At 42.3% G+C, this 72,089-nt stretch overlaps 1 protein-coding gene across 5 annotated transcripts; it reads left to right on the top strand.

The window, feature by feature from the left end:
* The first annotated feature begins 8,963 nt into the window (after positions 1–8,963).
* Positions 8,964–43,080, top strand: BST1 (bone marrow stromal cell antigen 1). 5 transcript variants are annotated; one of them, XM_061192108.1, is made up of 10 exons: positions 8,965–9,277; positions 10,335–10,461; positions 12,653–12,788; positions 15,965–16,047; positions 18,869–18,945; positions 19,289–19,381; positions 23,155–23,241; positions 26,322–26,381; positions 29,730–29,805; positions 31,824–32,259. In XM_061192108.1, the coding sequence occupies exons 1-10, from the start codon at positions 9,084–9,086 to the stop codon at positions 31,869–31,871; spliced, it is 981 nt and encodes a 326-aa protein (XP_061048091.1). In that variant the 5' UTR covers positions 8,965–9,083; the 3' UTR covers positions 31,872–32,259. The 5 variants fall into 5 exon arrangements, with proteins under 5 accessions (XP_061048095.1, XP_061048091.1, XP_061048090.1 ...); XM_061192112.1 differs by lacking the exons at positions 29,730–29,805; positions 31,824–32,259 and adding an exon at positions 41,614–43,080 and having other exon boundaries at positions 8,964–9,277; XM_061192107.1 differs by lacking the exon at positions 31,824–32,259 and having other exon boundaries at positions 29,730–29,907.
* Positions 43,081–72,089: the final 29,009 nt, after the last annotated feature.

The raw sequence follows: 72,089 nt of genomic DNA on the forward strand, positions 1-72,089 counted from the left end.
TGGCTGTGGCTCACTGTGGGAACAAGGACACTGGCAGCAGAAGTTCTGGGAAATACTCCTTGGCATGAGCCCTCCCAGAGTCCGCCTTCAGACCCACCAAAGAGCCCGGGTAGGCTCCACTGTTGGGTCACCTCAGGCCAAACCACCAACAGGGAGGGAACCCAGCCCCACCCATCCACAGACAAGCAGATTAAAGTTTAAATGAGCTCTGCCCACCACAGCAACAGCCAGCTCTACCCACCACCAGTTCCTCCCATCAGGAAACTTGCACAAGCCTCTTAGATAGCCTCATCCATCAGAGGGCAGACAGCAGAAGCAAGAAGAACTACAATCCTGCAGCCTGTGGAAGGAAAACCACATTCACAGAAATATACACAAAATGAAAAGGCAGAGGACTTTGTACCAGATGAAGGAACAAGATAAAACCCCAGAAAAACAACTAAATGAAGTGGAGATAGGCAACCTTCCAGAAAAATAATTCAGAATAATCATAGTGAAGATGATCCAGGACATCGGAAAAAGAATGGAGGCAAAGCTTGAGAAGATGCAAGAAATGTTTAACAAAGATATTAGAAGAATTGAAGAACAAACACCTAGAAGAATTAAAGAACAAACAAACAGAGATGAACAATACAATAACTACAATGAAAAATACACTAGAAGGAATCAATAGCAGAATAACTGAGGCAGAAGAACGCATAAATGACCTGGAAGACAGAATGGTGGAATTCACTGCCATGGAACAGAATGAAGAAAAAGAATGAAAAGAAATGAAAACAGCCTAAAAGACCACTGGGACAACATTAAACGCAACAACATTCACATTATAGGGGTCCCAGAAGGAGAAGGGAGAGAGAAAGGACCCGAGAAAATATTTGAAGAGATTATAGTCAAAAACCTCCCTAACATGGGAAAGAAAATAGCCACCCAAGTCCAGGAAGCGCAGAGACTCCCAGACAGGATAAACCCAAGGAGAAACATGCCAAGACACATAGTAATCAAATTGACAAAAATTAAAGACAAAGAAAAATTATTGAAAGCAACAAGGGAAAAATGACAAATAACATACAAGGGAACTCCCATAAGGTTAACAGCTGCTTTCTCAGCAGAAACTCTACAAGTCAGAAGAGAGTGGCATGATATATTTAAAGTGGTGAAAGGGAAGAACCTACAACCAAGATTACTCTACCCGGCAAGGATCTCATTCAGATTCGACAGAGAAATCAAAAGCTTTACAGACAAGCAAAAGCTAAGAGAATTCAGCACCACCAAACCAGCTCTACAACAAATGCTAAAGGAACTTCTCTACATGGGAAACACAAGAGAAGAAAAGGACCTACAAAAACAAACCGAAAACAATTAAGAAAGTGGTAATAGGAGCATACATATCGATAAGTACCTTAAACGTGAATGGATTAAATGCTACAACCAAAAGTCACAGGCTTGCTGAATGGATACAAAAACAAGACCCATATATATGCTGTCTACAAGAGACCCACTTCAGACCTAGGGACACATACAGACTGAAAGTGAGGGGATGGAAAAAGATTTTCCATGCAAGTGGAAATCAAAACAAAGCTGGAGTAGCAATATTCTTATCAGATAAAGGAGACTTTAAAATAAAGAATGTTACAAGACAAGGAAGGACACTACATAATGATCAAGGGATCAATCCAAGAAGAAGATATAACAATTATAAATATATATGCACCCAACATAGGAGCACCTCAATACATAAGGCAACTGCTAACAGCTATAAAAGAGGAAATCAACAGTAACACAATAATAGTGATGGACTTTAACACCTCACTTACACAAATGGACAGATCATCCAGACAGAAAATTAATAAGGAAACACAAGCTTTAAATGACACAATAGACCAGATAGATTTAAATGATATTTATATGATATTCCATTCAAAAACAGCAGATTACACTTTCTTCTCAAGTGCACATGGAACATTCTCCAGGATAGATCACATCTTGGGTCACAAATCAGGCCTCAGTAAATTTAAGAAAATTGAAATCATATCAAGCATCTCTTCTGACCACAATGCTATGAGATTAGAAATCAATTACAGGGAAAAAAACGTAAAAAACACAAACACCTGGAGGCTAAACAATACGTTACTAAGTAACCAAGACATCACTGAAGAAATCCAAGAGGAAATCAAAACATGCCTAGAGACAAATTACAATGAAGACACGATGGTCCAAAACTTATGGGATGCAGTAAAAGCAGTTCTAAGAGGGAATTTTATAGCAATACAAGCCTACCTCAAGGAACAAGAAAAATCTCAAATAAACAATCTAACCTTACACCTAAAGTAACTAGAGAAAGAAGAACAAACAAAACCCAAAGTTAGTAGAAGGAAAGAAATCATAAAGATCAGAGCAGAAATAAATGAAATAGAAACAAATAAAACAATAGCAAAGATCAATAAAACTAATAGCTGGTTCTTTGAGAAGATAAACAAAATTGATAAACCATTAGCCAGACTCATCAAGAAAAAGAGGGAGAGGACACAAATCAATAAAATTAGAAATGAAAAAGGAAAAGTTACAACAGACACCGCAGAAATACAAAGCATCCTAAGAGACTACTACAAGCAACTCTATGCCAATAAAATGGACAACCTGGAAGAAATAGACAAATTCTTAGGAAGGTATAACCTTCCAAGACTGAACCAGGAAGAAATAGAAAATATGAACAGACCAATCACAAGTAATGAAATTGAAACTGTGATTAAAAATCTTCCAACAAACAAAAGTCCAGGACCAGATGGCTTCACAGGTGAATTCTATCAAACATGTAGAGAAGAGCTAACACCCATCCTTCTCAAACTCTTCCAAAAAATTGCAAAGGAAGGAACACTCCCAAACTCATTCTACGAGGCCATCATCACCCTGATATCAAAACCAGACAAAGATACAACAAAAAAAGAAAATTACAGAAAAATATCACTGATGAATATAAATGCAAAAACCCTCAAAAAAATACTAGTGAACAGAATCCAACAACACATTAAAAAGATCATACACCATGATCAAGTGGGATTTATCCCAGGGATGCAAGGATTCTTCAATATACACAAATCAGTCCATGTGATACACCATATTAACAAATTGAAGAAGAAAAAGCATATGATCATCTCAATAGATGCAGAAAAAACTTTTGACAAAATTCAACACTCATTTATGATAAAAACTCTCCAAAAAGTTGGCATAGAGGGAACCTACCTCAACATAATAAAGGCCATATATGACAAACGCACAGCAAAACATCATTCTCAATGGTGAAAAACGGAAAGCATTTCCTCTAAGATCAGGAACAAGACAAGGATGTCCACTCTCACCACTGTTATTCAACATAGTTTTGGAAGTCCTAGCCATGGCAGTCAGAGAAGAAAAAGAAATAAAAGGAATCCAAATTGGAAAAGAAGCAGTAAAACTGTCACTGTTTGCAGATGACATTATACTATACATAGAGAATCCTAAAGATGCCACCAGAAAACTACTAGAACTAATCAATGAATTTGGTAAATTTGCAGGATACAAAATTAATGCACAGAAATCTCTTGCATTCCTATACACTAATGATGAAAAATCTGAAAGAGAGATTCAGGAAACACTCCCATTTACCACTGCAACAAAAAGAATAAAATACCTAGGAATAAACCTACCTAAGGAGACAAATGACCTGTATGCAGAAAACTATAAGACACTGATGAAAGAAATTAAAGATGATACAAACAGATGGAGAGATATACCATGTTCTTGGATTGGAAGAACCAATATTGTGAAAATGACTATACTACCCAAAGCAATCTCCAGATTCAATGCAATCCTTATCAAATTACCAATGGCATTTTTTACAGAACTAGAAAAAAAAATCTTAAAATTTTTATGGAGACACAAAAGACCCCGAATAGCCAAAGTAGTCTTGAGGGGAAAAAACAGAGCTGGAGGAATCAGACTCCGTGACTTCAGACTATACTACAAAGCTACAGGAAAAAAGACAATACGGTACTGGCAAAAAAACAGAAATATAGATCAATGGAACAGGATAGAAAGCCCAGAAATAAACCCACGCACCTATGGTCAGCTTAGCTATGACAAGGGAGGCAAGGATATACAATGGAGAAAAGACAGTCTCTTCAATAAGTGGTGCTGGGAAAACTGGACAGCTACATGTAAAAGAATGAAATTAGAACACTCCCTAACACCATACACAAAAATAAACTCAAAATGGATTAGAGACCTAAATGTAAGACTGCACACTATAAAACTCTTAGAGGAAAACATAGGAAGAACACACTCTGACATAAATCACAGCAAGATCTTTTTTTGATCCACCTCCTAGAGTAATGGAAATAAAAACAAAAATAAACAAATGGGACCTAATGAAACTTAAAAGCTTTTGCAAAGCAAAAGAAACTACAAACAAGATGAAAAGACAACCCTCAGAATGGGAGAAAATATTTGCAAACGAATCAACGGACAAAGGATTAATCTCCAAAATATATAAACAGCTCATGCAGCTCAATATTAAACAAACAAACAACACAATCAAAAAATGGGCAGAAGACCTAAACAGACATTTCTCCAAAGAAGAGATACAGATGGCCAAGAAGCACATGAAAAGGTGCTCAACATCACTAATTATTAGAGAAATGCAAATCAAAACTACAATGAGGTATCACCTCATACCAGTTAGATTGGCCATCATCAGAAAATCTACAAACAGCAAATGCTGGAGTGGGTGTGAAGAAAAGGGAACCCTCTTGCACTGTTGGTGGGAATGTGAATTGATATAGCCACTATAGAGAACAGTATGGAGGTTCCCTAAAGAACTAAAAATAGAATTACCATATGACCCAGCAATCCCACTACTGGGCATAAACCCAGAGAAAACCATAATTCAAAAAGACACATGAACCCCAATATTCATTGCAGCACTATTTACAATAGCCAGGTCATGGAAGCAACCTAAATGCCCATCAACAGACGAATGGATAAAGAAGTTGTGGTTCATAGATACAATGGAGTATTACTCAGCCATAAAAAGGAACGAAATTGGGTCATTTGTAGAGACGTGGATGGATCCAGAGACTGTCATACAGAGTGAAGTAAGTCAGAAAGAGAAAAACAAATATCGTATATTAACACATATATGTGGAACCTAGAAAAATGGTGCAGATGAACTGGTTTTCAGGGCAGAAATAGTGACACAGATGTAGAGAACCAATGTATGGACACCATGGGGGGAAAGTGGCTGGGGGAGGGGGTGGTGGTGTGATGAATTGCAAGATTGGGATTGACATGTATACACTAATATGTATAAAATGGATAACTAATAAGAACCTGCTGTATAAAAAAATATATAAAATAAAATTCAAAAAAAAGAAAAAGAGCACAAAGTTCAAATTATTATTGTGTCCAAGGTCTTTAGGATATAATATATAGGGGTGGGATAGGGAAGGTGGGAGGGAGACGGAAGAGGGAGGAGATATGGGGATATATGTATATGTATAGCTGATTCACTTTGTTATAAAGCAGAAACAAACACACCATTGCAAAGCAATTATACTCCAATAAAGATGTTCAAAAAAAAAAAAAAAAAGAAAAAAAGATATATGACCCTAGGAATTCCCTGGAGGTCCATTGGTTAGGACTCCATGCTTTCACTGCCAATGGTATGGGTTCAATCCCGTGTCAGGGAACTAAGATCCTGCAAGCTGCGAGGCGTGGCAAAAAAAAAAGGTATGACCCTAACTTATTTTGTCAAGTCTCAACCTGTACCCTATTTATCAGTCAAAATAAAATTGTACGTTTTTCAGGAGAAGCCCCATGCTTTCCCATTATTCTGTCTTTGCTCAGGCAATTGGTCCCATCTGAAATCTCTTTTCCCCCAATTCTGTATATCAGCATCCTATTCCTTCTAGAACTTCATGTAAGGAGAATAATAAAGTGTGTATTATTTTACATCTAGCTTCTTTCATTTAGCATATACATTTTTTTTACATTCTTCAGTGTATCAGTAGTTCATTCCTTTGCACTGCTTAGTAGTATTTTATTGTAGACTATATCACAATTTGTTTATTCTTCTCTTGTTGGGTATTTGCATTGTTTAGGGGTTACTATGAATTAAGCTGCTATGAACATTTCATGTATAAATCTTTGGGTAGACATATTTTCATTTTCTCTTTGGTAAATACCCAGTAGTGGAATGTCTTTTTTGGTGAGGTACCTGCTCAACTATTTTAAAAGCAGATACCATTTAAAAATTTGGGTTGTTTTTCTTATTTTTGAGTTGTTGAATTCTTTCTATTTTCTGGATATAAATGTTAAAGCAGTAATTGAAACTGTGAACCTCAGATTGCGACTTGAACCCACGCGGCTGGGACTTGAACATGGCCAAAACCCTGCTTGGGACTCGAACTCACGGTGTTTTAATTAGAATCACTCACCTGGTGTCTGGACTTACTGAGGCTCATGTTCTTTGTGCCTCACGTGGAAAGAATCCAGTGAGAGACAAAGTGATAGGTAAGAAGCAGATTTATTTAGAGTGAAACACACTCCACAGACAGAGTGTGGGCCGTCTCAGAAGGTGAGAAAGGCACCAGGGTATGAGGTTGTCAGTTTTTATAGGGTGGGTAATTTCATAGGCTAATGAGTGGGAGGAGTATTCCAACTGTTTCAGGAAGGGACATGATTTCCAGGAATTGGGCCACCGCCCACTTTTTGATCCTTATGGTTGGCCTTGGAACTGTCATGGCACCTGTGGGTGTGTCATTTAGCTTGCTGATATGTTACAGTGGGCATATACTGAGGCTCAGGGTCTAGTGGAATTTGACTTATCCGCCATCTTGGACCCATTTGGTTCTAATCAGTTTATGTCATGTCCTCTGGCTATGTCATTGTTTCAAAGGTTGTGCCCTGCCGCCTTCCCTCCTGTTTCATAATCAGCATTTACTTTATTATGACTTGTGAATATTATTCATGGCTGAGCTTAGAGTATTATATGACTATATATATATTTTTCTTATAAACTTGCTTAACTAGAGGTAGTAATCGCCTCCCTCCCCCTCCCCCCCAGCTTATTTGTTTGATTGGTATTCTACATACATTTATGATTATGGTTAAATTCTCTGCAAGACATATAAATCTCACAATGCATTCAAAAGCATCAGTCAATACTTCAGGTGGTGTGTGTGTGATTTCCTTCCCTCTGTCTCTCTCTCTCTTTTTTTTTTTGTTTCTTGGAAGCATCCTTCCTAGAGCTGTCAGCACAATGAATGGAAATTACTTGCTCTCAAGTTCATCTCTGAAATTTCATACTCTTGAGATTTATCCTAAAAACTTGCAGAGAGAAGGTCAAATAAACAGGATTAGGAAAAGGGCTCTAGATTTTTCAATAGTAACATAGAAATCAGAGAACAGTGGAGCACTGCCTTCAAAATTGTGAGGGAAAATGATTTGCAACTTAAAATTCTCTCTAACCAAACTTTCAATCAAGCATGAGGGTAGAATAATGACATTTTACATTATTATGCAAAAGTCAAAAAATTTAGCCCCTATGGCATCTTCTCAAGAAGCTGTTGGAAGGTGTGCTCTAGACATGGGATCTAGGAAACAGGGCATCAATCCAGGAGAGACAAGAACAGGCATCTTCCTGGGTCACTGCAAGACAACTACGCAGCAAGTTGAGAGTAGACTGGGACAGTAAACTGGACAAAAAAGGGTGTTTCCAAGAAACAAAAAGAAAAGAGAGAGAGAGAAAGAAATCACACACACCACCTGAAATATTGACCGATGCTTTTAAATGCATTGAAAGATTTACATGCCTTGTAGAGAATTTGACCATAATCATAAGTGTACATATAATATCAAAAACAAACAAATAAGCCAGTGGTAGGGGATGGTGGGAGGGAGACTATTATTACCTCTAGGGTAAGCATGAAGTTCACAAGAAAGGAAACAGAATCATAGAATACTACAACTCAGCCATGAATAATATTCACAAGTCATAATAATGTAAATGCTGATTACTGAGTTAAAGCTTTTGATAAAAAGACTTGGACAATGAAGGGTGCAGAAGGATACCTTTTGAGGATGTGTGGGGTTAAATATAAAATTTCCTTTGACGTGGTGGGAAGTCAAAGAATACTATCCAAAATGGAAACATCAAGAAACAGCATACAGGCATATTATTTGGAAATGTGGAAGTAAATGCCAGGAAAACAAAAACAAAAAACCTGTTGAAATAATTTAAAATGCTTATTTCTGGAAAGTGGACTCGAGTTAGGGAGGGGCTGGACAGGACAATGAGAGTTTTGGTTATAAACTTTAAAAATAGAAAAAAGAGATTAAAATAAAATATTCCAGAACCCTCCACCCTACGTCCCACTGCCCTCCCACATTTATCACGTCTGCCAGGCACATAGCTATCATTACCGTAGGAACTGAGGACTTGGCCCTCCAGTGAGTTCTGTTAATCTCAGATCTCTACACTGATTGTCTCTGGAATTTTGCATCTATCTGGAAGGGAGATTGTGACCTCCGACAACCTACTTAACTTCCCTGAATTCACTCACCTGTAAATGGGAGTGATAAACCTAGCTCGGAGGGATATTGTGAAAAGGCAATGAAAATTATGCTTGTAAAGTGGTTGGCACATAGTAACAGCTCAATAAATATTAGCTTTTGTGGTTATTATTTCCTGAAAACAAACACCGTCCACTCATCATTAGCCAGTGAGAAAGAGGGTGGGTGTCTGTTAAAGTTGTCATAGTTTGAAGCCAGAAAAATCTTCCTTCGGGGGACTGAACTCGCCTCACCCCTTCTCCAACCTCGCTTCTTCTTTGGGCCTCCCACCTCGTGGACTCCGGCCGTGATTAGCTGAGGGCAATAGTCCTGCCCCCGGTAATGTCCCAACTCAGTCCTGGAGCTGAAACAGAAAGAGAGACAGGAAGTGAGCGCAGCTTCCGTTAGGGCGAGAATCTTGCCCAGCGGCAGCTCGGGGAGCCACCTCAGCGCGACGGGAGGAGGCGAGTCCGGGAGGCACCCCCAAAGTGCCTGCGATGGAAGCCCGGGGGTGCGCGCGGTCCCGGCGGCCGCTGCCGGCGCTGCTGCTGATCGTGCTGCTGCCGCCGGCCGCGGGCGCTGCAGGCGCTGCGGACGCGCGCTGGAGCGGGCAGGGCACCATCCCGCACCTGCAGAGCATCTTCCTGGGCCGCTGCGCGGAGTACATTGCGGTGCTGAGCCCCGAGCTGCGGTGAGCGCGGCGGCTGGAGAGGGAGCCCGAGAGGGAGAGGAAGGGGAGGGGGAGGGGAAGAGGGAAGGAGGATGGGGAATCTACTGGGGAGGGTGCATTGGGTGGGGTCTGGAGGTGAAGGGTGTGTGTGTGTGTAAAAATGAAGCAGGTGTTGGGTGGGGGTGGATGAGGATTAGGTAGCGGTGAGTTTGGACGACAGCCAGCGTAAGGTTAATCAGAACCCATCAGACCCAGGAATATGGTCTCCAGCTGCAATTCCCCAGGTACTTTGGGAATTCAAATTTCAGGTCTTCTAATTTAGAGGACTTTTAAAGTTTGAGTCTCTCTTGCCAGCACTGTGCTTCTTACTAATTTTTGTTCCTTCCTTGGACACATTTTTTCTGTTTTCATAAAGTCCCTCTCTTGTGCCAGTTGTTTTTATTGTGACAGATTTTAGGCCAATAAAAAAGAACGGAAAATAGTACAGAACACCCATGTTACCACCCAGCATAAGAAATAAGTTACAAATGGGGTGGGAAATGGTTTTGGAAAGCTAGGTTGGGCTTAAGGAGTTGCAGTGGACCCTGGAAGTCATACTTTCTGCCTTAGCAGGAGGTGGAACAGTCTTTTTCCACACTCTGTGCTCACTCCTGATTTTACAGGGTCTTGCATGTCCGCCTGATCTCACCTGGCCCCCAACCCCAGGATGGACCTTTGTCTAAATGAAGGGGCACCTGAAGCTGGCAGCCCATGTGGTTTATTGGAATTGTCACCTTCTAGCTCTGTGCATTTTCTGCTGTCTCTGTGAGCCTGTTCTAAGAAATGTGTGTTGCACCTCTGAAAGACACTTCCACTGTCAGATTTCTAAATCCATCACCAAAGTTATTTTTCTTCCTCTTCTGAATTGGGGTTAATGCAAGAGTTATGACAATTTCTTGTCTTTTTTGTATGCCCAGTTCTTAAGAGTTGATATTTGACAAAATCACTAGTAAAAAACTTGGAGAAAGGGAAATATATCACACTGGAATGTGGTCTTTTTTTTTTTCTTTTTCTTTTTTAAACTTGTACTTTTCCTCAGGGACAAGAACTGCACAGCCATCTGGGAAGCCTTTAAACTGGTGCTGGATAAGGATCCCTGTTCCGTGCTTCCCTCAGATTATGACCTTTTTATTAACCTCTCCAGGCACTCCATTCCCAGAGACAAGGTAACTCTACCTTCGCCTCGGTAAAACGTTGCTCTGTCTCTATAGAGACAGACAGTGTCCAGGCCAAGCAACCAACTCACAATGTGCGCCAGGCTCTCTGGTGGGAAAGTGGCTCTGTCTTCAACGGTGCTCCTGGGTCTCCTGCCTGTCCTGGGCAGAAGGAACTTTCCTAAGTCAAGAAGTCAGTGCAGGAACCACAAGAACATCAGGGCGTCACCACACCTTTCCCACGGGGCCTCTGCACCTGGCCAGTTCTGAACAATCTCCATCCTAACTGGCTCCAAAGGCCTGAACCTTGAGTACTTCAGAAAACCCTCTATGTCAGTATCCTCCCAGGAGACCAGTCCCTCCTCTTAACAGGTCTTAAGATTATATCCATTCAGGACCAGTTTCTTGAAGAAACTGGTTAACATATAATCATGTGGTTTACATGTCTGTATTCTGTCTGCACTCTAAGCGCTAATACAGTGAAAGTAAATGAGAACATCTACGTAAATTGCTTGTTTAGAACAGTACCTTGAGTTTAAAGAAAGTTAGATACCATTTTTATTTCTCTGACATAAATTCTTTTTTTTCTTAATGAAGGACATATTTATTTTTGACATAAATTTTTTTTTAAACATCTTTATTGGAGTATAATTGCTTTACAATGGTGTGTCAGTTTCTGCTTTATAACAAAGTGAATCAGCTATACATATACATATATCACCATATCCCCTCCCTCTTGCATCTCCCTCCCACCCTCCCTATCCCACCCCTCTAGGTGATCACAAAGCACTGAACTGATCTCTCTGTGCTATGTGTCTGCTTCCCACCAGCTATCTATTTTACATTTGGTAGTGTATATATGTCCATGCCACTCTCTCACTTCGTCCCAGCTTACCCTTCCCCCTCCCCGTGTCCTCAAGTCCATTCTCTACGTCTGCGTCTTTATTCCGGTCCTGCCCCTAGGTTCTTCAGAACCATTTTTTTTTTTTTTTTTTTTAGATTCCATATATATGTGTTAGCGTACGGTGTTTGTTTTTCTCTTTCTGACTTCACTCTGTATGACAGACTCTAGGTCCATCCACCTCACTACAAATAACTCAATTTCGTTTCTTTTTATGGCTGAGTAATAGTCCATTGTATATATGTGCCACATCTTCTTTATCCCTTCATCTGTTGATGGACACTTAGGTTGCTTGCATGTCCTGCCTATTGTAAATAGGTTGACACAAATTCTTAACTTGATTTTTTCATTGTAAAGCCATGTAACATTGATGTTTACAAATGAAAACATCTTAACATTGATTTTTTTCATTTGTAAAGGCAGGTAAATGGAGCTGGGAGGTTCAAACACATAATAGGCTGAAAACATGATTTTTGAGTATATGTTGCCTTTGAACCTTGCAGCCTCTTGGTCAGTAAAAAGGGGAGCTGTTATTTTTGTTCTCCTTTCTCATGGACTTTGGTTGATAAACTCAGTAAATACTGAGCTAATTCCATGTACCAGGTGTTGTTCTCAGCGTTTCAGATGCAACAGGGAAAAAAACAGCCTCTGCCCTCGGGAAGCATCCAGTCTAGACAGAGATTGCTGGTTGGAATACTGAGGATCTGATGGCATGATGAGGGGGATATTGTTATTTGTATTATTATTATGTGAAAACATTGTAACTTCATAGTGGAAACTATAAAGTATAATATGAAAGTAATGTATTTTTGAGACACTTTACCCTTTAGGAATTCATTTTGTGATTGCATATCATCCTAACCACAGCTCTGGGAGAAGAGAAAGGGGTCATACTCCCCATTTTCCACATGTGGAAACTGAGGCACAGGGAGATTACATGCCTTGTTCAAGATCACACATTTAGTATATGACAGACCCAGAATCTGAACCCAGGTCCCTTGATTTAAAAAAAAAACTATCTATCTATAATTTTTTAACTACTAGAAAAAATATATATGTATGTATGTATTATAGTTTTTCTCTGCTGGGAAAATATTTCATTAACATTTGCATGATACCCTTGGAATAAAAAAGAGCGCTGGTAGCACTCTCTGAATGGGTAACTAAAGACAAAGACAAAGAAGGTTCAGTTGTTGTGAGGCAAGTCCCAGGTGAATGAGAAATGGTTGGCCTGACTTGTCTTGATGATACTGTGCCTGAAGAAATCAGTTTTGATTTCATTTTGTGTTGGTTTTTCCTTAGTCCCTGTTCTGGGAAAACAACCACGTCCTTGTCACCAGCTATGCGGAGAACGGCCGCCGCTTTATGCCACTGTGCAATGTTCTGTATGGCATGGTTGGAGATTTCTTGAGCTGGTGTCGACAGAAAAATGCCTCTGGTAAGACTTCTGCATGAATCACAAGAAAAGTCAGGGTTCCTATTCACTATGAATTTGCCATTTGTGCTAAGTGCTTTCATATGCATTTTTATCTCTTTGGATTCCGCCCGCCTCAAATCCTCTCAGGTAAAGTGGTCATAATAATAATTAAATAATAACAATGATAATAGAGAAAGAGAATCTATCTTTTGCTAGGTACTGTTCTAAGCACTTTATGGATATTAACTCATTTAATCCCTGCAACAGCCCCATGGCATAGGTCCTATCCTGATTCCTATTTTGACAAACGAGGAAAGTGAGGCACAACGAGATTGAGAAACTTGCTCAGGAGCGCACAGCGCGTAAACAGCAAAGTCAGACAGTCTGACTCCAGAGTCCTGCATGACTCTGTCTCACTATCCTCATTTTCCAGAGGGGGAAACTGAGGCTTTGGGAGGTTAAATGACTTGAAGAACTAGGGCCAGGATTCTCCCCTCTTCTCACTGATTCTGAAGCTGCTCCAGGCCACCAGCAGATATTTTGAGATTCAAATTATTGACTTAAAAAAAAAAAATGCACAACGTGAAAGCTGAGAGTTAAGCTTTATTTAGGGCAAAATGAGGACTATAGCCCGGGAGACAACACTTCAGATAGCTCTGAGAACTGCTCCAAAGAGGTAGGGGGGAAGGTCACTGTTATGTATGAGTTTAGCGAAGGGGGTGGGTGTGTGCAGTCGGGTACACATTTTGGCAGAGACCTGCTGCTAGTCACAAGGAACAGATGTCACCGTTAGTGATTTTAGTACTTTCCTAGATATGAGGAGATGCAAGACTTGGGCTCATAAAATCTTCTCCTGAAAATATCTAACAATCTAAAGACCTGTTTTGCCAGTTCTTCCCGGAGCACAGAGTGCCTCATTCTTGATCTCCACCCTGAACTCCTTTCAGGGGGTGTTGAAGGTCAGCGGCTGCAGCGGCTCATGATTTAATCCTTGTAGAGGTAGATGGCAAGTGCCAATTTTGTAGTTGGCAAAATCACAGTGAAAGTTAAAGTCACAGGGGCTGGCCTGATGGTAAGGAAAACGCTCCTCATTCATCAACTCCCACGCTAGGAGCTGGTGATACAGCAGTCTCTGCCCTCAGGAAACATGTAGCTTTGTGAGTGTGGAGAGGTGTGCTCTGAGGAGGGAACGACCCAGAGCTAGGGAGTAGCAGAGGGAGACATCGGCATAGACCAGAGCCTCGGGAAGCTTCCTGGCGGCTCTAGCTCTTGATGAGTCTTGAAGACTGAGCAGGACGAAGGCCAGCAAGGAAAGCGGGTAGGGGGAGGTGGTCCCTTTGTGAAGACTGGAGATTCTTCCTCCCTGGGTATTGGAGTCACTTAGATCCCACATGCCGTGCGGCGTGGCCAAAAAAAAAAAAAAGTTAACCTAAGCTCAGTTTTGTTTCTTGCTCCTCCATTCATTCATCCATCTATAAAGTTTGTAGAGTGCCCCCTCCGTGCCAGTCCTTGCTCTTCTAGGCACTGGGGACACAGCAGAGAATAAACCAGGAAAGTAATACCTCATCCTTACATTATAGGGGCAGGGGTGGAGAGAAGACCATCAACAGGCAAGTAAAAACATATATATATAGTTCGCCATAAGATTATAAAGGTTACAGAGAAAAACAAAACAGGGAAAAGAGGGTAGGGAGTGCTGGCTGGTGAGGAGGGGAGAGGGAAGCATTGCAGTTTTACACAGGCCCAGGGAAGGCCTCACTGAGAAGCTGATGTTTGAGCAAAGACCTAAAGGACTTGAGGAAGAGCATTTCCTGACAGAGGGAACAGCACGTGCAAAGGCCTTGAGGTGGGAGTGTGTGTGGCATATTTAAGGAACAGAAAGGCAGGCAGTAAGTGAAGAGGCAAGTAGTAGACTGTGAGGCTAGAGGAATGAAGGAGGGCCAGACAGCACAGGACATCGTGAGGATGCTGACTTTCACTCTGCGTGAGATGGGAAGCATGGCAGGGTGCAGATCAAATGGACATGGCCATTCTTCCAATGGACTGAGACCAGGAAGCCTCAGCTTGATGATCCTACAGAGGGTGAGGGAGAATGGAGGAGGGGTGAGATGGAAAGATCATGAAGGGAGGGAGACTGCAAATTAATATTTGGTCTTGGTCCCCCTGGTTCCTGGCACACAGCTCCTGAAACCCTTGGACTCTGGGGAGTGATGAGCATCTTTTGTATGGTAATGGGATGACTGGTGGTTGGGAGCCCCTAGATAGCTTCAGATGCGGGCTGGTCACCAAAAAGACAGAGGCATCATTAGAGAGTTGGGACTTTCAGCCCCATCCTCTGTCCTCTGGGAAGAGGAGGGGGACTGGAGATTGAGTTAATCACCAATGATTTAATCAATCATGTCTACATAATGAAATCTCCATAAAAACCCCTCTCTGATGGAGTTTGGGGAGCCTCCAAGTTGGGGAGCACATCAAGATGCTGGTGCACCCAGAGGGAGCAAGGAAGCTCCATGTGTTTCCCTTCAAGAAGTTCACATTTTGCCCTGCTTGGTTCTCCCTGGAACGAATTGTCAATTAGCACTTTCTCCTTTTTTTATAGGGTAAATGGGGAACAAATCCCATTATATATCTGCTGAATTTTGTCCTTAAAATTTTTTTAAATGTAATACATTTTAACATTTTCTATATTTTAAATGTTATAAAATTTCTGTTTTCTGGTTAAGGACTGTTACTTTCTTGGTCTATTTTTCTTGTATTTACTTCTAAGACCTGGGTTAATTGGAGAAGGCATTTCTCCCAACAATGCAAAAAAAAAGTTATATATGTAATAAATATAAATTTTTTAATATATAATTTTTAATATGGATATAATGTATAATACAATATTATTATATATAATTTTTGGATATATATATATATCACTTGCTAGCGCTCCAGTAGAGAATTCACCCAGCTGTTTAGTTCTCCGCCTTCCTCACGTTTGTGCCGAGCACAATGACAAATGTCTTTGTATCAGGGGTTGGGTGCTTCCTCACCAGGCTCCTTGTAGACTGGGTGGGCAGAACTATGAATGTTAAGCCCATACACGTTATGTAGAATGAGGTTCAGTATATTTTGCGGAGCCAGCGAATATTTTCAATTAATTCTTCCTTGATATAATCTTTGAAATAAAATGTGTTTGTCTGTTTTCCCTGTAGGACTCGATTACCAATCCTGCCCTACATCAGAAGATTGTGAAAACAATCCTGTGGATTCTTACTGGAAAAGTGCATCCATCCAGGTAATCCTGGGATGGCTGGCTGGGTGGCTGAGCAGGTGTGGGATCTGTGAACAGGGGACGGAAGGGTTCAGAGGCTGGGCCATTGGGTCATTACTAAACTTCTCTGAGTCTCAGTTTCTACCTTTGTGACATTCTGATTCACGCTCTCTGTTCCATAAAGGGGTGAGGATTTAAGAAGCTAAAATGCTTAATGCAATGCCTGGTACAGAGAAAAAATTCTGAACGTTAGCTCCAGAAGAAGGTATTAAACAGTCATTATTACTCTGGGGTTGTGGTTGTTGTTAGTAGTTCAAGTCAATGTGATTTTGATTGAGGTGTGAAGTGGGGTAACCCCTGCTTTATAGGAGAGCCTGGGACCCCTAAGATCTAGAAGTGGGCGTCAGAGATGTGCACAAGGTTGATATTAACTGAAGAGGAGGCAATAGGAGACCGGGGATAAACTGGAGATGAAGAAATGGTCCCCTAAATGTGGGTCTGTTTCTCGGAGGATATTGTCACCAGAGTTGATAGCTATCGGTAGCTATAACATGCCAGTGACGACAGCTTACATTTTCTGTCACCAGCGTTAGACCAAAGATTCCAAATAAAGAGGGTGCAGTCCTTAGCTCAACTATTGAGCAAAGCAGTCAACTATGAACTGTTAGCTGTACTGACTAGGAGGCTGGTGGATGTCAGGTCCTTCTACCCACTGCCACCAAGCTCCTTTCAGGGCTATCTGTGTCTCTTCTGGTCCTACTTCCTGCTCTGGATCACCAGGTGTCCACTGAGTCCACTGTTAATCAGGGTGAGAGAGACTTTGGTCAAATCCTCCACCACAGCTGCAGTTTGGATCTGAGCAGAGGGCCCGCTCCAGACAGAAGCAGTCTTATTCCTGTGCTCTCCTGCCAGCTCCGGTCGGAGTGCTCCGTCCATGCCCACTCCCCACAGGTTCTGCTGGGGTGCAGGCTCCAGGCAGCTGGCAGTGAGCTGCCCGAGCCCCTCAGGGAGGAGTGGGAGGCGGTGGATGCATCATCACTTGAACATGGGGTCATAACGACAACTTGGGGGTGATGTCAACATTATATGTTAAAAAAAAAAACCCATATTCTCCCCAGCAGATCTGCCCAACTTCAAAGTGTGCTCCAAGCCACCATCTTATACTTCCTTCAACTCTAGAATGGGAATCTAATAATCTAATAACCATGCCCACATTTTATGAGCCCTTAGAATATGCTGGATAGTCTGAACATGAGGAGAGGTAGTATAGTATAGTGATGAGGAGAGGGTCTGAACTATAGCAAAGAAGTATTCAATAAATGTTAAGCATTATTTTAAGTGATTTGATGTTTACAATCCTATGGGGTAGGGGCTCTTATTACCCTTGTTTTACAGATAGGAAAAATGAGGCACAGAGAGGCCAAGAAACTTGATCAGACTTATTACCCAGCTACTAAGGGCAGCAGCCAGAAACCAAATTTTCGACCATGACTTCATAGAGCCTCACTGTATCTGCATGCATTTTTTTAATGAAAAAAATTTTATCATCAATGTACTAACTGCTCAGGATAGAGAATGACAAATTATAGAAAGTATAAATAAGAAAACTAATCATCCATATTCATGCTACCTAAGAGCAAATAGTGGTCATCAGACCTTGACATTTGCAGATTTAACTGAGACTGTTAGCCTCCTTGGAAGCAATCTGAGACAGGCGTGGCATGGAGTACATTGTTGCTTTGTTGCGGCTGGCATTCGGCGTGGCTCTGCTGGGCACGTGTCACAGAGCTGCGTGATACCCACTGCCGTACCCCCCACCCGGCTTCACACTAGAATAAACGTTTTATCAGGGAAATTATATGCTCCAGTAGTGTTCTCAACTGGAGATTTGGGAACTTCTCTGGACCTGTCTGTCCCTTGGGAATTTCAGGGGTTGACTAATAGTCCCAGACTTCTGCCTATTTATTTTTAACACAGTGGAGCACATGCTCTGTCCACCTAGTCTTGCTTTTTGCTTTGAATGTAAGCACTTTCTATGTTATTGCATATTTTTGTAGACTTTTATTAATGGCTGGGTAATATTTCAGACATGAAAGTGCCATAATTGACTTATCCTTCCCTGTTGTTGACTGTTTTAGACTGGTTACAAACCATGCTGCAGTATACATCTTTGCACACATCTCTGTGCACCAGGTGATCCTTTGTGCTGTTTACCAAGTATTTCTGGCTCATCTTCTGAGCATGTGGTTTGCACTCATTCTATCTCTTGAAGTTACTTATGTGTGACTTACACTGGCCAATAGGATGTGAGTAGGAATGACTGTGTGACATCTGGGTGGAAGCTTTTAAGAACTGGTCTGTGATTTGCCACTTTCTTCTCCCTTTCCTGATAACCAGTGACTCTGCAGTTGTGGAGACTTCATCAGCTTGGGTCCCAGAGCAAGGACATATGGAGCAAAACCCAAACCCCAAATCCAAACACTTGTGATAAACATGTAGTGTGTGCATGAAATAAATCTTTCTTGTTTAAAGCCACTGTGATTTTGAGGTTGTTTGTAATGGCAGCATAAGTTAGTGTACACCAGCTGATACAATGCTGGAATCTGATACTAGTTTGCATTATTTTATAATGGTAGATTCCCAGGCATGGAATTACTGCATTTTTGACATTTCAAAGCAATTTGCTTTCCAAGATAAGCCAGTTTGCATCCCTCTGGCTCTATGAAATACCAAATTTATCACATTCTTGCCAGTATTGAAAATTGTCAATTTAAAAAACAATTGACCATTTCATAGCTTAAAAATGACATCTTAGCTTATTCAAAATGCTTGCTTCTTTTTGCAGTATGCAAAGGATAGTTCTGGGGTGATCTATGTCATGCTGAATGGTTCAGAGCCAACAGGAGCCTATCCTGTAAAAGGGTAAGAATGCAGCACCAACATGTAAGACAAAGATGCCAAAATGTGTTTTTAGTTGTTTTTAATGGAGGCTTAAGAGAATCATCCACATCCCCAGTCTAATACTTGCTTCTGTAAGATCAGGTAGAGAAAAACAATTGAATGACCTGGAGATCAGAACCATGTCCATACATTTATACCACTAACAGCTGATGAATGCCTGAATGAAATAAGTAACCTAAAAATTAAAGCTAAAAAGTACCACCCCCCCAAAGCTTTAAAACAAATGTGTAAGTCAACTAACATTGATATGGGAACAGTATCATATTGCTTTAGAACTTTAAGAAATGTCTTTCCTGTTTCTCAGGTTTTTTGCAGATTTTGAAATTCCTCACTTACTGAAGGATAAAATCACACGCATTGAGATCTGGGTTATGCATGAAATCGGGGGATCCAATGTGTAAGTTATGGTGCTGCTGGTAACGATCTTTGTGCAAACATGCTTTTCTTGGAAGTGATATGATCCAGTCTGATTTACATTTACATTTCTGGGGAATCAACAGTCTTCTCTGTTTCTAATGTGGTGGGCAGAGAAAGGCAAAGGCTTGACTTTCTGGAAATGCCATGAGTCAGTCCTGAGCCCAGAGAGAAAATCTCCTTTATCCAGATATTCCTCTCAGCCTTTCTGAGTAGGTCATTTGTGTAGGTCAAAGCCAGTTTTTCTCCCTGGTCATTTAAAGCTCAAAAGTTTCACTGGGAGTTCACAGAATGGACTCATGGACCATGTAATGAAGACGTTCTTCTCAGAGAACAACCAGTTTCGCAGCTGGGTCTCAGATAACTGGCTAAGGAAACTTTTATGATCCATATTTTTCTGGGAAGCCACTAACTCAAGTGGTTATATCAGCTCAGATATCAATGCAAACTTGAACTCATCCTTCTCATCAACAAAGGGCACTGCTGGCAAAACTAAAGATAAAAAACATAAACCCAGTTGGCTCAGAGACAAGCCAATAAGGCCAAGCCTGGTAAAAGCTGTGCAGCCGTGATGGTGCTTCAGAAGCAGCTGGGGCCCTGTCCTTCAGAGCATTGAGGCTACATTGGGGAAAGCATTGAAGGGATGTGTTACTGAAAGAATGTTCTGGAAGAATCTTAGCAAATTCCCCATTTCAGGCCGCCAGGACCCCCTAAGACTCACCATATAATGAGTGATATTTTTTTTCTGTCTCTTGGGCAGTAGATTAAATTTGCAAATGACTTATTACATAGTCATACCAGAATCTGCTTTTCTCTTCCCAGAAGACAAATTATACTTATTGTTGCATGAAAAACAATGTGTATTGTTTTTCTTGTTTCTGTGAGAAGTTGCTTTTTGTCTAGATATTATGCTTGCTTGTTGTTTTAATGTATCTATCAGAGAAAGATCATCCTTTGAATCTTTTTTTTTTAAACATCTTTATTGGAGTATAATTGCTTTACATTGTTGTGTTAGTTTCTGCTGTATAACAAAGTGAATCAGCTATACGTATACATATATCCCCATATCCCCTCCCTCTTGCGTCTCCCTCCCACCCTCCCTATTCCACCCCCTTAGGTGGTCACAAAGCACCGAGCTGATCTCCCTGTGCTATGTGGCTGCTTCCCACTAGCTATCTATTTTACATTTGGTAGTGTATATATGTCAATACCACTCTCTCACTTCTTCCCAGCTTATCCTTCCCCCTCTCTGTGTCCTCAAGGCCATTCTCTATGTCTGTGTCTTTATTCCTGTGCTGCCCCTAGGTTCTTCAGAACCATTTTTTTTTAGATTCCATATATACGTGTTTGCATACGGTACTTGTTTTTCTCTTTCTGACTTACTTCACTCTGTATGACAGACTCTAGGTCCATCCACCTCACTACAAATAACTCAGTTTCATTTCTTTTTATGGCTGAGTAATATTCCATTGTATATATGTGCCACATCTTCTTTATCCATTCATCTGTCAATGGACACTTAGGTTACTTCCATGTCCTGGCTATTGTAAATAGTGCTGCAATGAACATTGTGGTACATGACTCTTTTTTGAATTATGGTTTTCTCAGGGTATATGCCCAGTAGTGGGATTGCTGGGTCATGTGGTAGTTCTTTTTTTAGCTTTTTAAGGACCCTCCATACTGTTCTCCATAATGGCTGTATCAATTTACATTCCCACCAACAGTGCAAGAGGGTTCCCTTTTCTCCACACCCACTTCAGCATTTATTGTTTGTAGATTTTTTGATGATGGCCATTCTGACCTCGTTGTAGTTTTGATTTGCATTTCTCTGTTGATTAGTGATGTTGAGCATCCTTTCATGTGTTTGTTGGCAATCTGTATATCGTCTTTGGAGAAATGTCTATTTAGGTCTTCTGCCCATTTTGGGATTGGGTTTTTTGTTTTTTTTTGATATTGAACTGCATGAGCTGCTTGTATATTTTGGAGATTAATCCTTTGTAGTTGCTTCGTTTGCAAATATTTTCTCCCATTCTGAGGGTTGTCTTTTTGTCTTGCTTATGGTTTCCTTTGCTGTGCAAAAGCTTTTAAGTTTCATTAGGTCACATTTGTTTATTTTTGTTTTCTTTGAATCTATTTTTAATGAGATAAGGAAATTGCAATTCATTGTCATCTCAGCCCATTATTTCTGTGTCAGGAGAGATGATAAAGGGGTCAGAACACCTGGTTGTCCACATCTGTGCCACAGGATGGAGGTGCAGGTCATGAGCTAAGAAAATGGGGGTCCCAAACTGCTCAGATTTTAGGAGAAAAAAATCGTGGAGAGTGAAAAATCACACGGCTGATAGCTAATTGTGTTTAGCACTGCTTTGATTGCTTTTATTTAAAAAAAAAAAAAAAGGTAAAATAACCCATTGACTGAACTCTGTGTCTAGGTGTCCTGAAACCTCCATGTCATTGCTTACCAAAAAATTCTAAGTAGTGAACTTGGCCCAGAGAAGGACATAGTCCCAGATTTTGGCAAGGTTTTAAAACACGATGTCACTCAACACCTTACCCTCTTCATTCCCGTAATGCCTAGAATTCCACTTCTGTGAAAACTTCCTCCAATGGCTCATTTCCTCCCTGTACACTCCTTCTCTGTTAATTTTATAGTGGGGAAGCTGTTCACCTTCCCGCTCCAGGTAAACTGAGGCCGGATCCTGTCTGCAACGTGAATAACATACCTACTCATCACAGCTGACAGTGTTGTACCCACCTCTGTTTGCCTTTATCAATCCCCCTGCTTAACTATGACCATCGGGAGGGCACGAATCCCTGTTGATGAGAATGTGGGGAGATAGACATCTTATACTCTGTTGGGGTGGTCAACATGGGGTTCAGTGTGGCAGTGCCATCAAGAGCCTTAAAATACATTCAAAACCTCGGTGACAGAAAACCTACTTTCAGGAATGTATGCTAAGGAAGCAAATAATTAAGCATGTGTATGAAAATGAAACTTCAACAAGGTTTTTTTTGTAGTGTCAGTGACATTGAAATATAGGAATGAACCTTGGTCTTTAACAAGAGGCGACTGCTTTTATGAATTGTGTTCTGATTATGTAAGGCAGACCAGGCAGGAATTAAAAATAATGGCAGAGAGGTATATGTATATACACAGACGTGGGCAAACGCATATTACAAAATGCGTTGGGCAGCACAATCACGTTGTAATATTTTAAAAGTCTTGTGGGAATAAATATATTGTAAAAGTCTAGAATGATGTACACCAAAATGTTAGCAGCAGTTATCTCTAGTGATGTGAGATTTGGGTTTTTTTCCCTTTTGTTTATTTGCGTTTTCTAATATTTTTTGACATGTATGTTTTTGTTTCCATTTGAGGCTTAACTTAATACACTCTGGGTTGAACAGGCTGGCCCTCAGCTTTGGTCAGGCTCGGCGCTCAAGCACGGCGCTGCGTTGGCGGGTGGGGCTATGATGAGCCCTGTGGCGCACCGCGCATGCGCCGGCAGAAGCCCTCCGAAAGCGTGTGACTTGTAAAACTTCGGGCAGGTTTGAAGGCTCAGAGCACCCCGTCCTGGGCACCCACGGCTTGACTGCTGGCAGACCTTTTGGATCCAGAGAATTTGCCACGTATTTCTCCAGAGAGGAGAACATCTAGGGAGCACACGGTCAAAATATTTTTTAATTAACATAGAAACAGCTCCCCCCATCCTCTTCTCCTTTTATTTTGATAGTTTTTATGTTTTTGTGTTTCAGGGAATCCTGTGGAGAAGGCAGTGTGAAAATCCTGGAAGAGAGACTGCAGAAAATGGGTTTCCAGTATAGCTGTATCAATGACTACAAGTAGGTGGCATATTATAGTCAGTGTATATCTTCAGAGGAGGAGCAGAGGGTTGCCGAAAAGGTTTCTCAGAGATCAGCTCCAAAGGCCACGGAACTGTGCCGTCTGGCTTGTCACTGGGTGTGGGGACTGGGAGTGCCTTCTGGCCAGGGTTCCACCTGGCCCCCGCTCACTTCTGTCCAGAGTCCTTTTCAATGACGCTTAAAGGACAGACAGCAGCCATTTGTCATTTGTGTACGTCTAGTTTTCTGTTCACTCGCTTACGGCATGTGCGTCACCTGAGAACAGGGACTGTGGTCCCTGCATCTCTGCATGCCACGCTGCCCATGACATGTGCCAAGGTGGAGTTTGAGATACTTACAGAGAGATGCATGGTGACTGTGGACCAACAGGAAAATCATCATAGCTACCATTTATTGAGCACGTTATGGGACAGGCACTTTATATACGTATAATCAGAGATCATTTCAGGGCGTTCCTGATACTTGGAAATGTAGGTAAATTTGGCTCAAACCCTGCAATGGTTGAAAGCCCTCCCCTGGACTGGGAATTACTCACCTTGCTGCTTCCTTCTTCTCTCTGTGTCGGCACCTGAGTCTGCAGGCCTGTTTGTCTCCTTAGGGGCTGGAGTCCAACACTGCAAGGACAGTGGCTTTCTCGAACGTTTGTGGGTATGGCAGGGTGCACGTTACATCTGCAGTCTTTGCCAGTGCCCGTGACCGTCCAGGTGGCCCTGCTGCCCTCTGCTGTCTCAAAAGTTCCATGGACCTGGTAACCGTCCCACCTGAGCAAAGCCCCTGGAAGTGTGGGTCTCCCCCTACTCTGGACTCCCCAGGAGAACAAGCCCCTCAAAGCTGTTCTTTTTCCACAGCTTGAAGCTGTACCATTTTACTCATCTATTATTGCTAACGGTCTCAGGAATCTCTCAAGTTAGGTGTTGTTATCACCCTCTTTTGAAAACAAAGTGAAGCACATACTCTTTTTTGGAAATATAATCTGTGTACAGAAACCATAAGTATACAGGTGGATGAATTTTCTCAAGTTCAACATACACATGTACCCAGCATGTAGATCAAGAAACAGAGCACAACCAGCACCCCTAGTCTCCCCTTGGCTTCCCTTTCAGGCTCCCCGCCTGCCCACAGTAGTAACCACTCTCTAGACTTGTAAGAGCATAGGTTAGTTTTGTCTGTTTTTTTTTTTTTAATTTTATTTTTATTTATTTTTGGCTGTGTTGGGTCTTCGTTGCTATGCGTGGGCTTCCTCTAGTTGAGGCAAGCGGGAGCTATTCTTTGTTGCCATGCGCAGGCTTCTCATTGAGGTGGCTTGTCCTGTTGTGGAGCATGGGCTCTAGGCGTGCGGGTTTCAGTAGTTGTGGCACGCGGGCTCAGTAGTTGTGGCTCGTGGGCTCTAGAGCGCAGGCTCAGTAGTTGTGGCGCACGGGCTTAGTTGTTCCGCGGCATGTGGGATCTTCCCGGACCAGGCCATGAACCCGTGTTCCCCTGCATTGGCAGGTGGATTCTTAACCACTGCGCCACCAGGGAAGCCCTAGTCTTGTCTGTTTTTAAGGTTCATATAAATATTCCCTTTTCATGGATGGGTAAATTAAGTGTTAAGAGAGGTTGAGCAAGTTCCCAAAGGTCACCACTCAGTGACAGAGCTGAATTTTGAACCCAGCATTGTGTGGCCCTGAAGATTCCTCTTTTCTTTCTACTATAGAATTCTAATTCTTAACCAAGGCATCAGATTTTAGTAAATTAAATAAAAGGTAATTCTTATTCTAAAACAGCTCAATGATAGAGAAAACCATGGCTAAAAACTCCACGGTTATGACCCCTTTGCTTCGGTCCAGGACCTCCCCCGAGGAGGCTAGGCTGTCTTTTTATAAGTCATCAGGTCAAGTGTGGGAGCCCAGCCAGGGTCTCCTTCCTGACTCACGGCTGTGAGCCTCAGGGTCTCAGCCTGCTTTTACTGGCTCGAGTTTCCCCCACCAAAGCTGGTTTCAGGGCTCCTCCCTTGCCTGGCTCAGCCTCCCAGCTCCCATTTCTGTACTGCTCGTGGGCTCTCTCTGTGTTAAGGTAGGGTTTTTATTGCTCCTGGGAGCCCAGAGGCGATAACAACAGGCTTAACATGGGAGAGCGAACAAGGTTAACAAATCAAACTCAAGCCAGATGCCTCTCAAAATTCAGGTGACATTGACCTCTGTCCTGTGGCAGTCGAAAGTTCTCCCCAGGATTCCTACAAATTTTGGCGAGGTCTTTCTTCAAAGCCTCTCTTGTCTCTTGATTGTTTTCTGTATTGATCCAGACTCAGTGAAACTCAATGCATCTTTTTGAGGGGGCGTAACACAGCAATAACAAACTACTCTTGTAAAAAATATCTGAATAGTGTAGACTGAGAAGTAGGGAGTCCTACGGAGGGGTCACATAGCATGCCGTAGGCCAAACATGTTTCCTGTTCTTCCAGAGTTCCCTCTGGTCCCCCTACCCAGAGATCCTCCCTTGGCCTTCCTCCCACTGTTACCTGGCTCCTGTCTTCACTGCTGCTTTCCCTTCCCTCCTGGCTGCCTGGACCCCACATCTTCTACCTCTACTGTACAGAGCAATTTAACTTTCTTCGCTGAAGCCTGGGCACCAGCCATCACCCGTGTACTTCAAGTCCAACCTGCCCAAAGTTCTTATCAAGAGGTTTTTCCAAGCAAAATCGTACATCCTTACAGAAGTGGTTCCGTGCTCGGGCTCTGGAGTGGAGGTTCAAGTTCAGCTCCACAGCTTGCTACTGTGAGAACTTGGGCAAGTTCCTCTGGACAGCTTTCTCAACTGTAGATTGGAGATGACAATAGTACCTGCTCTGTTTGGCTGTTGTGAGGATTAAATGACATAATCTATGTAAAATATGTAATCAGATTTCTTGGTACATAGTAAGTGCTCAATAAATGCTGGCTAATATTTTTAAAAAGAAACTATGTTCTTCGAGGTCAAAGACTTTGTATCTCCAGTACCTTGCAGGCCCCCCCATAAATGTTTGATGAATGAAAGTCATTTAAATAATCCCTTCAATATTACTTCTTTTCATTTTATAGACCAGTGAAGCTCTTGCAGTGTGTGCAGCACAGCACTCATCCCGACTGTGCCTTAAATTCGTAAGTGAATGTCTTAACCCAACTTCCTTGCTTCCCCAAAATAATCAGTCCGTACTATTTATAGAACGCTGGTGGATTGCAATATCATTTTACACCCACCCCCTAAAACGTCTGGCTGCAGAGTAAGAAAGACTGGTACTTCTGCACTGCACTTCTCTCCATCTCTGAGCTGCTGGGTTGGTGCAGGTTTGCTGAACATCTGTGCAGCTGAGCTGAATGAACCCCTGCCATGTACACAGAGCAGAGGCTGCCCTGACGCCTCAGCTTCAGCGCAAAGGCTGGGAATGGGGTGGCAGGAGGACCTATTAAAACTTATTTCTGTTGCCCTTAGAGCTGACAGTTATTTTACCAGCAAAATGGGTTTATTTGGGAATAGCAGAGGAATTACAGTTCGGGACAAGCAGGCTATAGCAAAAGCCATAGACAAGTCCAATAAACGAAGGAGATGAACTTTATTTTATAGAAAAAAAGGAGGAAGTTGGGAAGGGGTGTTTTGAATGAAGGTCCGTCAGAGAAAAGTGAGAATTCAAGGTGATGACAGTTTCTCATTGGCTGAGTTGCTGGGGTAGTCGATTTCTTACAGAAGATGCAGTGTACATCTCTCCTGCTGTGGCCTGTTGATGATTGATGATTGTTCCTGTGGATGATTCTGTTGGGGTCTGTAATCAACAATTCTTCCTGTAATTGATGTGAGTGGCACTGCGTGAGAGCTCCCCCTTCTGACCTCCTGACTCCATTTAAGTGGTGAGGTTTACATTTCTCAATCCTAATGTATATATTGTTTTAAATTAATTAATTTATTTGTTTTTATTTTTGGCTGTATTGGGTCTTTGTTGCTGCGCGCGGGCTTTCTCTGGTTGCGGCGAGCGGGGGACTACTCTTCGTTGCAGTGGGCGGGCTTCTCATTGTCGTGGCTTCTCTTGTTGCAGAGCACGGGCTCTAGAGCGCAGGCTCAGTAGTTGTGGCGCATGGGCTTAGTTGCTTCGCAGCATGTGGGATCTTCCCGGGCCAGGGATCGAACCCGTGTCCCCTGCATTGGCAGGCGGATTCTTAACCACTGTGCCACCAGGGAAGCCCTATGCTGTTAGTATAAATGATACTATACATAGGCTTCTGCAACGTGCTTTTTTCACATAATAGTGTCTTGGTGTTGTTTTCCTATCTGTGGTGTTCTGTTGTGTGCGCACATCATGATTTATTTAACCCATTGCCCATAGGTGGACATTTAGATTGTTTCCAGTATTTAGCTATCATCAACAGTGAATAAGATGAAGCCTTTTCCCTCTACTTCCATTTCCTGAAAGTAATTTCTTTCAACATTTTGGTCCATCGCCTCCCATACATCCCAGTACACACACATACACATATGTTACCAGGCAGAGATGTAAGTTTGTTCATCTATTTGTTTCTGGTTTGGTCTTATTTTCATTTATTTACTTGCCTTTGTTTTCGTACAAAAAGCAGTCATGCTGGACAGACTGTTCTGCTGTGGCCCTTTTTCACTTAACGATATAAGGCCATCATCCCTTTCTGTCTGTGCGTACTTTCTGACTCTGTCTTTTAGTGGCTGCGGAGTACTCTGTAGGATGACCACTCGTCATTTATTTAACCATTTTTCAGTCATAGGCTGACTTAGCTGTAGGTTGTGGTTGTAGTTGTTTATTATTATAAACAATGCTGAAATATAATCCTTGATTCCATACCTTGAGCTCTTGTTCAAGTGTCTGTGTAGGAAAGATTACCAGAAAGGGAGTTGCTGGGTCAAAGGATGTATCTGTAGTTTGAATTTTGATATGTTTCAACAAAGCTGCCCCAGTGTGCGCTCCCACCAACAGTATGTGGCAGGTGCCCCTTTCTCCCCTTCTTCACTAACCCTGGGTATTATCTGTACTTGTACCTGTATCTATACCTAATTTTAGTCAGTCTTATGGATAAAACATGATGCTTTATTGTTGTTTTGATTTGTGTTGGCAGGAAGATTTCTGATGCCAACGCCTGAGTTCTCTTCCCTTCCTTTCCTATCTGCTAAAATGTTATGTACCTTTGAGGACCCAACTCCAAATGTCCCTTTGTCTGTAAGGCTTTCCTGATTCTGCAGGTGGATGTAAGAACTCCCTTCTCTGTGCTCCACTGACTTTGTACACAACCCAACTACAGCGCTTCCCTCTTTCCAGTCATGTTGTAATTCATTCCTCACCATCTGTCTCCAACACTCGACTTAGAGATTGCATGAACTCCCTCTTTGTGTGTCTCATCACAATTGCACAGAGCAGGTGCTCCATAAATGTCTGTAGGATCCATTTTTCCATCTCGAAGGAGAAGAGAACTAACCTGGGCTGGATATCAACTGTATGCCAGACGCTGTGCTGTGTGCATTGCATAGAACATTCTGTTCATCCTTCTAACTGGTCCATTAGGTAGACACAGAGAGGGGAGAGAGAGAGAGACAGACAGACAGACAGGCAGAGAGACTGCTCATCATGCCCATATAGCTCCTCTTCCCATCTTCATTTAGTAATAGAACCCTTGAATGTTAGTTGGCCTCATGGTTGCCAAGAATAACAATTGTACTTCCCAGCCTCGCTTTCCTCTGTGGCCGAGTGATGTGGGTGACTTGAAAGGAAAGAACATTCATTCCCTCCCCCTTTGTTGGCTGGTGTATGGACCCAGAAGGTGTGGTGATGAGCCACCTTCGCTGGGCATGGCAGAGCATGCCATAGAGGGAGGCTGGGTGGCCCCTACCATGGAAACACAGTATCAGCCTGCACAGTTACGGAGAGAGAGATAAACATCTGTCTTGTCTAAGCCCCTGGGATTTGGGGTCATTTCAACAGCAACCAAACCTATATCTGAACCGATATGGATAGGTTCTGTTACCCTCATTTCAGGGGTGTAGAAACTCTGGCTTAGAGAAGATAATGAAGGATTTGCCCAAGAAAAGACTACCCAGCCAGTGAGTGGGTCTGAAGCGAGTCTATGAGGTTTCCAGAATTCACCCTGGTGACTGTTAGGCTCTTTTGACTAGAAATTGGGATAAGAGATCCACCAATACCAGCATGTGTCCCAGGGTGGCTGGCGAGGTTAAGTCCTCTCCCACTCTCTGCTGTTCACTGTCTGTGAATTAGGCACGCGTGTTTTTGAGTCCTCTCCCAGGAAGTAAAGAACAGTCTGTGTACCTGGGCCTTCACTTTCCTCACCTGAGAATGAAATCCACTCTCCTGTCCCTTCTGTTCAAAAACCTTCAACGTTCCCTGCTACCAAGTCTAAACTTCTGGCCTGGCCTTCCTGGTTCTTACCCTCCTTCTAGACACACCACCCCCTGCTCCCCACCGGAAACTTTCATTGCAGGCTTGGATCCACTTCCCTGAAGACACCCTGTGCTTTCCTGCCCACAGTCCTGTGGACACTGACCCTTTTGGCCATGGTGAGAGCAATGCAGTTGGAGTCAGATGACCTGAATTTGACATTTTTCTCATCTACAAAACTGAAATAATGGAAACTGCCACGTGGGTTTGTTGTGAAGACGGCGCCCAACCTCCCTTCTAGACAGGATCCTAGAAAGACTCCCCAGAGCCTGGACCAGGCGCAGGCTTCAGGTTCCTACAGTTCAAGTAAGGAGCACATGGGTCGAAACTCATAATCGCAAAGCATCGCACGCCAGATCCAGGTAGCTCAGCAGAAATGGGATGTGTTGAAGGATATTGGGTCACTCAGAGTCTTCCTGGGAGAGCCAGAGAAGCAGGGCTGGAGGCTATGCCAAAGTCCCACCCAGAACTGCCCTAGGGGAGATCCCCCGGCGGCCTGTTGGGCACAGACACCGCAGAGAGTTCCTATGATGCTCGTGTCTGGATGCTCCTTCTAGAATCTCTGTCACGGCTGCCCCGGAGAGCTGGTGCCAGGGCATCCCCAGCTAGAATGAACCCTCGGTGGCATCTGCTGTTTTAGTCTACTATGCCCACAGCTATACCCAGATGTGGGTACATCTGGTTGGCAGAGTTTTGGTCACGTGTTTGTGCTCTAACTCCCGGGAGGTTGGGAAATTGAATCTCTGCTTTAAATCCAGTCTCACGGCTTTAAACCTCATCTGTATGCTGGTGACTCCAAAATGAGTATTTCTAATCCAGGCCCTGTACTGAGTACCACACTTGTATATTCAGCAGTTTACTCTGATGTCTAATAGGTATTTCAAATGCAACACATCCCAAACCGGACTCCGGAATTTACCCATGGTGGTAGGCTGAGTCATGGCATCCAAAGATATGAATGCAGTTCCTAATTCCTGGAATGAGTGGATTTTACTTTATATTACACAAGGGGCTTTGCAGATATGAAGAAGTTAACGATCTTGAGGTGGGGAGATTATTCTGGACTATCCTGGTGGGCCCTGCATGTAACGTAAGTGTCCTTATAAGAGTGAGGCAGAGGGAGATTTGGTTCAAGAGGAGGGAAAGGCAGTGTGGTTATGGAAGCAGAGATTAGAATGATATACTTTGAAGGTAGATAAAGGTCAAGGACACAGATTCTCCCCTCAGGAGATTTTCCAAAAGGAACCAGCCCCAATGACACCTTGACTAACCCAGGAAACTGGTTTCAGACTCTTGACCTCCAGAACTGTAAGAGAATAAATAAAGCTGTGGTGTTTTGAGCCACTGAGTTTATTACAGCAGCAACGGGAAACTAATACACTAATACCTCAGTTGGTCTACCCATACATCCCTGTCTCAATTGATGGTAACACCCACCTTTCCAAAAATCTCCAAACGCCTGTTCCTAAAATCTTAGTGCCATTCTTGATGCCTTCCCTTCTTTCACCCTTCAGCAAAAAATCCTGTTGATTCAACTTACAAAATTAATGGAAAATCCCGTCATCTACTGTGACCAGCCTGGTCTGAGCCACTGGGCCTCTTTGAAACCCAGCTACTAAGAAGTTAGCCTTTTATTTTTATTGTTTATTAGGGAAATTTCAAACATGCACATAGTATAAGGAATAGTCCTTTAAAAATTCAGTCACGTCACTCATCTGCTCACAGCCCGGCAGTCAGTCCCACATCACTCAGAGTAAGAGCCAAACAGCCTTCCCAGGACCCCCAGCTCCACTTCTCTCCGACTTTTTTCTTCCTCCCCTTCCCTCATTGGGCCTCAGCCGCAGTGACCTCCTGGGACTTGACAGCACATTCCCACCACAGGGCCTTGGTCACTGTTTTCTCTGCCCGGAAGTCCTTCCCCATGTGGCCAACTCACTCACTTACTGTGTTTGCTCACATCTCAGCTCCCTGAGGCAACCTTGACCTCCATGTTTAAAGCTGCAGCCTGCACCGTCAACTCTGGCTCCGCAAACCCCCTCATGTTGCTCTGCTTTTCTTTTCTATAGTGTTTGTTTATCATCTTCTGACTTATTTGTTTGTTAAGTTTGTTTTTTATTGCCTGTTTCCCACCTGTTAGAACATCAGCTCCAGGAGGACAGGGGCTTTTCCTTGTTCTGTTCACTGATGAATGTGACTCAAGAACCTAGGAGGGAGCCTGCAGCCTGGTAGGCACTGAGGAATGAATGAATGAGTGAACAAATGATTGATTTTTCTACCCTGGGGAGGCATAGATTTGAGACAAAGGATGTTGAAAGGGGCTGGGCAACTGAAGGGCATGACACGGGTCCTGTGAGAGTTTGTCCTATAAGAAGTGACCAGGGGCAGCATGTGTAGAAGTTCCAGATTTTGATTGTAAGAAACAGAATCCAGCTGTGGCTCATGTAGGTGGAAAAAAGGGGAATAAAGTTGTTGGGAGGATTTAATAGAATAGACTCTCCAGTGAGCAGGGGGCCTCATAAGGTCTGGAGAGGTAAGTGTCCTTATTGTCACCGTGTAACTTAGGTCTTTCTGGTTTTACTCTGTCTCCTTAAACAGACTGTAAACTTTATGCAGATACAGATCATGTAAAATTCCTTCCTGTAAAACCTGTTGCCCCCTACGCTGCCGTTCCCAAAATAGGCAAGTGGGGCCACCCTGGCACCGGTGCCTGCTTTTCCCTCCCCTGCTGCACGCTCTGTACGGTGAATGAGGGCAGCTCTCCTCACCAGTCTTCAGGTCTTTCTGAGCACTTTGCACATGTCAGCCTGTCAACCTGGTCTTTGGAGTCATCATCTCATTGCATTCCAACCACATTCTTGGAAGGTGGGCAGTTTGATCGCCATTAGTGATGCTGAGGTTCAGAGAGGTTAAGTGACCCCTTAAAGTCACTCAGGACTGGCTGGAGGCAGAAGTGGAAGCCAGGTCTGTCTGTGTGTAAAGTCCTTGCTCTTCCCACTGAACCACACTGCCTCCAGATGTTTCTGGGGTTCACACCACAGCAGAGAAGTAAGAGGTTTATAGTTCCTGACCTGTTCTTCTTTCCTTCTTTGGGCATTCTTTCAGTGACTGTTGAACAGATTTATTTATGACAGTTCTTTCCCAAGTCCATTGAACGTCAAGAATAAAACCCTCTTTCACGCTTTGCCGAGGTTTTCTCCACTTTCATTACTTTGGAAGGAATTTTACTAATCTCCTTTAAAAATGATTTAGCAGAGAATACTGGTAGATAATTTACAGAAGAGGAACCACCAGTGGCAAATATGAAACATTATTTTATTGATCTAAAAATAATGAACTACACATTCAATAAGGGGCAATTTCCACCTCAACTTCTTTGACATACCGCAACAAAAAATAGCAGAAAAATATTTTAAAGATGTTATTCAATGCTTGATGGCATTGTAAGTTGCTAAGATGCTTTGGGAGAGCAACTTGATAATATGTATCAAGAATTATAGGTGTCGTGCCGCGGGGGTGGGGGTTGGGGTCGGGGTCGAGGAAAAAAAGAAGTAAAAAAAAAAAAAAAGATTTATAAAAATATTCATAATCTTTGACCTAAGTCAGACTTTAGGTACCCTATTCTAAAGACATGATTCAAAATATAGATTCAATCTACATGCTCACAGATGTTCACAAACAATTCTTTTTAATGCAGTATCAGAAGTGCAAACATTGGGAGCTGGAGCTAAATATTCAAGGGTAAGGGAATGGTTACATCAAAGGGTTATACTTACTACATGGAATAGAATGTAGCCATTCAAAACAATGGTAGGTGGTTTATGTCAGTTATATCTCCATAAAGCTGGGGGTGAAGGTGAAACAACCGTAATCATGATAATCATGCAGCAATATGGACAAATTCTCACAAACAAAGTGAAAAACATGTAGAAAACAACTTTATACGCTTATAGGTTATAATATTGGCCCAAAATTCAGTAGATGGATAATCTACAGGATTGGTGAGGATATGAGAAAACAGACGTACTCATGTTACTGACATAGGGTTCGCTGTGTCAGTCAGGGTTAAGGGAAAACGTCAGATTTCCCATCTTGGCCTGAATTCTCTCTCCAAAATGTGTTCCCCCCCCCCACCCCCCCGCCCTGGCCCTAGGCCACGGAAGTGGGATGAAAATTTCACTTGCTTAGGAATAGTGGGGTAAAAGACTTTGAATCTGCAAAAGTTTAGAATCCAACTCACATTTTTGTGGTAAGTTTAGGAACAATCTTTTTTTTTTGATATTTAATTTATTTACATCATTTTAATTTATTTACATCATTTTAATTTATTTACAACATTTTAGAGAGTTTAACATTTAAGAATAGCTCTTGGAATAGCCCTGTGATTCCAATATAAGTGTAACTATTAAATAACTGATTTAAAAAAAAAACAACAAACTGATTTTAGACTTAGGATTTTTAGTTGAAAGTGATAAGAGAATTTTACTAAGTTTTCAATCAGTACTGGAATGTTTAAGATTAAATTTTATACATTTATTAGATTTATTAGAATTAAGTATTCGAGAAGGTTTTGCTCACTTAAAGTCATTTAAAATATTTTATAAAGAAAATGTAATGTTTTAAAATGTAAGTTTAAAATAATTTAACCTAAAATAACTTGAGTTTAAAATATTCAGGAAATTGGAATAATTGTGAAGCCCCCTTACAAGTTATTATCAGAGTTGACTAGGCTTTTAAATTAGAAGAATACTATTCATAAATTAACTAGAAAAGTGTATGGGAAAGTCAAGCTTTTGAATTTATAAATTTAATAGTTAGAATTAATTTTTAAAACCAAAGTAACTGCAAGTAATGTGCTTTTTCTCTGCATAAACACCACCCTCAAGCAAAGCCTCACAGTGACATGAAAAGCTTAAGCTAAAATGTGACAAGTGGGCCCAGGCATCTAAAGTGAAAGAAAACAAAACTATATTCTGTTTGTGCATGATAATAGATGTAAATGATAGAAATAGATCTAAGATAAACTCCCAATGGCTAGAGAAGGGAGTGAGAACTGGAAAAAGACGAAGGGAGACTCATTATTACTGTGTTTAGTTCTGTATTATTTTATTTTCTTAAAAAGTAAAAGTAAATTTGTCTCTGTCTTAATTGGTTAATTATTTAACAGCAAAAACACTAATCAATTTTGAATGAACTGTCTGGAACATTAACTGAATTAGAAGTGCAATTATAGAAAATGTCCAGCAGGAGGAGCCCTAGTACAAATTTGTGGGCTGCTCGAGGTTCCTTTAGCAAAAAAGGGGCGAACAGCACTCATAGGGAGTAATCAACTTTCAAGGACCCCAGCCGCTAGTCAGGATCCAGGGGATAAAAACCTCAGATTGTTTCATAATTTTAAAAGTTTATTTTTTAATTGGTTTCAAAGAATTCAGTAATTCCTGTTTTTAAAAATCTGGTGGTCAGACCCTATTTGCTATGACCAGAGTCCCTATTTTGGCCAGATCCTCTCTCAGTGTCTGTATGTCATGACCGGTTTTTCCTCACCAGTTAAACTGTGATGATGTAATGTCCATCAGTAGGGAACTTGGCGAACTTTATGGTACATCCATACAATCAGAATTCACCCATGAGGAAGAATGAATAAACTCCGTATGTACCGATATGGAAGTATGTCCAAGATGTGCTGGTGGGTGAAAAAACAAGTTGTAGATTCCATTTGTGCTTAGATAAAAGGATATGTGAGTCTGTGTGTGTGTGTGTGCGTGGGAGTGTGTGTGCGCACACGTGTGTGTGTGTAGGGAGTGTGTATCGCATTTCTGGAAGGACAAATCAAAACTATCAAGGATGATTCTCTATGAAAAGTGGGAATAGGGAAGCTAAGGAGCTTTTACTTTTCACTTTGTAACTTTCTGTACTATTTATTTATATTTATTTATTTTTGGCTGCATTGGGTCTTCACTGCTGCGCATGGGCTTTTCTCTAGCTGTGGCGAGCCGGGACTACTGTTTGTTGCAGTGCGTGGGCTTCTCACTGCAGTGGCTTCTCTTGTTGCAGAGCATGGGCTCTAGGCGCGTGGGCTTCAGTAGTTGTGGCATGCGGGCTCAGTAGTTGTGGCTCGCGGGCTCTAGAGCGCAGGTTCAGTAGTTGTGGTGCATGGGCTTAGTTGCTCCGCAGCATGTGGGACCTTCCAGGACCAGGGATCAAACCGGTGTCAACTGCACTGGCAGGAAGATTCTTAACCACTGCGCTGCCAGGGAAGTCCCATGTACTATTTAAATTTTCCGCAGTGTGCATATATGTTTTTGAAAGTAGGTGTCATCCACCAATACTGACATTTTTTCTATTTCCTTTTTAATTTGCAGGGCAGCAACATCTACTCAAAGAGAAGCCCTGTCCCTTTATGCAGAACAAAGTGCCAGCTTTGTCTTTCCTCTCTTAGTGGCTTTGGCTTCAGTTGCTCAGATGTAACTAGGAACTCAGCTGTGTTGCCCTAAGCAGCCTGCAGTCCTGAAACCTGCCCTTGCCCAGTCATCCTTCTTGTTCTGTGTACACCAGGTGACTCCATTGTCTAAAGAAGCTTCCTGCTGGGAAAACAATGTCCTGAAATGGGTTTTGAATGATATACGCGGTCAGGATTTCAGAAATTAAGCTAGTTCTATTTAACCGGTTAAAACTACTGCATTAACAATTTGATTGACATATATACACTACTATGTATAAAATAGATAACTAATGAGAACCTATTGTACAGCACAGGGAAAAAAAACTACTGCATTAGAATTAAAGCTAGTTATTATTTTCTTATTTTCATAATGATACAACATATTGAGACAGACTGTTTGTTATATAAGCAAACATTTTAAGAAAATTTTGGTAGAACTGTATATATATATTTTTATATTTTCTTAGACAACCAGCAGGGCACACTGCATGTTTGTTGATAGCTTCAAATATATGTATACTATATAAGTGTATTCATACATGTTTGGTAGGCAAAGAGCTATGTATAATGATGTCCATTTAAGGGTTATTTATAATGAGGGGGAACTAAACATTCTACTAATAGGGAACTCTTTGCATATGTTTTGGTATATCTGTAGGATGGAATATCATTCAAATAGGAAAAGTTATGTTTACCAGCCCAAATGTCCTTCATCTGGTGAATGGATAAACTAACGTTGGTATATCTATACAGTGGAATACTACCCAGCAATAAAAAGTAACTAGCTATGGATGAATGCAGCAGTGTGAGACTCAGTGAGACTCAGTTGCAGCATGCCAAGTGAAAGAAGCCAGACCAAAAGTCTGCATACAGTATAATTCTGTTTACAGGACATTCTGGAAAAGGTGAAACTGTAGGAATGGAGAACTTTTTGGTTTCAGGGTTAAGACTAGGGGGAGGGGCTAACTGAAAAGGAGCAGCCTGAGGGAATTTGAGGGGAGTGACAAGTCTGTTCTGGATCAATGGCTATGGTGGTGGCGACAGGAATCTATATTTGCCAGCACTCAGAACTGTATGCCATGAAGTCATTTCACTGTTTGTAAATTAAAAATTTTCAAAGAACATTTCGTGACATAGAAAAATGCCAGCGATCAGTGTAAGACATAGGACATAAAACTGTTTATATGATCTAATTGTCTAAAGTATAATACAAATGTAACATTATGGATGTATGTTTGTATTATACGCATATTGTAAACGAATGAAAGGAAAAGAAATAAGCCCGAAAAGCGGAGCAATGATCTCTGGAGAATGTTCTTATTAGTGATCCCTATTCTTGACTTTTGACTTTTTGTGTTTTCCAAATTTTCTCTAATGAGCATGCATTACTTTTCTAATCAGAAAAAGAGAAATAAGCACATACATCATCTATGTGTGGTAATTTGACACAACACAAAACATTTCCAGACGAGGAAAAGAAAACCAAAACTCCTCACAGACACTTCCTGTTCTTACTCCTTTTTTCACTTCAAGTGAGCATGGGAGGTTTAGACGTGAGAACTCGCAGATTCTGGTGCCCCAGTGGCCAACAACTGGGAGTGAGAGCTCTCACTTTCTGTCGTTTCCTGTAAATCTCTGGAGAGAAAAAGAATTGCCCATTGCGGGCAGAGCTGTTCCTCAAACCTGCTGCCCTGACTGCAGAGCTCTGTCTTCCTCCTGACAGAGCCTCTACGTAACCACTTGCCCAAGTGTTCACTGTAAAGCTGGGAATCCTCACAGCTTGATGATTGTTTTATATAACACACATTTACAATTCAATCTCATGCGTATTTAGAGATCACTTCAGACACTGCGCTGGGCAGGGAATCTCACTGGGAATGATTGCACAGGTCTCCCAATAGCTCCCTGTGCCTCCCATCTCTTTCTCTCTTGGTTCCTTCTCATCTCCCATCACTACCCCTCTCTTGTGGGGTCTACACACTCATCCGCCCCATGCCATGGTGCTCATTCCAGGGTTCGGGAGAGGCCAGGTCCCTTGACCATCACCATCAGTCACCTTCATCATCTCCATCATCATCTTCACCATCATCATAACAGTCATCATCACCACCATCATTATCACCATCATCATCACCATGCCTAGTATTTATTGAGTTCTTACCATGAACCAGTCACTGTTGTCAATTTTTAATCATTCTTTTAATTCTCATTACTATCCTCGTTTTGCAGATGAGAAAACTGAGGCTTGACAAGGTTAAATCACTTCTGCAAGGTCACGCAGTTAGTAACGGAGGAGAAGTGTTACAACCAGGTGGACTGACTCCATCATTGGGCTGCTTTTCCATCTGCTGCACTAAATAAGGCCCCAGGAATGTTAACAACACTTGGATTCTGCTCCAGAACCCTCTGAACTCACTTCCCCCTTCCTCTTTCTATTTCCTCAGTCTTCTTAGATCTCCAACCCCACACTCCACCTACCATTTATGTTTTTGCTTTTCTTTTGCACTTTGACACCAGAAATAGTCTCTCTTGTCCCAAACTGAACTCCCATCTTTTCTACACCTGCATCTCTCCTCCTCACCTCAGCACATTTAAGGACACTTGTCAGGGTAACATGCCTTCTAGCTCACCTTCCCAGAGCTGACACTGTCAGATCCCTATTCAGACCGCCTGAGCATTGTAGGTGGGCATTAGACTTACAGCTAGAATCCTTCCAGGTGTGCAGATGAGCATGAGGTATTACCAGTGTCAAGATTTTTTCTTTCGTAGCTGAGGCCCCATGGGTTTTGGAGAAGCCTGGTATGGATGGTTGAAATGGGATTTTTTTTTTCTTTTTATATAAATGTTGAACACATGTATCCTTTGTCATGAAATACCAGATTATGGATGTCTTACCTTAGCTTCAGAGAATACATTTGACCAAGGTTTATAGAAGAAAGAAGGAAAGAAGGAAAGAAAGAAAGAAAGAAAAGAAAGAAAGAAAAAGGGAAAGAAAGAAAAAGAAAGAAAGAAAAAGAAAAGAAAACCTTCTCTGTAATGTTTCACAGTTCACTCACCATAACAACCCATACACCATGACAAGAAGTAGAGCATTATAAAGAGAGGCAGGATGAACAAGCTTGCCAAAGCAACTTTTGTTCTCAATTCAGCCTTGGAATTCATCATTTCTCCTTCTTTGTGTAGGTTCCAGAATTTTATGATACCTCTCCCCCTACCCAATGAGCTCTAATAGGTTTCCAGAGGGATCCAGACCTTACCATGTATCTTATTATTGAGGATATCACTTGAGTTACCACCTCTTCCCACCATGTCTAACAACAGTAGATTAGACAAGTGTCCAAACCACATAAGTCCTACTGGCCAACCAGAAGAAAAAGGAGGTAGAGCCGGCTTCAAGGGTTGTGATCTGTGCAGTTACACAGGGACCCATGCTCAGAGGGGCCCATGCTTGGTTTAATGTTCTTCTGTCTCTGTCTTTAGAGTCTTAATTTTTGAACAAGGAGCACAGCATTTTCGTTTTTCACTGGGACCTGTAAATTATGTAGCTGGTCCTGAGTGGAAGTAAAGCATTCCAAAACAAAGGGAGCCTATTCTGTCTAAGGTGGCCCTGTTTAATATATAAGAAATAGGTGATGGAGGCTCTGGCTGTGCCCAATCTTGATCACAGGCTTTCAGTGCTTAATGGGAGCTGAAAACACCCCTGTTGGCTCCTCTTCAGCATATTTCATATACCTGGGGAAGTTTTTTATCTTCTAAGTCCCACTTCTCCAAGAAGGAAGCTAGCAGCATGCTTTCCCAGTCTTCCGTGAAACTAGGGTGCAGACATGTGACTTGTACTTCGCTGGTCAGGTGCTCATGCAGGAGACTTCCCTTCAGGGGAAAGAGAGGTGAACATGGAGATGCATCAAGGATTTGGCCTGATCAGAGGGGAAAGGCATGAAGAGTTGGGTGTTATTGGTGTCTTGACTGGTGCAGGCTGAGGCGACCGTGCCCAGCGGTCACTGGGCTCAGAATCTGCTGGGTGGATGGACACTGGTAATTTGGGTGTGGTTTCAGGTTTCATAGTCCGGAAGTTTCATTCCCTGACTCTCCTGGAGATTCTGAGTGCTTTCTGCTTACACTGGCTGGAGTGGATTGTGTTGTTTGCAACTGATAAGCTTCCGACTCTAACTGAAGCCCTCCCCAGCCCAAGGTGAAGGATAGAGATGACTTGCTCAGCCATGTCTCCACATTTTGGGAGCTTATGAGGTTTTTCACTGATGAAGAGGAGCATGCCTATGTGAAATGGCAGTGTTTGCCAGTGTGGACAGAGCTGGAGGGACTGGCTTGTCTGGGCTTGCCAGTTTCCTGTGGTTTCTGGTGTCCTTGTGGTATACTTTCTTTCTAACCTGCAGTGGTGGACAGAAGTGCTGAGTGTCCATCACTTTACACTTCAGCTGCTGAGGTTTGAGCCACCATCTCTTCTTGTATGAATCTCAACGACCCCCCTGCTGCCCCCCCCCCAAAAAAGGATACTGTCTTAGTCCACTTGGGCTGCTGCTATAACAAAATACTACAGACTGGGTAGCTTAAAAACAGTAGACATTTATTTCTCACAGTTCTAGAGGCTGAGAAGTCCAAGATCAAGTTACCAGCAAGGTCATGTTCTAGTGAGGACCCTCCTCTTGATACATAAGCCAGAGCATTCTTGCTGTGTCCTTACATGGAAGAATGAACGAGGGATCTCTCTGGAGCCTCTTTTTAAAGGCACTCATCTCATTCATGAGGGCTCCACCTTTAAGGCTTAAGCACCTCCCCAAACCATCACTTCAGGCATTAGGATTTCAACATATTGCGGATGAGTTTTGGGAGGAACACAAACATTTAGACCATAACAAGCACCGATGCCCAAGCCAACTCAGAACTCCTCACAGCTCATCCATCTTGCACTCCACCCCTTCACCTTAGAGGGTTCACCCAAACTCTATCCACAAAGCCATCTGGCTCTCCCTATGTGCTCAGAATGCTCTAACCTTCTGCTCCATCCCCTACATCTCTGCCAGTTATCTCCTGCTCATCATTTGGATCTCAGCTCAAGGGTCTCTTCCTCCATGAAGCTTTCCCTGACCACCATTCCCACTCTAGGTCAGATTCAAAGTTCTTTTCCATATTTCAGTTTGTAATTGTACATTTGTTAATATGAATATAGATTAACATCTGTACCTGCCCACTAACAACCAGGCCAGGGACCAGAGGTAGCATTAAAAATAATTAACCATCACTGTGGCACAGGCCTGACCAATCAGAGCAGACACTAAATGTCTTAATCAGGAAGGCCACTAGCTTTAACAACTGGCCAGCCATGGTGAGGGTACCAGTAGCAGCCACAGCAGGGATGGGATTAACTCTCCTCATTGTATCTTCAGCCCCTGGCCCAGTGCATGGCACATAAAAAATGCTCAATAAATATCCCCGTGAATAAATGATTGTTCTCTGTTGTTGATCCTAGATTTGCTCCAAAGCAGTTCTGGGACCTAATGTGTTGGACCTTTTGTGACTTCCTAGCCTGCCCTTACTCAGGACGTGGACACCAGTTAGCCCTGCTCCCTGAAGCTACTGGTCATGCTTTCCAGCTTCCATATAGAGCAGACACTCAGGTACCTGGTAGAAGAGTGGATTCCTCCCTCCAAGCCAGGACACTCTGGGGACCACAGTGTGGTAGGACACTGGCTACACAGGGAGTGGATGGGGCTGGGAACCAGGTCAAGCTCAGAATGGGCTAAGTAAACAGAGTACGGGAAGAAAGACGGTAGAGGAACGAAATCCAAGAAGAACTGGCATGATGTAGAATGTTCATTGGTGTGGCTACTGCTATGAATTGTGAGTGGTGTCAGCATCTTAGAGAGGCTGTACCCAGCTGGGCACTATCAAACCAAGTAGCTTGCCATAACCCAGATGTGTCCTGCTTTCTCACTCCTTGGGGTCCTGAATGTGCTGGTCTCTCTGCACTGATTTCCCTTCCTGCTCTGCCATCCATTTGTCAGATTTTAAGGCCCATCTTAAGCATCACCTTGTAGGGGAGCAAAATTTTCCACCCCAAAATATCTCTTTGACATGTGGATTATCTTGAGCTGAAAATAACCAAGGCCCAAAAGACTCAGGAAGAAACTTTGAAATTCCCCCTAACTGCCTAAAAGAATTAAGAAAGAGGGCCAGTTCCCTAGAATAGAGCTATCGCCAGAGATACCTGCAAAGATATGGGCTCAGTGTGGAGGGGGAAACTCAGCAGGACTTACAGATCAGACAATGGGTCCACTCTGTGACCCATTGTCTCTGCATGACCCAGCAAACATTTATTTACCAGACATTTGCTTTACTATCTTCTTGTGAATTGCATTTTTTACCCTTTGAAGTCCCCAACCACTACCCTCAACGTCCTCTTTCATCTTTAGCTGAATATAGTATTTAAGGTGAAGGCTTCAGTCATTTTGGTGAGTTACTCAGTTTATCTTGGTCTCTCCCATGTATACGTTATTAAACTCCTTTTTGATTTCTCCTGCTAATCCATCTCATGTCAATTCAATTCTTAGGCCAGAAGCACCTAGAAGGGTAGAGGAAAATTTCTTCCTCCCCGACAGCCTCCTGAGTCCTCTGGTACCTCTACCACCAGAGCCTTGGTTGTTCTTTGCTCCTTTGCTGCCTCAGCCCCTGTGCATTCCCCTAAGTTGGTCCATCTTCACTGTCTTGTCATCGTTGGGACTGTGGTTTTTTGAAGACTTACTCATCATTTCCTCCCTGGCCTGACCTTTCCTGGATAAAGTGGACATTCCACATGTGGCTTTAATGAGAGAATGGATATGTGAATGAACTGGGTTTCAGAGAAGAAAACACAGGGTGGGTGATTCTTTAATTTTCTTTTAATGTAAGTTTTGTTGAAAGAGATCAGGGATGGTACAAGGAAAGATTAAAAGCATCACATGTCATACTTTTCTGTATTTATGCTATACTTCAATAAAACACGTGAAATATGTGATATATTCTATTGTGGGTGAGGGGAGTAGAAGGGAGGATGACAAGTGGCATAAGAACTTGGGATTCCTAGAAAGGAAGAGAAAGGCCCCTACTGACTTCCAATTCAGCTTGTCTCAGGGTCAGCTGGCTCCTCAGGCTAATCCCATGGAAGCCCCAGCCAAGGGCATCTCTCAGGCCAGGCTTGGAGAACACAGTGTCCACTGCCTTTGGGTTGCCTGGGTTACCAGTGGATTTACACAGTCACTCACAGCACACTGGTCTGTGACTTAATTAGATGCTGTCATTTTGAGCTCCGTGGAAAAGAAAGTGTTTTATTTAAAAAAAAAAAAATTATTATTATTATTGTCATTATTTTTAATGACAGCTGATCACTTGGAAAACTTTAAACAATACAGAAAAGTTAAGGAAGAAGGCGATAAATATCCTCTGTCATACTATATGCAACGTAGCAGATTTTTCTCTCTATACATTCAAACACATACTCGTGTTTTTTGAACACATGAAGCTATGTTTGATATCAGGAATACAACTGAGAGCAGAATCATTCAACTGCAAGTTCTAGGCTTTTTACACATTAACATGCTGATTTCAAACATTTCCTGATCTGTTTCCTCTCCAGCCTAACTTCTACAGTGCTGCCAGAGCAAGCACCCTAAGTGAGGGTCCTGACCGCATGATCTGATCCCCTACTTAAGATGTCGTAGGAAAATGGGGTGCGAGAGGATGGTCACATCCCAGGTCTCTAGTGAGTCCCTGGGACTGGCTGCCAAATGAGGGTCCTTGGCTTCATGCAGGAAAGGATTCCAGAGCGAGCTGAAGTAGAGTGAAAGCAGATTTAAAGCAGAAATACACACTCTACAGACAGAGTGTGGGCCATCTCAGAAGATGAGAGGCCCTGAAATATGGGGTTGTTAGTGTTTATGGGCTGGGTATTTTCATAGGCTAACAAGTGGGAGGATTATTCCAACTATTTTGGAGAAGGGGCAGGGATTCCAAGGAATTGGGCCACTGCTCACTTTTGGCCTTTTATGGTCAGCCTCAGAACTGTCATGGCACCTGTGGGTGTGTCATTTAGATGCTAATGCATTACAATGAGCATATGATGAGGCTCAAGGTCCACTGGAAGTTGAATCTCCTGCCATCTTGGGCCTAGTTGGTTCTAACCAGTTTCTGTCATGTCCTCAGCGGCTGAGTCCTTCTTTTAAAGGTTGTGCCATGCCCCCTTCCCTCCTGTCTCACAAACTCATCAGTGCAAAATAAAATCCATAGTTTTAAATCTAGCATTCAAGATCTTTCCATTTGCCCCCAAACTGCCTTCCTCACCTTGTGTCCCCAGAGACCCTCCATGCTCTGCAGCTGCCTATTCTCAGTTCCCCATTCTCAACAAAACCCTCATATCCGGTCCCTTCACTCACCTCCTCCTTGAAGCCTCACTTTGTTCCAGTTTCAGATGCATTTGTTTTTAATGTCTCTCTGAAGGACAGTGACTTCATCCATTGTCTTTGTGTCTGTCAGAAGGCTCCACCCTGAACTACCATGACCCAGTGAGCATTTGCTATGTGAAGGAATCAATACTGAATTTGCATTTAAGATTGAGCAAGATGATCAGGTTTGGGGAATATGAAGAAAACTCCTACACTACTCTTGTTGACCGCAAGTTCATGTGTCCGAAGCACAGTGAGGCCAAACGAAAGGAAACATCGGAGTTTGGAGCAGGGAAAGGTTTATTGCAGGACCAAGCAAGGAGAACGGGTGCCTCATGCTCAAAAACCCCAGACTCCTCAATGGGTTTGGGGGAATAAGTTTTATAGGCAAAATCTGGGGTGAGGGATGCAGGGTGTGTGACCTTCCTCTGATTGGTTGGTGATGAAATAACAGGATGGTGTTCCAAGAATCTCAATCATCAGCCTTCTGGCTCCAACCTTCTGCGGTCTCAGTGTGTAGTTACCAGCCAAGTGGAGGGTTCCTGTAGAAGAACTCAAAGATGTATTGTCATGTGTGTCCCTTGGGGAGGAACTAGGTCTCTGCTTTATTGCCAAACTATTGTTTCTTAACTGACTTTCCTTTGTTTCTATAATACATTCTCTCACTTCCCTGATTAGCAACTGTTGGAATCTGCCCTTTGGTTCAGGGAAGGTCTAGGAGGCTGAAGCCTTTTTCCTGCAAATAAGAAACAGGGACACAGAAAGGATTTTGTACCCAGGAGGGCCCCACAGTGTCCTGCTCCATTTCACTACTCCTCCTGGGTTTCCCCTTTACTAGCCACACAGAACACCTCACTTCTGACACTTCTGGTTGCCAGATATGTGGGGTTTTTCCCACATCAAGCAATTCTCTGACACCAGCCGCATGTCCTACATTTCAGCTTGATTCAGATGCTATCTACCTGGAGACAGCGTTAGATTCCACAGGTTAAGGGCTCAGTCCCACAAGACTGCCCCTCCCCCCCTCCACCAAGCCAGTTGTCAGCCCATGTTTGTTACTGAACCAAACTTGGGTCTGCTGGTCCATGCACAGTAAAGCCAATCTACTGACACTGGGTCGTGGTAAAGGTAAGTGCAGCATGTATTTAAGATGCCATACAAGGAGTCCAGAACAGCTAGTGCTCAAAAAAGCCTGAACTCCCTGATGCGGTTCAGCAAAGCAGTTTTAAAGGCCAGGTAAGGGAGGGGAGTTGCAGGGTATATGGTCAGCTCGAGCACAATTCTCTGATTGGTTGATGGTGAGGTAACAGGGCAGTGTCATAATGATAACTAACATTATCAATCCTCAGGCTCCAGGAAGTCTGGGGGCTACGTGCATGCTCATCAAGTAGTCAACATCTTCCGTTTGCTGGGGGTTTTAGCATCTGAAAAAACAACTCAAGAAATGTGCATCAGATACTGTTAACTAGGTACTTCAGAGAGGAGCTACAGCAGAGGATATGGGGGTGGGGTCTGTCCTGGGAAAGCCCCATAGTGTCCTGCTCCGTTACAGGTTGTCACCTGTGCTTCTGACTGACCAGCTATAGATCAGAGGTTCCTACGACCTCCTCTTTGTGTTTGATTCATTTGCTGAAGTGGGTCACATGACTCAGGTCACATAACTCTAGTGTTTACTCACTAGATTACCATTTAATACAAAGTATGTAACTTAGGAACAGCCAGATGGAAGAGATGCAGAGGACAAGGTATGGGGAAAGGGCACAGAGCTTCCACGCCCTCTGCAAGCCCCACTTCTGCCACACCTCCGTGGATTCACAAACCTGGAAGCTCTCCTTTGGGGTTTCTATGGAGCCTTCCTTACACAGGCATGATTGATTAAATCATTGGCCATTGGTGATTGGACTCAAACTCAAGGGGGTGAAATTGAAAGTTCCAATCCTCTGGTCATGTGGTTGGTTCCCCTGACAAGCAGCCTCCATTCTTACCTGTGGGCTTTCCAAAATTTCACTCATTAAGATAACAAAAGACACATTTACTGCCCTCCTCCGGAAATTCCAAGGTTTTGAGGAGCTCTGTGCCAGGAGCAGGGATGAAGACCAAACCTATATTTCTTATTATAAATCACAATATTACAGGGAACCAAGTGGGGTTGCAGCCCAACATTGTGGCTAAGAGCAGATTCTGTTATGTGTGAATGAAAAATATTGCCTGCCATATCAGTAAACAAAGGATGTTGCAGCCATCAAGCCATCAGCCACTGCAGTCATCTTCCAACGGTGCACCTTGAGGAGACTCAGGATGAGACAGCACAAGATACTGGCCGCAGATAGCTGAGGTGCATATCAAAAGAATGATTTCAGTGAACCCAGACTCTTGCATCTTCCCATATATAGAAAAGCGCTAAATTCCTTAACTCAAGATATCTGGATTTTTTGAATTAACAGTAATCTTTCGATGTTCCACTACCTGGTCTTTGTTGCAAAAACTCCTCTATATCCTGGCTCCTCCCTTTCCTCTTTGGAGCAGTCCCTCAGAGCTATTTGAGATGCTGTATTCTGGGCTTAAGTCCTCAGTTTTGTCTGCCGAATGAAACATAATTCTCAACTTTTAGGTTGTGCATTTTTTTTCAGTCGACATAGGTCTGGCCAGTCCTGCCTTTATCACTTGCTAGCTGTGTGGCCCTGGGCAGATCATGTATGTCTCCAAGTTGCATCACCTTGTTGTAAATAGGGATTACAAGTACTCAGAATGAAATTGGTCCATGTGCATAAAGAACCCAGGACAGGGAGGGGCAAGATGGCGGAAGAGTAAGACGCGAAGATCACCTTCCTTCCCACAGATACATGAGAAATACATCTACACGTGGAACTGCTCCTACAGAACACCCACTGAACGCTGGCAGAAGACGTCAGACCTCCCAAAAGGCAAGAAAATCCCCACGTACTTGGGCAGGGCAAAAGAAAAAAGAAATAACAGAGACAAAAGAATAGGGACGGGACCTGCACCAGTGGGAGGGAGCTGTGAAGGAGGAAAGGTTTCCACACACTAGGAAGCCCCTTCGTGGGCAGAGACTGCGGGTAGCAGAGGGGGGACGCTTCAGAGCCATGGAGGAGAGCGCGGCCACAGTGGTGCGGAGGGCAAAGCGGAGAGATTCCCGCACAGAGGAGCGGTGCCGACCCGCACTCACCAGCCCAAGAGGCTTATCTGCTCAGCCGCCGGGGCGGGCGGGGCCTGGGAGCTGGGGCTCGGGCTTCGGTGCTAGCCGGGAGGGAGTCCAGGAGAAAGACTGCAGCTGCCGAAGAGGCAAGAGACTTTTTCTTGCCTCTTTGTTTCGCGGCGCGCAAGGAGAGGGGATTCAGAGCGCCGCCTAAACGAGCTCCAGAGACGGGCGCGAGCCGCGGCTATCAGCGCGGATCCCACAGCAACAGGGACGCAGAGGGAAAAACGGAGAGATTCCCGCACAGAGGCTCGGCGCCGAGCAGCACTCACCAGCCCGAGAGGCTTGTCTGCTCACCCGCCGGGGCCGGCGGGGGCTGGGAGCTGAGGCGCGGGCTTCGGTCGGATCGCAGGGAGAGGACTGGGGTTGGCTGCGTGAACACAGCCTGAAGGGGCTAGCGCACCACAGCTAGCCGGGAGGGAGCCCGAGAAAAAGTCTGCAGCTGCTGAAGAGGCAAGAGACTTTTTCTTGCCTCTTTGTTTCGCGGCGTGCAAGGAGAGGGGATTCAGAGAGCCGCTTAAACGAACTCCAGAGACGGGTGCGAGCCGTGGTTATCAGCGCGGACCCCAGAGACGGGCATGAGATGCTGAGGCTGCTGCTGCCGCCACCAAAAAGCCTGTGGGCGAGCACAGGTCACTCTCCACACCGCCCCTCCCGGGAGCCTGTGCAGCCCACCACGGCCAGGCTCCCGTAATCTGGGGACAACTTCCCCGGGAGAGCGCACGGCGCGCCTCAGGCTGCTGCAACGTCACGCCGGCTTCTGCCGCCGCAGGCTCGCCCCGCCTCCTCCGTACCGCTCCCTCCCCCCGGCCTGACTGAGCCAGAGCCCCCGAAGCAGCTGCTCCTTTAACCCCGTTCTGTCTGGGCGGGGAACAGACGCCCTCAGGCGACCTACATGTAGAGGCGGGTCCAAATCCAAAGCTGAACCCCGGGAGCTGTACGAACAAAGAAGAGAAAGGGAAATCTCTCCCAGCAGCCTCAGAAGCAGCGGATTAAAGCTCCAAAAACAACTTGATGTGCCTGCATCTGTTGAATACCTGAATAGACAACGAATCATCCCAAATTTAGGAGGTGGACTTTGGGAGCAGGATATATTAACTTTTCCCCTTTTCCTTTTTTTGTGAGTGTATATGTGTATGCTTCTGGGTGAGATTTTGTCTGTATAGCTTTGCTCTCACCGTTAGTCCTAGGGTTAGGTCCGTCCGTTTTTTTTGTTTTGTTTTTTTGCTTTTTTTTTTTTTTTTTACTTAAAAAATTTTTTTCCCTAATAAATGTCTTCTTAATAATTTTTTCCTTATTTTCTATTTTTAAAATATTAAAAAAATTTTTTTTAATAAGTTTTTTCATATTTTTTATTTTAAAAAGTTAAAAAAATTTTTTTCTTAATTTTTTCTTAATAAATTTTTTCTTATTTTTAGTATAAAAAATTAATAAATCTATTTTTAAAAATTAAAAAAAAATTTTTTTCTTAATAAGTTTATTCTTAATAATTTTTTTTCTTATTTTTTATTATAATTGCTTTATTTTATTTTATTTTATCCTCTTTCTTTCTTTCTTTCCATTTTTTCTCCCTTTTATTCTGAGCCGTGTGGATGAAAGGCCCTTGGTGCTCCAGCCAGGCATCAGGGCTGTGCCTCTGAGGTGGGAGAGCCAACCTCAGGACACTGGTCCACAAGAGACCTCCCAGCTCCATGTAATACCAAATGGCGAAAATCTCTCAGAGATCTCCATCTCAACATCAAGACCCAGCTTCACCCAACGACCAGCAAGCTACAGTGCTGGACACCCTATGCCAAACAACTAGCAAGACAGGAACACAGCCCCATCCATTAACAGAGAGGCTGCCTAAAATCATAATAAGGCCACAGACACCCCAAAACACACCACCAGACGTGGACGAGCCCACCAGAAAGACAACATCCAGCCTCATCCACCAGAACACAGGCACTAGTTCCCTCCACCAGGAAACCTACACAACCCACTGAACCAACCTTAGCCACTGGGGACAGATACCAAAAACAACGGGAACTACGAACCTGCAGCCTGTGAAAAGGAGACCCCAAACACAGTAAGATAAGCAAAATGAGAAGACAGAAAAACACACAGCAGATGAAGGAGCAGGGTCAAAACACACCAGACCTAACAAATGAAGAGGAAATAGGTAATCTACCTGAAAAAGAATTCAGAATAATGATAGTAAGGATGATCCAAAATCTTGGAAATAGAATAGACAAAATGCAAGAAACATTTAACAAGGACGTAGAAGAACTAAAGAGGAACCAAGCAACGATGAAAAGCACAATAAATGAAATTAAAAATACTCTAGATGGGATCAATAGCAGAATAACTGAGGCAGAAGAACGGATAAGTGACCTGGAAGATAAAATGGTGGAAATAACTACTGCAGAGCAGAATAAAGAAAAAAGAATGAAAAGAACTGAGGACAGTCTCAGAGACCTCTGGGACAACATTAAACGCACCAACATTCGAATTATAGGGGTCCCAGAAGAAGAAGAGAAAAAGAAAGGGACTGAGAAAATATTTGAAGAGATTATAGTTGAAAACTTCCCTAATATGGGAAAGGAGATAGTTAATCAAGTCCTGGAAGCACAGAGAGTCCCATACAGGATAAATCCAAGGAGAAACACACCAAGACACATATTAATCAAACTATCAAAAATTAAATATAAAGAAAACATATTAAAAGCAGCAAGAGAAAAACAACAAATAACACACAAGGGCATCCCCATAAGGTTAACAGCTGATCTTTCAGCAGAAACTCTGCAAGCCAGAAGGGAGTGGCAGGATATACTTAAAGTGATGAAGGAGAAAAACCTACAACCAAGATTACTCTACCCAGCAAGGATCTCATTCAGGTTTGATGGAGAAATTAAAACCTTTACAGACAAGCAAAAGCTGAGAGAGTTCAGCACCACCAAACCAGCTTTACAACAAATGCTAAAGGAACTTCTCTAGGCAAGAAACACAAGAGAAGGAAAACACCTACAACAACAAACCCAAAACATTTAAGAAAATGGGAATAGGAACATACATATCGATAATTACCTTAAATGTAAATGGATTAAATGCTCCCACCAAAAGACACAGACTGGCTGAATGGATACAAAAACAAGACCCATATATATGCTGTCTACAAGAGACCCACTTCAGACCTAGAGACACATACAGACTGAAAGTGAGGGGATGGAAAAAGATATTCCATGCAAATGGAAATCAAAAGAAAGCTGGAGTAGCAATTCTCATATCAGACAAAATAGACTTTAAAATAAAGACTATTACAAGAGACAAAGAAGGACACTATATAATGATCAAGGGATCGATCCAAGAGGAAGGTATAACAATTGTAAATATTTATGCACCCAACATAGGAGCACCTCAATACATAAGGCAAATACTAACAGCCATAAAAGGGGAAATCGACAGTAACACAATCATAGTAGGGGACTTTAACACCCCACTTTCACCAATGGACAGATCATCCAAAATGAAAATAAATAAGGAAACACAAGCTTTAAATGATACATTAAACAAGATGGACTTAATTGATATTTATAGGACATTCCACCCAAAAACAACAGAATACACATTTTTCTCAAGTGCTCATGGAACATTCTCCAGGATAGATCATATCTTGGGTCACAAATCAAGCCTTGGTAAATTTAAAAAAATTGAAATCGTATCAAGTATCTTTTCTGACCACAATGCTATGAGACTAGATATCAATTACAGGAAAAGATCTGTAAAAAATACAAACACATGGAGGCTACACAATACACTACTTAATAACGAAGTGATCACTGAAGAAATCAAAGGGGAAATCAAAAAATACCTAGAAACAAATGACAATGGAGACACGACGATCCAAAACCTATGGGATGCAGCAAAAGCAGTTCTAAGAGGGAAGTTTATAGCAATACAAGCCTACATCAAGAAACAGGAAACATCTCGAATAAACAACCTAACCTTGCACCTAAAGCAATTAGAGAAAGAAGAACAAAAAAACCCCAAAGCTAGCAGAAGGAAAGAAATCATAAAGATCAGATCAGAAATAAATGAAAAAGAAATGAAGGAAACAATAGCAAAAATCAATGAAACTAAAAGCTGGTTCTTTGAGAAGATAAACAAAATTGATAAACCATTAGCCAGACTCATCAAGAGAAAAAGGGAGAAGACTCAAATTAATAGAATTAGAAATGAAAAAGGAGAAGTAACCACTGACACTGCAGAAATACAAACGATCATGAGAGATTACTACAAGCAACTCTATGCCAATAAAATGGACAACCTGGAAGAAATGGACAGATTCTTAGAAATGCACAACCTGCCAAGACTGAACCAGGAAGAAATAGAAAATATGAACAGACCAATCACAAGCACTGAAATTGAAACTGTGATTAAAAATCTTCCAACACACAAAAGCCCAGGACCAGATGGCTTCACAGGCAAATTCTATCAAACATTTAGAGAAGAGCTAACACCTATCCTTCTCAAACTCTTCCAAAATATTGCAGAGGGAGGAACACTCCCCAACTCATTCTACGAGGCCACCATCACCCTGATACCAAAACCAGACAAAGATGTCACAAAGAAAGAAAACTACAGGCCAATATCACTGATGAACATAGATGCAAAAATCCTCAACAAAATACTAGCAAACAGAATCCAACAGCACATTAAAAGGATTATACACCATGATCAAGTGGGGTTTATTCCAGGAATGCAAGGATTCTTCAATATACACAAATCAATCAATGTGATACATCATATTAACAGATTGAAGGAGAAAAACCATATGATCATCTCAATAGATGCAGAGAAAGCTTTCGACAAAATTCAACACCCATTTATGATAAAAGCCCTGCAGAAAGTAGGCATAGAGGGAACTTTCCTCAACATAATAAAGGCCGTATATGACAAACCCACAGCCAACATTGTCCTCAATGGTGAAAAACTGAAACCATTTCCACTAAGATCAGGAACAAGACAAGGTTGCCCACTCTCACCACTATTATTCAACATAGTTTTGGAAGTGTTAGCCACAGCAATCAGAGAAGAAAAAGAAATAAAAGGAATCCAAATAGGAAAAGAAGAAGTAAAGCTGTCACTGTTTGCAGATGACATGATACTATACATAGAGAATCCAAAAGATGCTACCAGAAAACTACTAGAGCTCATCAATGAATTTGGTAAAGTAGCAGGATACAAAATTAATGCACAGAAATCTCTTGCATTCCTGTATACTAATGATGAAAAATCTGAAAGTGAAATTAAGAAAACACTCCCGTTTACCATTGCAACAAAAAGAATAAAATACCTAGGAATAAACCTACCTAAGGAGACAAAAGACCTGTATGCAGAAAATTATAGGACACTGATGAAAGAAATTAAAGATGATACAAATAGATGGAGAGATATACCATGTTCTTGGATTGGAAGAATAAACATTGTGAAAATGACTCTGCTACCCAAAGCAATCTACAGATTCAATGCAATCCCTATCAAACTACCACTGGCATTTTTCACAGAACTAGAACAAAAAATTTCACAATTTGTATGGAAACACAAAAGACCCCGAATAGCCAAAGCAATCTTGAGAACGAAAAATGGAGCTGGAGGAATCAGGCTCCCTGACTTCAGACTATATTACAAAGCTACAGTAATCAAGACAGTTTGGTACTGGCACAAAAACAGAAATATAGATCAATGGAACAGGATAGAAAGCCCAGAGATAAGCCCACGCACATATGGTCACCTTATCTTTGATAAAGGAGGCAAGCATATACAGTGGAGAAAAGACAGCCTCTTCAATAAGTGGTGCTGGGAAAATTGGACAGGTACATGTAAAAGCATGAAATTAGAACACTCCCTGACACCATACACAAAAATAAACTCAAAATGGATTAAAGACCTAAGTGTAAGGCCAGACACTATGAAACTCTTAGAGGAAAACATAGGCAGAACACTGTATGACATAAATCACAGCAAGATCCTTTTTGACCCAGGTCCTAGAGAAACGGAAATAAAAACACAAATAAACAAATGGGACCTAATGAAACTTAAAAGTTTTTGCACAGCAAAGGAAACCATAAACAAGACCAAAAGACAACCCTCAGAATGGGAGAAAATATTTGCAAATGAAGCAACTGACAAAGGATTAATCTCCAAGATTTACAAGCAGCTCATGCAGCTCAATAACAAAAAAACAAACAACCCAATCCAAAATTGGGCAGAAGACCTAAATAGACATTTCTCCAAAGAAGAGATACAGATTGCCAACAGACACATGAAAGAATGCTCAACATCATTAATCATTAGAGAAATGCAAATCAAAACTACAATGAGGTATCATCTCACACCGGTCAGAATGGCCATCATCAAAAAATCTAGAAACAATAAATGCTGGAGAGGGTGTGGAGAAAAGGGAACACTCTTGCACTGTTGGTGGGAATGTAAATTGATACAGCCACTATGGAGAACAGTATGGAGGTTCCTTAAAAAACTAAAAATAGAACTACCATACGACCCAGCAATCCCACTACTGGGCATATACCCTGAGAAAACCATAATTCAGAAAGAGTCATGTACCAAAATATTCATTGCAGCTCTGTTTACAATAGCCAGGACATGGAAGCAACCTAGGTGTCCATCATCAGATGAATGGATGAAGAAGATGTGGCACATATATACAATGGAATATTACTCAGCCATAAAAAGAAATGAAATGGAGGTATTTGTAATGAGGTGGATGGAGTTAGAGTCTGTCATACAGAGTGAAGTAAGTCAGAAAGAGAAAAACAAATACAGTATGCTAACACATATATATGGAATCTAAGGAAAAAAAAAAAAAAGTCATGAAGAACCTAGTGGCAAGATGGGAATAAAGACACAGACCTACTAGAGAATGGACTTGAGGATATGGGGAGGGGGAGGGGTGAGATGTGACAGGGTGAGAGAGTGTCATGGACATATATACACTACCAAATGTAAAATAGATAGCTAGTGGGAAGCAGCCGCATAGCACAGGGAGATCAGCTCGGTGCTTTGTGACCACTTAGAGGGATGGGATAGGGAGGGTGGGAGGGAGGGAGATGCAAGAGGGAAGAGATATGGGAACATATGTATATGTATAACTGATTCACTTTGTTATAAAGCAGAAGCTAACACACCATTGTTAAGCAATTATACTTCAATAAAGATGTTTAAAAAAAAAAAAAAAAAAGAACCCAGGACAGTGCCAGGCCCGTGATAAGTGAGCAGTGTATAAGTGTTAGTTGCTAATATTGTTATTGAGACAGGAGGGGAAGGGGCAGGGCACAACCTTTTAAAAGAATGACATAGCCATTGAGGCTATGACATAAACTGGTTAGAACCAATTATGCCCACGACGGTGGGAGATTCGACTTCCAGTAGAAATTGAGCCTCATTATATGCTCATTGTAATGCAGTAGCATGCTAAATGACACACCCACAAGCGCCACGACAGTTTCGAGGCCAACCATGAAAGGCCAAAAAGGGGGCTGTGGCCCAGTTCCTGGAAATCTCTGACCCTTCCCCAAATAGTTGGAATAAGCCTCCCACTTATTAGCTTATAGAATTGCCCAGCCCATAGAAACTAACCACCCCATATTTCAGGGCTTCTCGCCTTCTAAGATGGCCAACACTCTGTCTATGGAGTGTGTATCTCCCTAAATAAACCTGCTTTCCCACTTAATTCTTGGGGCAGAGTCCCCCTGCCTGCCCTCTTGTATCTCTCACAAGGGTCCTGTATTAATAAATCTACTTCTTGCCTATCCCTCTGCCTCTCTCAGAATTCCTTCTGCGTTGAGACATAAAGAACCTGAGCTTCAGTAAGTCCTGATACCAGGTGAGTGATTTTAATTAAAAGACAGAGGGTTCGAGCCCCAGCCTGTGGGTTCAAGTTCTAATCTGAGTTTTGGCTGGTTTTGAGTGCCAGTCTGAGGTGTGCACTTTCATTATTACTACTAGAGATGTTTCATACTTATCTAAATACTATCTACCAATACAGTACTTTCTAGTGCAGTCCAGAGATTACTGTGCAGCAGGCACTGTGCCAAGTACTTTCATAGGTGCCCTTTTTAGTCCTCACCGCCCCATGAGATCAGTTCTATTATATTCTGTTTTGCGAGGAGAAACTGTAGAAGTAGAGAGTTTCATTACATGGCTAAGATCACACAACTCCAGCGTCTCTGAGAGTTCCTCCAGCCCTGGGCAGGGATGGTGGCAGCCAGCCTTAGCAGAAGTAGTGATATACCAGCTCTGCTTCTTCATGAACTGACATCCAGTGCCAGCACCAAGCCTGGCGCTTAGTAGGTACTTAATGCATATCTTCTGAGTGAGTGAATAATGATTGGCATTTGACCACAAACGAAATGCTCATGAAAGGCCCCAGAGCACAAGAGAGAGAACTGGGCAGGCATGTTGAGGAACTGAGTACTAGTCTATTCTGTTCTGTTCTGGGTCTCCTTGGTAGCCACCCTAAAAATTGGTCATTTTCCCTCTAGCACGACATACTTGATAACAAGTGACTTTCGGAACCTGAAGAGGAATGGTAGAAACTATGATGGTGAAGATGGTTAACTTAAAATGATAAAAGATGCAGTTACTTTACCAGCAAAATGGGTTTATCTGGGAGCAGCAAAGAATTGCAATTCAGGACAGGCAACTATGGCAACCATATGCAAGTCCAGTAGAGCAAAGGAGAGGGAACTATTTTATAGAGGAATAGGGGAAGTTAAGAAGGGCTGTTATAAACAAAAAGTCCACTGGAGGAAACTGGGAGTTCGAAGTATGGTGGCTTTTCATTGGCTGAGTTGTGACAGCCTCTCATTGGCTGAGTTGTTGCCAGGCAAGGAGAAAAATTTTCTCCCTTCTGCTGGCAGTAGTAAAGTAGTGTCATTTCCTGTGGGAGATGCAAGATACATCTCTTCCTTTTGGGATCTGTATTGACTTAGAGTGGTACCTGCATGAGAATTCCCCTTCAGCCCTCCTGACTCCATTTTAGTGAGGTTTCCCTTTATTAATTTTGACAAGATACTGACAGCTCAGCGAGTCTGAAGGCACAAATGCCTTTGACTCCCACAGAAAGGAAGCCAAAATCTCCAGCGACCCTGGCTGAGGTCGGTCCATGTCAACGTCCCTCAAAAACTTCAGAAGCAACAGGACAAAATAGAAGCCCAATTTGAAAAGGAATTTCAGACCTTTGAGATAAAGTGTAATGTTTATGAGCCTTTCCTTGCTAAGATATTCAATCTGTATGGTGCATGTATTAATGTAGTGGAGGGATGTGCACAAAGATGAGAAAAAGATGTTAAAGAGGGAGGACCTGGATTCTGAGGCATCTGAGGTAAATTAAAAAGAAAAAGAATGGGAAAAAATCCTAAGAACATTCCTGAATATTGGTTGATTTAACAAATATTTTGGAAGACACAGGACTTTGATCAAAAAATGTGGTGACCCTCTTCTGGTGATCTTCAGAGACATGAAGTGGGAGTGATCACATCTTGGCCGGCTGATCGGTTACATGTCTGAAATTCCCCTTGAACACAAATGTTGCGGACTAAATTGGGTTCCTCCCCAGTTCATGTTTTGTTATGGCAGCCCCAGCAAACTCATACAACAGTGAGTATTTCAAAAGTAAGATGTAGAGGCAGACCTGTGCTGAAGTGAAAACGAGCTTTCTCAACTCCTTCTGTGAGATAATGAAAATTGAGGTTTGCTAGAGTGCTAAATAGATACGGTGAATAAAGAGTGTCACATAGAGAAGAATTCATGGCCTCACTCCACGTGGGACAGTCCAAAGCAGAGCTGAACCAGCCCCGAATGATATTCTTCCATTTATTTAGTCTTTCCAAAATTCTTCAGTGCCTGAAAGTGGAACTCATGAAAACGAAACTTCACTGAAGACTTTGCAATTGCTAGAACTTCATTTATAGGCTTTTGAAACACAGAGCTCAGCTTTACACTTTACACAAGGAGACTCGTGGCACCAAAGAAAAGGGTAAACTCAAACACTTTACTGGAGAGCAGGGCTCAACTGTTGTTGAGACTGGGAAGCTGTCTTTTTAAGACCTGGCCAGGGTTCTGAACATCCACATTAATAACCAATGAAGCAGGTGGCAGGATCGGCACTATGCTAATTTCAACACAACTATTCATTACTTATAACCTTATGTTTCTGTGTTTTCTTGGTAGAGTCTATCCCAAAATACGTCCCAATAATAAGAAATGTGTATGTATGAAATCGCTTTACTTAGAATTTTAGGAATATAGTTTTTTTTTCCCCCAAAAGATGTGGATTGAAGCAGATTCCCAAAATCATATTTTCATTGTTACGTTATTTTAGTCCTTTCAAATTCCCATTGTCATGTAGCTATTAAAGGGTAGTTGTCAAAATTACCCAAAGTCTTCACTCAAACGATTTATTTACTTGAGAAAAATGCATGTCGAAAAGCCAGTCCAAGTGTGTGTGTTTCTGCCCTGTGCAGAAATAGAAAGGGTTTAATATGACTTGTATCAGCTGCACCTGCATGATTTTGTGATAGAAATGTGACGTGATAATTCTAAGATGCGGCTTGTAAAATTTTGCTATTTGGGAATAGCTGGCACATAGTTAAAATCTCTTGGAAGAACACATTAAGCTTGTTTGGACTGGATTCTGTGCGACACAGTGATCTGCACAGAATTATAATCAGAATGGAGTTCTTGTTTACCACTGCTGCTGTTAATAGAATTTAGGAGGGATAGACAGAGGTGGGGAGGGAGAGAGACTCTCCTGACCCTGATAATTAAACTAGGAATTGCTCTCTATTTTTATGTGTGCGATGAAGACACAGGGTGCTTTGGGATGGCAGAGTCGGGACCTAACTCAATGTAACATCAGGGAAGGAAGGCTTCCTAGAGGAAGTGACCTCTAAGTTGAGATGGGAAAGATAAGGGCTATTCAGCCAGATAAGAAGTAGGGGCATGAGGAGGTGGGTTGAAAGTATTTCCAGGCATAGAGACTAATATGTACAAAGGTTTATGTCCTCAACTTATTGAGTCTGTCTTAAATGTTTGCACTTTGTTTATTTAACATCTTTATACTACTCAGCCAATAGTTACTGGTTATCTTGATTAGGAGTCCTGGGAGAGGTAGTGACTGTTGGAGGTGTCATATCCAAGGACCCAGGACTGTTTGAATTTGGCCCTGTTTCTCCCCTCTCCTCCAGAGGAGTTGCCAAGCATGCTACAGGCAAGCCCAAGCACAGATTGGAAACTGGCAATTATTATTTAACCACTAGATTGTCAGGCTGCTGATTAGGGCCAACCCTGGCTAAGCTGAGTGAATGTGCCCCAGAGCACATCACTCTCATGATGTGGTCACCTCGCCCACGAGTAAAAGTGGCTCAAGAATTCCTTGCTCCCAGCAATCATATCAGGATCTGTTCCTTCCTGAAAGGAGGTGACAGGGCATTTGGGGGGTGGAAGGAGGTGAGGCTAGGTAGATTAAGTAGGGAGAAGTGCTGAAACATTCTGTCTGCACCCTCGATAACCTTCATGAAAAGTCACAGTGATAGACATGGAAGCAACCTAAATGTTCATCGACAGATGAATGGGTAAAGAAGATGTGGTGCATATATACAATGGACTATTACTTAGCCATAAAAAAGAACGAAATAATGCCTTTTGCAGCAAGATGGATGGACCTGGAGATTATCATACTAAGTGAAGTAAGCCAGACAGAGAAAGACAAATATCATATGACATCACTTATATGTGGGATCTAAAAAAAATGATACAAATGAACTTATTTACAAAACAGAAACAGACTCTCAGACTTCAAAAACAACCTTATGGTTACCAAAAGGGAAAGGTGGGTGGGGGAGGGATAAACTGAGAGTTTGGGAGTAACATATACGCACTACTATACATAAAATAGATAATCAATGAGGACCCACTATATGGCACAGGGAACTTTACTCAATATTCTGTAATAAACTATACGGGAAAAAAATCTGAAAAAGAATGGATATATGTATATGAATAAGTGAATCACTTTGCTGTACACCTGAAACTAACACAACATTGTCAATCAACTATAATATAAAATAAAAACTAAAAAAATAAAGGTCACAGTGATAGATGCCCAGAAGCTCTCAGACTTCCAAGGGGCTCACAACGTAGTTGAGGAGGGGTACAATTGACAGCATTATTGAGAGTATGTTTGTCGATGGTCCACAGGGGCCACATTTGACCCATCACTTGCTTTTGTACAACCTAAAAGCCATGAGTGGGTTTTACATTTTTAAATAGTTGAAAAAAGCAAAAGAAGAACAATATTTCATGACGTGGAAATGACATGAAGTTCAAATTTCAGTGTCTGGAAGTAAAGTTTTATTGGAACCCAGCCACGTTCACTTGTTTACGTATTGTCTGTGGCTGCTTCTGAGCTACAGTAGCAGAACTGAGTAGTTGCAACAGAGAATGTATGACCAGCAAAGTTGAAATTACTTATTATTGGGCCCTTTAAAGAAAATGCTCACTGACCTATGACCTAAAAGTCTGAGGAAGTCAGTAGCCCCCAGCCCAGTTGCTACACTGGGAGAAGGATAGACAGTCTGGTTGGTGCCTGATGGCTCCACTCTCTCCTTCCTTCAGACACATGATGCAAACCAATAATATTACCTTTCCTCCTAACATCCTCAGCTCTGCTGTCACAGCTGTGACAAGCCCGTGACAAGCAGTTTCTCAGCGAGAAGGAGGAGAAGGTCTTTTTTCCCCAGGCTTTTGTTGAGCTGCTTTCCCTGGAGAGCTTGAGAATAAAGGAATCCCTTTTATTAATTGTGCCAGATTAAGCTGTTGACTGACTTAACGACTTAGTCAGAAGTTATACTGACTTTTCTCAAAAGCAGACCCGGTGACAGAAAATAAGTCCAAGGAAATCCCAAGTCAATTTGGGAAGTGCTCCCAAGAAACGCTGGTGAGGGAGTGGAAAGTGAGTCAGGGAGGGCAGGAAGGCAATCCAGGTTATCAGGGGAGCAACTGTAGACAGTGTAGAACATACTTCAGAGTTTCTGCACCTGAGAATGGGAGGAGGTTGAATTATTTTTCTACCCATCAGTCATGGGTGGAGGACGGCTCCCACGAGGACCTCTGGTCTACACCATAGTGGCAAATGCCAGCAGGAGCAGACATGGGACACCGATGGTGGCGGTGCGATGCCACTTGCCCTTTTGTCCCCGAGCCTGTGCTTGTGGCAGTTGCACAAATGTTAACTCTCTGGCCTGAGAGCTGTGACAGAAATTGCCAGTCATAAATGATATCGGTAAATTATTACAAAACAAAAGTATACACATAGGCATCGCAACAAAACACGTCAGGGGATTATTGGAATTTTTCAAAGAATTTAGAGTCTCTGGTTTTGAAAACTGCTGCAACATTCCAAAGCAAATATCCACAGGTTTAGAGGTAAAACTAAATTTAAAGATTGATACAATGGACAGAAAATAAACAGTATGTTCACATGAAGTTCTAGATGAACTAATGATTAATAAGAAACCGTTTTAAAGTGGATTTTTCCCTGTAATTTAAGGTATAGTGAAAGAATGAATAAAGAAGCACTTAGAATTATGTACAAATCATGAAGCCACTTCTGGTTTGTTACACAAGTTACAGAAACTATCAGAGGAAGCATCAAAATGCTATTGTATAACTTAACTCTTAAAACCGAATTCAGACTTACACAGAAGTTCCTTGAGAAACAGCCAGTACAGGAGGAACACTCTGACCGTCCTCTGTCCTCCTGCAAGCAGGGGTTAAATCTCCCATGTGAAAGGTACCCTCCCTGTCCCAAGAGGTTAGAAGGCAACCTTATCACCAGAAATAGAATATTTGGACTAAGGAGGCTATATAAACAAAGCCTGTTACTTCACTAATTTACTACTCTAAACCCAAAACCCTTTTTCTTGTTAGTTCTTTACAAATTACTGTGTCTACAAGGTATAAAAGCTTTCTGCTTTGGTCACTTCTTTGAGTCTCATAATTTAATGGGGCTCCTGTATGTATGAAATTAAATTTGTTTTTCTCCTGTTAATCTATCTTATGTTCATTTAATTATTAGACCAGCCAAAGAATCTAGAAGGGAAGAAGGGCAAATTTCCCACCCTTACAGTGCCCTCTTGTTCTTAGAGACATTAAAAGTCAAAAGTGTTCCGAGTTATACAATTAATGGATCCAACCCATATACCCAAGGGTGGTTTGTGCTGTTTTCAACATCCACTGAAGTCTTCCAAGGGGCATACTTCTTTCATAGCAGTAGGAGGTGCAAGATGTAAGATGTTCTTTATTTTGTAGGGCACATCTTGGCATGCCCCGGACCACTGGCTCACTCTAACTTTACTCCTGAATCTTTATAGGGTTGTTTTATCTCCCACATTCTAGCTTGCATGTGTTTTACCAGGGCATCTAGGAGACTTGCTACTTCATACTACTAGTTTTAGCCAACATGATATCAATATAAGGGGCCAGGCTGTTGTTAGACAGAATGTTTAGACAATCAAGGTCTTTTTAGACTGTCCAGGGATCTAGAGCAGTAGAGCTACCATAGCCCTTGGGCAAGATGGCGAGTCACCTGCATGTTCCAGGTGAGCGTGAACTGCTTCTGATACTTCTTCCCAAAGGAGATGATTGAAAATAAGGCATTCGAAGCATACCAAGTGCCCAAATCTGCGATAATTCACTCTAATAAAGATACTACCTTCTGACATTGCAACTACGAATTGGGATTACCACTTGATTAAATATATAATAGCCTACTGCCTTCTGACATAATCCATCTAGTGTTTGGTTTTTGCAGGGGCTAGACTGAATTAAATGAGGATATGGTGGAATAATCCACCCTGCTTTATTGTTTTGAGTCTTTGAGGGTGGTCTTAAGCTCTTGCATTGCACCTGGGATGTGGTCCTGCTTCTGGAATGGGGGTCAGTTTCAGAGGCTTCCATTTGGTCTTTCCTACTGTAATAGCGATTACAGGTCAAGGAACCAATGTGAGAAGGGCTAGGGAAATGACCACTGGATGGGTCCCTGGACAATGGGACCCACTGTGATAAACTTTGGCCAGGAGTCCATTAGTTACCTGGCCTCAGTAAGCCCTTATTTAACTAAGGGAGGCCATGACTGTGTTTTGGGTCTTGTAGTTGTGACAGTTCAAACTTGATAGTCAGTGGTCATAAGAAGGTCAGAATATTTCCATTCTTGTAATGTGCAGTAACTCAGATAAATGGCCATAGGTCATTTTGAAGGAAAGGTTGAGAGAATCACTATTTTATATGCTTGCTGTGGCATTGCAGGGCACTTCCTCCCCCTTAAATTATTGCATCTGGGTCTGAGATTCCAGATACAGGTCTGGCGATTGGGTGAAGGATTGTGATCCTCCACTGTAATAGCGGACATCAGCCTTTGGCTCATTTGCTCTTTATCACTTTTGATTGTAAAGGTCAAGCAACATTCTCATTGATTGCCCACAGCTATATCTTGCTCTAAGGAACTATAGGATCTATTAGCCTGTCTCAGATTCCTGCCTGCCAGGCCCCCATTTGCCATGTCAACTCATTGCCATATGGCAGTCATATCTGCCTTGCCTATGCCAGTTAAGTGTTGCCTCCCAGTCTCTGCAATTCTGGAATCCTATCTTTCCTCTTGGCACTAGGAAGCACAATCCCATGGCAACATCACTCCCACCATCCCTGGCCTTCAGAACACAGCCACTTATGAGCTTCTCCGTGAGGACAGCACCCCCATCACTAGCACATTCTTTACTGTTTTAACAAAGAGCGTTTCTGGGCCCTCTGAGGGAACATAGTCAGCTGGATGTGTTACACATTCTTTCCAGCATGCCCATCTCTCTGAGCCTTTAACTCCTTTCTTACTACTCTGCCAAAGTAAAGTAATAAATAAATCTTATCTCATTTACTTCAGGGCATCTTTTATTCCAGATTTCAAAGAACCATTCCAACAATGTTATTAGGACTAGGTCCTAGGTGTCCTTGTCAGATTGTTAAATTTTGAATTATGGGAGAGTGGCCCCTTATCAATACATTCTTTTTTTTTCTTTTAAAATTAATTAATTAATTAATTAATTTTATTTGTTTTTGGCTGCGTTGGGTCTTTGTTGCTGCGCACGGGCTTTCTCTAGTTGCAGTGAGCAGGAGCTACTCTTTGTTGCGGTGTGCGGGCTTCTCATTGCGATGGCTTCTCTTGTTGCAGAGCATGGGCTTTAGGGCACGTGAGCTTCAGCAGTTGTGGCACACGGGCTCGGCAGTTGTGGCTCACGGGCTTATTTGCTCCGCGGCATGTGGGATCTTCCCGGACCAGGGCTCCAACCCGTGTCTCCTGCATTGGCAGGCGTATTCTTAACCACTGTGCCACCAGGGAAGCCCCGAACCTAGTTATGATCTAAAAGCAACGAAGGGAGGCAGGTCCTGAAGAGGGCAAGAATCATCCTGCCATGTGAAGCCTGTGCACATCTTCAGGCAAAGCAAGCTGCTGTCCTCCAGAAAGGAGGAGAAAGCCAGTCCTACCAACTCTGGGGGTTCAAGGTTTTCAATCACATATACAAAGATGTGCCCGTCCTGAGTCTCAGGGTCTCACTCCTTCCCTAGAAGGGATGTAGACCTACCAGGGCTATGAATTCAGATTTCTTGTCACTCTACTGTGCTCACAGTGAACATACTGGGCTCGCATGATGTTCAGCACCGTCTGCCCTGCAGCTGCAGGAGGTGAGTGTCTCCTTAAATGCACCACAGAGGTCTTCTAGCCTCCCACCATACCTTAGTTGATAGCTGGCTGACCTGATTCTGTCATTTTCTTCCCTTAGCACTTTGCGGGTAGCAGAAAGCAACAACCTACTCCACATTCCTTATAATACTATTTTCCTTACATCTCTCAGTGGCTCAGATAGTATATAAATGAATGTATCCATTTCCCTGAGCCCATGAGTTTCCCTCCTGTGATGGTCCTAGTGATTGTAATGCCACTGTATGTCAGGGGAGGGGGACACTGAGACCAGGGAGGGAAGAAGCCAATAAACGGTGGATTTCCAGGCAAATTGTCACTGAGGGCAACTGGAACTTAATCCTGCAGGCAGCTTTGGGTTGACAGGGTAGAACACTTCAGAGGCACATGTGAGCTGAGGTCTTTATTCTTCATTCCAGTCAGTCATTGGTTGAGGGCTGCTCCCAGGGAAGGTGTGAATTCCTGGGCACTTTCAGGCTACCCTGTGTGTGGATAGAGCAAGTATTGGAAGTCAGAGAAAGCTCCCAGACAAAGAGTTGCAGGTGCCTCCCCTGGGCAGTTGGACAAGTGCCCAGAAACTGCCCAAGGGGGTAAGCACCACACACCAGCATTATCTGCTATGGTTGTTTTTTTTCTCACTTGATTTAAATACTTCCCAGTTGAGATAATGGATTTTATTTAGGGATTCTTTCTGAGATCCTTTCAATTTTGCCTCTGCCTCAAAATCCTTTCTTGCTACAGTACTGTCTAATTCATGGCAGACTTTCCTGGTCACTTTCTTATTTTTCAAAGCAAAGGATACCTTTGAAAATAAAGGTATTTATTTCATTAAAATGACGGAGCTTCCTTGTTTAAAACCAAAACAAACCCAAAATGTAGCAGATGTGGCTTTCTGTAGCAAATGACAGTGAGGAGTAGTTAGCAATCCATTCCTACCCCTTCAGGTGGAAGAATTTTAATATGTATCTCTGCTCAAAACTAGAGAGAGGTTCATTAATTATTTGTAAAAGACAGCAGGATGAAGAAGATACAGATCTTAACCTCAAGGAACTACTATTCAGAACTGTGCTGTCCAATATAGTAGCCACTAGCCCCTTGTGTCTACTGAGCATTCCAACTGAGATGGTGTTATAAATATCAAATAAACACCATATGTCAGAAACTTAGTACAAAGAAAAAAGAATGTAAGCAATCACATTAATAATTCTTATATTCATTGTATGTTGAAATGATGTTTTGGATTGGTTGAGTTAAATAAAATATATTATTAAAATTAATTGTGCCTGTTTCTTTTTGCTTTTTTAAAAAATATGGCTACTGGAAAAATTAAAATTACATCTATGGCTTACATTATATTTCTACTGGACAGTGCTGATCTAGAAAGAATTATCACATGGCCCGCCATGAACTACAATGTGAGTCAAAAGTCCACAAATTTGAGCCCTCAGGACAGTTAAGCTATTTCTGAATTCTTGAAGAGGGAACAATTAATTAAAAAATGAAACCATTGTGCACTTCTCACCAATTTACCTGTCACAGCAAATTATTTGATTCACCAATTAGGGCAAGTCATGTAATCTCACCAAATCTGTGTCCTAATTGAAATGGAACAAAATCCAGTATTAAAGATTGGTGACAAGTTGATAACTGTTTAAGTCAGATGAAAGGTGTAGAGGGGGTTCATTCCTGGTCTCTCTACTTTTGTGTGTTTGAAAAACTAAGTAAAATCTAAAAAGAAGCAAACAAACAAACAAAACAAAACACCAAAACAAAATGAAACAACAACATAAAACCCCAGCAGGGTATTAATTACCATCCTAAGAGCTCCAGTTATATTGCTATAAAAATCCCAGCCCTCTATCCTAAAGGTTTTGTGAATAAGCTAGAAGACCAGAAATGACTGGACAATATTAGCTAACAATGATGAAGTATTTGCTGTGCGTCTGGAGCAGTTCTAAGTGTTTTCCATGCAGTACCTCATTTGAGCCTCGCACGGCAATTTATAGTTAATAATATCCCCCCCCCCCCCCCCGCTTTTTAAGGTGAGAAAACTCAGGAGTGTAGAGCAGGAAAATAAGTCAGCGAGATACCACATCTAGGAAATTACAGAGCCAGGACTCAAACCCAGCGAAGTAACTCTAGAACTTGTACTCTTAACAACTATGTTGGATCATCCATGTAGTTACTATTTGCCAGAATCATCATCATCATTATCAACTTCTATCTGCAGGCTCTAATTAATGTATTTCTTTAATTGCCAAAAAATTAAGAAATGTATTAAGTGAAAGTACCTTTGCCATATTTCATTCACTAGAGATAACTGGTCTGAGTGTAGTGGATATTTTTCCAAATTTTTTCTATTTACACATAGCTTATATTCGAGTGCTTGCTCAGTGCCAGACAGAGTTCTAACTGCTTTACATGTATTAACTCATTAATCCCCACATACATGTTGATTTCAGGGGTGAAGGTCTGAGACTTTCGTTACTGACCAGTTAGTGTGAACCCTGGCTGCAAGATTCCAGAAACCTGTACTGGGGCTCAAGTGCTGCCCTGCAGCCCTGGTCTGCTCCCTCTTGGTGTGGACTTTCAGGGACGGGCTGGGGTCCAGGGAGAACAGTCCCAGCATCCCACACAGCCCCTCCCAGGGCTCCAGGAGACCAAGCAGCCCCATGTCCTCAGCTTTAGGTCCCCGATTTCAGGAGCTTCCTTCCGAGCAGTGAGACTGACTTCACCTGGTGAATAACTTGCCTGTGAAACCACATGGCTTATTTCCTCCTGCTGACCCTGCCCAGAGACTCTGGGAGAAGTATCTGACCAGTGACAAAGATTCTCCTTGACCTCACTCTAGTGAGGCTCCTCTAAACTCTCAAGACGCTGACCTTGTGCTCTGTTTATGAACTCTGTTCAGTCCAGTTTGAGCAAAGACTCTTGCTAAAGCAGAATGCCGCTGGGTCAGTTTAGCCAGAGTCCCCCACCTTTGATGGATGGTCAAGTTCATCGTCCCCCACCCTCAAAATCTCATCACCCTACCCTGTGAAGGGGAGTAGAATATGTCGCCCCAAAATATGCCTCTTGGGCCAAAGGATTACTAATTTCAGAGCTTGAGAAGCTCTGAAAACCGAGGATTAATTACCCTTTTGTAAGGGAAATTTACATTTATAAAGGAAATCTCCATTTGTAAGTGTGTCTCCCACTCTGTACCAGGAAGAGAAAAGCTATATCTTTGGTTTAAGAGAAAAAGGATTAAAAAAAAAAACAAGAGTTTAATACCACCAGGAATATTTACTATTTGTTCCAGCTGAAATCTGATAATAAGATATTTGCAAGAATTTTTTAAAATAGCTCTATGGTCAGAAGTTAGCCACATTGGAAGTTGATATTCAGAGGCTGATAGGAGCTATTTTTTAAAGGTCTCTGTTCTGTCTGTTTTATTTGATGCTGCTCCTCCCATGGGAACTTCTCAGTCGGGAACCCCTTCTCAAACTCCTGCTGACTCTATGCTCCGTCAACTCTGTCCAGCTCATTGTTAGCGTGATTTTGCTGAGGATAATTTGGAACTTCCTTGGCCTCTTTGGAAAATGTAAGTGCTCCCCAGAGTGGCTCCTCTAAACATCCTTCCTCTGATGTCACCTTCTGTCTTCCATCAAGCTCCCTTGAGTCCTTTGATACAGGTCTGTTCAAGTGAGGCAGGAGATGGATGTGCCCCTGGCTGCGCAGCTGGAGTCTGTCCCCTGTGGGCAGATGCTCTACGATAAGGATAATGGCAGGAGCAAGGAGGAGCTGAGTCCTCCCCAGATAAGAGAGAAAGAGCCAAATATTTCTCACTCTTGAGGTCAAGGAGACCTCCCAAACTACGCATGCACAGAAAGGTTCCTCAGAGGTCGGGGGGGGGGGTGCCAGACCATAATATGTTTTGTCAACTTCCCAGAAACCCTTGCACTGGAATCCATCTTGGCTAAGAGATGTGCGTGCCCACAGGGGAGGACCAAAAATGGACTCAGAGCCAGACAAAGCAAGGTGATTGGCCAGAGGAAACCCAGAAGAACTGCCCCGCATAAGTGATTTAAACAACTCTCTCTCTGAGCCTGACCGTGTGTGTCTATCCACACATACCTTTTTCCTCCTAATGAACATTTTACTTGTTTCACTACTTTCCGTCTCTTTGTTGAAACTCCTTTCTCCAAAGCCGACGAGCCAGGGCCTTGTTGCTGGCCACCGGCCCTTGGTCTAGTGGTTAGGATTAGGTGCCCTCACTGCTTCGGCCTGGCTTCAACCTCTGGTCAGGGAACTGAGATCCTGCTTCAAGCCGCTACAGGCCAAGGCCACCAAAAATCACAGCCTCCTCCATCCTTCTGTCCACGCCTCCCAGACTTTTCCTTCTCCAGCCCCTCAATTCCTACAGTCACTTGAACTTTGGCCCCCATTCTCCACTGGGGGCTCTCCAGGGACTCAAGCAACCCCAAAAGCAACTACCTGAGCTATTTGGAAACAAAGCAAATGAAACATCTTAAAAATTGAACCCACCAGCTCGGCTTAGCTAGGACACCTTGCCCGAGAAAATGGGACCTGGAGTCGTCTAAGGAGATCCCTGACCTCCTAGCCAATCATGCCCTGTTTCCATGTTGCCTCTTCTAATATTGTATAAAACGTCCTCTTGCCCAAGATTTTTAGAGAAGATTGCTCCACAGCTTGTGAGGCACAGCAGTCTCCCAATCCATGGATTGTCTTCCCTTGATAAAAAGACATCAAACTCCTTACTAAAGTGTATTATTTTTGTTATTTGACAAGGTCTTTGCCACAAATATTAGTTAAAAGTTTTGGCCATCTGAGTGGGTAAACTTAACATAGTCCATCTGCCAGAATCACAGTTTGGATCTAACTGTTCTTTTATAAATCAGTGACTTTTGTATCATTGTACCCGTCTCATGACCAAAATTTTAGAACGAAAGCGGTAATATCTCTGTGTCTGTCTTTATATGTATGTTATAGACGCGTGGTGTTTTTCTACCTCCAGATGATGTTGCTGGTTCTTTAATGTTTTGTTTTACAGATTTAAGGAAGCATTTTTCTCTTTTCTCTTAAGCTATCTATAACTTACATTAACTTGGTAAATCGTACCTCTGTAAAAAGAAATAGAAAGCAGAAATGTGGTTGCCAGGGGCTGGGGGGAGGGGAAAACAAGAAGAGGTTGGTAAAGGGGTACAAATTTTCAGTTTTAGGATGACTAGGATCTGAGGTGACTATAGCTGATAACACTGTATTGAATAATTAAAATTTGCTAAGAGAATGGAACTTAAATGTTCTCACTGGAAAAAAAAAAAAGGTAAATTTGTGAGGTAATGGTGTGTTAATTAACTTGATGGGGGGAATCCCTTTACAATGTATAGGTATATCAAATTATCAGGTTGTACACTTTAAATATCTTACAATTTGTCAATTATACCTCAACATAGCTGAAAACAAAATCACAAGAGAATCTTATCAGTGGAGAAGGCACTGACTTAAATCTGCACAACAAACCTTGCCCTTGTTTACCATGTTTTTCCTGATAACTTCCCAGAACTGTCTCCCCCTGACTCCCCTTTCCCTATTAAGGTGGAATTTAATCCTGAATGCTAAGCCACCTCAGGGAGTTACTCATTTTTTTCTCTGGGTATCTCCCATGTATACATGAGGTATACATGTTAATAAATCTGTTTGTTTTTCTCTGTCTTTTATTACAGGGACCTCGGCCAAAAACTTAAAGGGGTAGAGGCAAAATTATTTTTTCCTCCTCTGCACCTGCCTTTAGCAAAACCCCTAAAGTCAGTTTAGCCACAACCTCCCCTATTCTTGATGTCTCCTGTTGGTAATTTTCCACCCACTGACCTCCCCCTATGCCTTGGCTATAAGTCTCTACTTGTCCATGTTCTATTCAGATTGGAGCCAGCTCTATACCAAGCTCTCTTTTTCCCATATTATAATAGTTCCTGAATAAAATTTGCCATTGCTGTTTTAACTTCTGTCTGATTCTGGTTTTCTTTGAACCCAGTAACATCTGGAAGTACTCTCTTTCCTTCTCCCCAAGATCCATTGACTGTCTTTTTTTTCTCCTGAATTTACTCATTTAACTTTTTCTATTTCCAACTGTGCTGTTTCCCCTCACTCATTCAGCAAATATTTTCTTTTTAATTTTTATTGGAGTATAGTTGATTTACAATGTTGTGTTAGTTTCAGGTATACAGCACAGTGAATCAGTTATACATATACATATATCCACTCTTTTTTAGATTCTTTTCCCATATAGGTCATTATAGAGTATTAAGTAGAGTTCCCTGTGCTATACAGTTGGTCCTTATTAGTTATCTATTTTATATATAGTAGTGTGTATATGTCAATCCCTATCTCCCAATTTATCCCTCCCTCCCTTTCCCCCCTGGTAACCATAAGTTTGTTTTTTCTACATCTGTGACTCTATTTCTGTTTTGCAAATAAGTTAATTTGTACCGTTTTTTTTAGATTCCACATGTAATATTTTTATATTCCACATATAATATTTTCTATTCAGAAGAGAAAAAGCAATGCTTTAGAAGAAAGGTCGTGCTGGTCCAGGAAGGGAGGAGTGCTGAGTAGGCTAAATAATACATGGACCATTCCACGTATTATTATGTATATAACGGTGAGTATTATAAATAATACTCACCATTTCCTTAGTCATGTTATGTTTACATCCTTGCTTCTCTTTTCTCAACACAACACTGAAAACCCAGAATTTCTCATTTTTCACAGATCATCCTAGTTCTTCTCTTACAACAACTCATGGCAATGGGGGAGGGAGGCTTGTGTAAGACCAGAAGATGAATTGCTGCCAGTTTACAAGTATGCTAAAAAGCTTTAGTTTTGTCCTTAGAGAAATGTGGAACTATTGAAGATTGAAAAACTTGGACAAGGGAGATGGATGATCAGATCTGTGCTACAATCATTAACTCATCCAACAAATATTGTGTGTCTATAGGTTCCAAGCACTAACTGCTAAGATTCCTTCAGTGAGCAGACAAAAATCCGTGCCTTCTTGGAGTGCATATTCTAGTAGGTGGGGGAGATGAACAATAAGTAGTCTTTATAAAGAAGTAAATTGTATTTTAGAAGGTGATACATGCTATCAAGAAAAATATAGCAGAGAAGGATGATAGAAAGTGTTGGGCTGGGGGTTACTGTTTTATATAAGGAGGTCTGGAAAAGCCTCCCTGAGAGGATGCTATTTGAACAAAGATTTGAAGGAGTGGAGGGATTAAGCCAAGCTGATCTCTGTGGAAAGAACGTTTCAGGCAAGAGCCTCAGGAGCAAAGGCCCTGGGGGGCTGTGTGTCTGAATTATTTGGGGAAATGCAAGGAGACCAGGATGGTGGGATCAGTGTGACAGAAGGAAAGAGGCCAAATTGGGTTGGATCTTGCAGGCCATTTTGCAGACTTTTCTCTGAATATGATGAAAAACCATTGGAGGCCTGTTGGAAAGAG

The sequence above is a fragment of the Eubalaena glacialis genome, chromosome 5 (assembly GCF_028564815.1).
Source record: "Eubalaena glacialis isolate mEubGla1 chromosome 5, mEubGla1.1.hap2.+ XY, whole genome shotgun sequence".
NCBI classification, from domain to species: Eukaryota; Metazoa; Chordata; class Mammalia; order Artiodactyla; family Balaenidae; genus Eubalaena; species Eubalaena glacialis.

Excerpts from the sequence above, each read along its gene's own strand:
- BST1 (XM_061192112.1), top strand. The coding sequence starts at position 9,084 with ATGGAAGCCCGGGGGTGCGCGCGGTCCCGGCGGCCGCTGCCGGCGCTG. Across the intron at positions 18,946-19,288 it reads GGAGCCTATCCTGTAAAAGG|GTTTTTTGCAGATTTTGAAA; the intron begins GTAAGAATGCAG and ends CCTGTTTCTCAG. Across the intron at positions 19,382-23,154 it reads GAAATCGGGGGATCCAATGT|GGAATCCTGTGGAGAAGGCA; the intron begins GTAAGTTATGGT and ends TTTGTGTTTCAG.